The sequence below is a fragment of the Cibotium barometz genome, chromosome 19 (genome assembly GCF_041138505.1).
Source record: "Cibotium barometz isolate CiBa-2024 chromosome 19, ASM4113850v1, whole genome shotgun sequence".
Classification (NCBI taxonomy): domain Eukaryota; kingdom Viridiplantae; phylum Streptophyta; class Polypodiopsida; order Cyatheales; family Cibotiaceae; genus Cibotium; species Cibotium barometz.
The window spans coordinates 47938379-48010467 of NC_141064.1; the positions used below are offsets into that span (position 1 = coordinate 47938379).

General features: G+C 39.9%; 1 protein-coding gene across 2 annotated transcripts; it reads left to right on the top strand.

Moving 5' to 3' along the window:
* The first annotated feature begins 6532 nt into the window (after positions 1-6532).
* Positions 6533-12401, top strand: LOC147628687 (ALA-interacting subunit 3-like). 2 transcript variants are annotated; one of them, XM_086813898.1, is made up of 8 exons: positions 6534-6850; positions 9790-9848; positions 9968-10042; positions 10146-10259; positions 10407-10477; positions 11355-11682; positions 11768-12057; positions 12218-12401. In XM_086813898.1, exons 1-8 carry the CDS (start codon positions 6790-6792, stop codon positions 12270-12272), a joined length of 1053 nt encoding a protein of 350 aa, XP_086670024.1. In that variant the 5' UTR covers positions 6534-6789; the 3' UTR covers positions 12273-12401. The 2 variants fall into 2 exon arrangements, with proteins under 2 accessions (XP_086670025.1, XP_086670024.1); XM_086813899.1 differs by lacking the exon at positions 12218-12401 and having other exon boundaries at positions 6533-6850; positions 11768-12061.
* Positions 12402-72089: the final 59688 nt, after the last annotated feature.

Sequence of the window (72089 nt, forward strand, 5' to 3'; positions counted from 1 at the left end):
AATGTGCATAGGAGTCGAGGGATAGTGAACCTCATTGTTGTGATGCAAGGGTGCATAATGTTACCTGTAATACCCGTGATGTATTGATGCAAGAGACTCATAGGATTCTTGCAGAAAACGATACCTTTTCTGCACAAAAACAAGTAGCAAAAAAAACTTTGATGTATTTACCTAAATCTAGAGGTCTCACCCTGGGTGGAGACAAAAGGATATCTAACAAGAGTGCTAGAAGTGTTTGCTGTGAGATTGCTAGAAATAGGACTCTTTTGAAAGAAATAATAAGGGAAATGACAAATGGACTTTATTTCGGGATGTCATTGGCTGAAACTTTGAGACTTACGAGAAGGTATCGACGCTTCATTGCTAGAAATAAGGCTTCTTATAATGCAACTAAAAGACTAACATTTGATGGAGCTAACGAGGCCTCTTGCAACATCCAATACGAGATTGGCTATGAACATGATTTCTTTTAACAAGGGTCCTACAGTACTTGCAGCATTGAATGGAGTTAAGGAAGAAGCTAGTATATTTGATGAAAGAGTAGTAATAGATGGTAAGAGAGTACTTGTGTTAAAACCCTAAGATCTCTCTAGATAATTGTTATGCATAAACATGCATAAATCAGGCATAAACTCAACCACCCAACCACCCAAGGGATGCACACATGAATAATAATGAAATACATCATACCTCTACCTTAATGTCCCATGACATCAAGTGGTATAACTCCAATCCAATAGCATGTAGCTATAGTGTGAAATGGTAGATGAATAGATATGAACCTCTACACAAGAGACCATAGCATAAGCCTCCAAGCCTCCAAGGTCCAAGCCCCCTTGAGTGTGCCCCATGCCCCTATTATATAGGAGGGCCCTCAAGTGACTCTTGACTTTCCATTTCCCATGTGTGACCCTTGGATGCCTGACCCTAACCTTAACCCTTAAGGTTAGTCCTAACCCATGGTCCACTAGAGCTTGTTCCCATGCTCCCATGCTCACAAGCCTAATGTGGGTTAGCCTCCTAGTATATGCACACATAATGTGTATATAACATAGCACACATAATGTACATATAACATACTTCCCCTCTCTCAAAACATTGCACTCTTGCAATGAAAAGAAGGAGAACTGCGCTGAACAATCTCAACTGACTCCTAAGTCGAATTCTCAATTTCCCTATCTTTCCACCTAATTTTAACCTCAAGGATAAGTCAACTACAAAGTTTCCTTTCCCTGAATTCATGTACCATATCAGGTTCATGTGGAATATAGGATAAATCTTCGACTTCAACGAGTTCTTGAGGAGTAACTCTGTTATCCTCACCTCCCAGTTTCCCTTTCAATCTATTGATATGAAAGACTGGATGAACTCTAACAATTGGAGGTAGTTTAAGTTCTTACGCAATCGTGCCAATCCGATGCATAACTCGAAATGGACCACAATATCTAGGAGATAAATTCGAGCATTTTCCCATTGACAAAGTCTGAAAATCTTTAGGAACATTAAAATAAACCAATGCTCCTGGTTCAAAAGACCCTGTGGTGGATGATCAGAGCAATTCACATTCAAAGTAACTTTTTCGTTATAAACCTTTTGGAATAAAGTAAGAAAGCATGGCATTATAACAGCAGAAACCAAGGATTCATCGGTGCCCCAACATACCCACATTTGCATATGGAATAATCGACGTCTTGAGTTACCCATATCAACATAGAGAATCATCAAAGCTCTTTGGTAAGGTGATTGGATATGTGAGTGTCATTGAGTTCCAAAAAAGAGGATTGCCTCATTCGCACACGTTATTGATCTTGGATAGTGCCCATAAACCTAAGACTGTCCAAGACTATGACAGATTAGTATGTGCCGAATTGCCTGACAAGCAAATGTTTCCTACTCTGCATGATGTCATGTTGCATTGCAATATCTATGGGCTCTGTGGGCCATTCAATCCAAGTGCAATTTGTATGGATAAAGGGAAATGCACAAGGAATTATCCACGAGCTTTTGCACAAGAGACTACTGTGGATGAGAGTGGTTACCCCATGTATATGCATCGAAACAATGGAAGAACTGTGGCATTGAAAAAGTGTAATGTTGATAATAGATGGGTTGTGCCATATAACCCTTATCTTTCAATCACATATAATGCTCATGTAAATGTGGAAATATGCTCAACAATAGCAACAATTAAATATCTTTACAAGTACATATACAAGGGGCATGACAGAGCAACAATAAGATTTAGCATTGTACAAGGTGGGGATGTTAATGCTGCTTGCGTAGTCGATGAGATTCATAGGTATTTGGATGCACGTTACGTCTCTGCATCAGAGACTCTTTGAGTATAATTTACACAATGAGAAGCCTGATGTGCAACGAATGCAGGTACACTTAGATGGGGGTCATAATGTTATCTTTAGAGATGATGATAATATTGCAGATGTTTTTCAGAGGGAAAATGTAGGCAAGACTACTATGACTGAATGGTTTACATGTAATAATCAACATCTTAAAGCAAACAATACATTGTATAGTGATTTCCCTCAACAATGGGTTTGGAACTCCAAGTTGAAGAAATGGACCAAAAGAAAGATTGGAAACACTATAGGGTGCATGTACTTTGTAGCTTCTTTGGCAGGTGAGGCATACTATGTTCGCCTACTTCTTACAATATGTAAAGGATCTAAGTCATTTGAAGATTTGCGTTCGCTCAATGGTCACATCTATCCTTCTTTCAAGGCAGCTTGCATTGCCAGAGGGATACTGGAAGATGATTCTGAATGGGTTGCATGTATGGAGGAAGCATCATCCATGCAAAATGCCTTGCAGTTGAGATGTCTTTTTTGGTACTATATTGCTATTTTGTGAGCCTTCTTGTCCAGGAATATTGTGGGAGAGATTTCGAGAAGAAATGATAGAAGATTTTCTATACCAGTTATCGAGAAGCAGGGGTCAGTTCACTGGTATTGAACAATTAGCTGAAACTCATGCACTACTGCATTTAGAATAAATTCTTCGTGCTCAGAGACGGACATTGGTGGCAGATTTTGAAGGAATGCCTGCACTAAACAGAACTGATTGGGAAGTCTTGGGTGAAAATAGATTGCTTTTGGAAGAGAGATCTATTGATACTATCGAACAATCTAACCTGTCAAGTGCTATGGAGTCAACATTAACAGATAGCCAGCGTGTTGCTTTCGATGCTGTAATGCATGCAATTGCGACAGATGCAGGTGACATTTTTTTCCTAGATGGTCCGAGGGGATTGGGCAAGACCTATTTGTATAATTGCTTGCTTGCGCGAGTACGTGGACAAGGGCATGTTGCTTTGGCCACTGCATCACTATCAACAATTAATAGAGAAGCCGGGGCCATACCTGAATCCCTAAGAATGATATGTAATTGAAAAACAAAATATGTATATACCTTATAGAAATTTATCGTTTATCGTTGCCTTTGCTTGTTAACAAGAGCTTTAGAACTTGACATATGAGAATAGAGTCTTCTAATACCTTCTCTTATGATTGAAATCATCCAATCATCCCCAATCTTTATCTCCTCTTACTTGTACTGTGACTCTTCTCTCTAAGGTCTATGGTAAAATAGCCTTCTCTCTTACACGACTACGGCATACTATTCTTTCTCTGAGATAAAAGCTATGGAGTTTTGGTTTTTTTCTTTGAAGAAAGACCATAGCAATCTAAGCTTCTTTTCTAAGATATTAGATAAGAATGAAGGGATATATACTTCATCAGGTATTGCTTCTCTACTCTTGGCGAATGGACGTACTGCACATTCTAGATTCAAGATGCCTCTGGAGCTAAACAATTCTTCAACTTGCAAAATCCCTGTACATGGACAACTTGCAGAGGTTTTGAGAGTTTGTAAGCTCATTATTTGGGATGAGGCTCCAATGATTCATCGTTATGCTTTTGAAGCATTGGATAGGAGCTTACAAGATGTATTATTCTCAGATAAGCCATTTGGTGGAAAGGTTGTATTAATGGGAGGAGATTTTAGACAAATCTTGCTTGTTATTATGAAGGGAAAACGTGAGGATATTGTTAATGCAGCATTGTGTCGTTCCTTTCTATGGAACTCGATCAAAGTTCTAAAGTTAACTGGAAATATACGTATTCAATCAAGCAATACTAATGGATGCAATGAGTTTAAACAGTGGGTCATGATGAGTATTGGGAATGGAGTGGATTGTAGCGATGATAATACGATGGTGACACTACCAAGTAATATGGTCTTGCAAAGATCGACTCTTAAAGACTTGGTACATTGGGTATACTCTGAACTGGCTATCACTACGACATATGCTTCATACTTTAGTGAGCGTGCTATTCTTACTCCGATAAACAGTCAAGTGGATATTGTGAATAAGACAGCTTTGGATGCAATGCCTAGTGAGTCTAAGCAATATTTCAGTGCAGATTCAATTCTTGAAAATGATGAAAATTCATTCTTATAGTCCGCAGATTTTTTGAATGCAATCGACCTTTGGGGCGGATATCCACCTCACTCCTTGGTTTTAAAGTTAGAAGCTCCTGTTATTTTGCTTCGTAACTTGGATTCAAGACGTGGACTCTGTAATGGTACACGCATGATATGTAAGGCCTTTCACTCTAAAGTCTTGGAGACTGAAATCATCATCACTGGTACTAAAGTTGGTGAAAGAGTATTTCTTCCACGGATTACCTTTATATGCACCGACACCCAACTACCATTCACCATGAGGCGGAGACAGTTTCCTGTGTGCGGCTGGCATTTGGCATGCCAATAAACAAATCACAAGGCCAAACCCTAAATGTCTTGGGGTTGTATTTGGTGACTCTAGTGTTTACTCATGGGCAATTGTATGTCGCGTTGTCACGAGCACGGTCTCCTCATGCTGTGAAGGTGTTACTTGAGGATAACACTAATGTGGAGTCTTCAGATCTTCAAAGTTATACACCTACAACAAACAATATTGTTTATAAGGAGATCTTGATGACTTCAGAGTGACAAGTCAGGTTTCTTATTTAAGTTATGCAATTTGATTAATTTTGTTGTGATTTCTTTTTTTATACATATTTGTCCATGGTAAAAGTACTTATTTTTGTTGTTTATGTTTTGACAGACATGTCTAAGATTACGTTCACATTGAACATGCCTTTGTCGAGGATAGTAGGTGAGATATTCTCTATATTTGCATAACTTTTCTTGATTACAAAGTATGGAACATGACATTCTATACTGATGTCTATCTGTACAAAGCCACCGCTATGGTCAGCTCCTATTACTGCGGGTCATGTAGCAGGGATTATGATTGATGCTTATAGGGATGGGTAAGTATAAGTGTAATTGTTAGGCATTGTATAAATATTTTTTGAACTTATATATAAATAATTGTCTAACCTATTTGTTTTGCTTTGATTTTACGATATTGCATGACATTGATACGTTTATGGTAAGAGTTGTCGACGAAGGCATCGAAATGTACGGGATCGGTGTTCCTGAGTGGGGTGTCTATTTGTTTTGGAGAGAGATGGACAGATGCTTTGCATCATTTGAGGAGTATTGACCATTGATATTCGTTATGGGTTTTATACTAGAGCTCCTCATGTACCATCCACTCGATGTTCTATTGTACGAGGTAATTTTGATTATGTTTTTCTATTATAATATTTTTTTAAGATTTTATTTATTGATGTGTCGTTATGTACAGATCCTTTTGAGATTTGATTTATCGTTGTGTCGTTTGTGTAGGTCCTTTGCATTCATCGATAGTAGAGCATGTGCGGGATGGATCACCGCTTTACAATAGAGAGCGTATTATGAGAGCAGACAAATGAATGATCCTTCTCATAAGAGAAGAATTCAATTTGTTGATTCTGACATTATTGACTGAGAATACGTATTTTGTGGTGCATTTTGAGAATATGTAATATTGGTCCTTTTTGCATATTCGTATGCTACATTACTATGATATTCGTATGCTACATTACTATGATATTTTTGTGGTGCATTTTGAGAATATGTAATATTGGTCCTTTTTTGCATATTCGTATGCTACATTACTATGATATTTTTGTTTTCGCTATAAATCTATGAGACATGGATGTTATTTTGAGATATGTATATATGAAGTCACTTGAAATAATGTATTGTGTTTACTTAAAACATGACCTAAATCTTGGAGAAACCGAGCCTATTTTTTTTGGAACTCTACCTGCCGTAGCAATGCACGGGTCCAATACTAGTGTATTTTTACCGACGAGAATTAAGAAAAATTGGATGAGATTTTAAGTAACCCTTATTTTGAGAAAAGGTTTTTTATATATTTTAGTTATAAAACAAGCATATAGTAAAAAAAAGCGAATATATTTAACTTATTTGGATTGGTTGAAAAATATGGTTTTTTCGAGCATTGGATGGAATCATAGAAGCTTCGGGTTGCGGTCAAAGTCAAACAAGGTTGCGGTGAAAGTCAAACAAAAGGCAGCCGCCTAAATTTCAAAGCGCGTTATAGGAGCCATACCTTAATCATCATCTGAGCGTTGGTCCCTTGATCATTATCTGAGCACCCCGCCCTCCCTCTCTCTCTCTCGAGTCTCCCTCTCCCTCTCTCTCTCTGCGTCTGCGTCTGTGTGTCTCTCTTCCTCTGTTTGTGTGTGTCTCTCTCTCTCTCGCTTGGATTTCTCTCGGGCTTCGCGGAAGCCGTCATCAAGTTTGCCTTCGTTTGGAAACGACGCTCAGCCTGATCCAAAGCTGAGTCCCACATCTCCTCCTCCTCCTCCTGTGATGAGTTCCAATGGGGGCCAGACGGCAGGAACAGCAAAGAAGAACTCCAAGCGGCCAAAAGGTTAGAGTTCCGTCTCCCAATTTACATTTCTTGTATAAAATGAAGGGGAATAATTTCCAGCAGATACAAATCAATACTTAATGCAAGAAAATTTTCATCACCTGTGCGTGTTGGCTGCTAGAGCCCCTAGCTTCCTGGAGTGCACAGGTTGGGTTTAGAAAAAGTCTTAGTTTGGGTTCTCCCTCTCATACTATTCCTAGTTCTTCGTGACAACTTGTAGAGTTGCTTTAGTGCCTCAACGCAAATATGGAGGCCATGTCTAATCGTTTCCAGTGGCTAGAGATGGCTGGTTTTCTAGATTTGGCATCTACCGAGGCTCGAGCTTCTTAGCAAGGCCAAGAGGATTCCGAGGACGAAGTGGCAAAACTCTCGGGAAGAGGGTTTGTCACTCCTTTGGATGCAGTATGGATGTGTCGGACAAGCTTTCACTCCCGGTTAGATAGTTGTCATTGTGAGCTCAACAGGAGAGATGTCGTTCGCGTTGCCGATGGTCCCCTTCTTAGAGTCCTTCATCGGATTCTCTAGACAATTCTCACAGCCTTCATTGGCTTGACGTCACGGAACTACCAGTTTGCAGAGTTCTTCCTCCATGCCTCATGAGGAATAAATTTAGTTATTGAAGCTTCTAAAGCCTTCCAAGTTTAATGGAAAGATGGACGAAGAAGTCATCACCAACTAGACCTGCGAGATGGTTGCCACATTGGCAGCAGTAGGTGTCTCAATGGTTTTTTAGTTCTAGTTGGTGCTTACAATGTTGATAAGTGTCACTCTCTTGTGGTGGGAAGACCACCTCTGTTACTTGTTGGGATGATTGCCGCATTGTTCCTGTGGACTACTCTAGTGAGCTCAAGTGGTAGTGGGAGCACTTTTCATAGAAATAGGGTGAATTGATAACGGATTATCTAGCTCGGTTTGGAAGCTTTTGCCCTTGCCCCAACGGACCGTCCGATGGTCAGAGCAGGTTTAGTCATCCATGGATGGTTTGAAATGGTCCTTACACGAAGATGTGCGAGTGTCACGTCCGCCCTGCACTGGGGTACATAGTGACACACTGGCATAATCATTAGTGCAACATTTGTACATAAGTAATACCTTTTTCTAGGAATATTTGTCGTACGGTGTGACCCCATTGTGAGCCCTTATTACTTAATCCAGGGACAGTCATGCAGGTTAGTCTCCTAGTCATAGAGGTCAGTCCTCTTAACCCACTTGGAGAATTCATCAGATTAGTGCATGTAGCAGTCAGCCTTAGCCTAGGTCTTGCATTAGAAGCATGTAATAGCATATAGGTCAGGATACCATGCCCACGGGTAGCCCATGGCTGGTGTTCTAGTCGACAAGCCAGGTTAAGGGCTGTTTACAGCCCTGAACTCTTCTCGAGGCAGCCGACGCCATGAGGGAGTCCTATGACTCATGTCGGCCAGCATTAGAGTCTAGGCAGCAGGTTGGGTAGTAGAGCAGTCAGCCAGCAGCAGAATTGGGCAGCAAGACTATGCACAACATTAAATGCTGGTTGCACAGCATTTAATGCTATTTTTTGGGGGCATTTTTGTGTCCACATGAACTGGCTGACCAGCAGCCTAGCATCATATATAAGCAATCACATATATTCAACATAAATCATTCAGAAAACAGCAAAGTCTCAAGTCAATAAAATCAGCAGCTAGTTTTCATCCTCTCAAGGCTAATATTGAAGCTCCTCTTCCATTCCCAACCAGCATATGTGCAGCCCTACAGCTATCTGGACTTGCATAAGTGGCCCCGAAGGTAGTGCTTGGATTGGTGGATACTCAGCCTACGTATGGTGTTCCTCATCCTTGCGTTGGGCAGTCATATCACTTGTTTACAAGCATTGTACAACAGTTCTCCAAAGAATTAATAAGATCAAAGTACATACATAAAGAGAAAGTACTCTCCTACAATAACATACAATGGTCGGTCCATAGTGTGAACCCAACTATATGAGTTGACGCTATAACTAGGCTATAACTCTAGTACTCCAAAGTGGCTGTCACACAGTTTGTCATCCACTGGCGACATATTAACCATAATCTTACCAACCATGCCAGTGGCAGAAATGCGGAAGCTATCACCTAGGCGGGTCATTAATGTCTGTTGTTGTAGCACTAGTTGAGCTCAACTCCACACTGCACTCCAAGTAAGCTCCTAAACCTGTGGAGCTTCTCTGTGCCTAATGCCTTCATGAAGATGTCAGCTATCTGATCCTTTGTGCTAACATATATCATATCTATTTAGAATCTTCTTCCTCACAAAGTGATAATGCACCTCAATGTGCTTTGTTCTAGCATGGAGTGGTGTGTAAGGTGGTCTTCCCACCACAAGAGAGCGGCACCCGTCAAAGCCGTACACACCAAATGGAGCTAAAAATATCTAAACCACCTGTGCTGCCAACACGACAGCCATCTCGCAGGTCCAGTTGGTTATGACTTCTCCGTCCATCTTCCTGTTGAACTTGGGAGGCTTTAGAAGTTTCATTAGTTGAGCTCGTTGCTCACGAGGCATGGAGGAAGAACTCGGCAAATTGGTAGTCCCTCGACATCGAGCCGATGAAGGCAAGCGGGAACTGCTCGGAGAATCTGATGGAGAGGGACTCCGCGAAGGGGACAATCGCCCGATACGAACGGCATCTCTCTTGTCGACTATGCGTAGGTATAGAATGATGACTGCCGGATTGGGCCAGTGTATCCTTGTTTGACATAGGATATTTGGGTAACATTGAGCTCATTGTATGTCTTTTTGAGGAATCACATTCCGCTGATCTCTCTTCTTTCTCTACCCTCAACGAGCACATAGGCCCAAGAGCCTTTTATATATGTATACATGTATCTATCGATTTATGCATGGATGTGTTATGAAGACTAGCTATTTGAGAAAGAACATTTCTTTGTTCAAGTGTAACTTTTGCTTGTATGGTGCAGAGTCACCCTTTTTACAGCAGGACTTACCTGCTTGGAAGCCCTTGTTAACACCAGGATGGGTGAGCTAATACTTAATTGTCTTTATCATGATTGTTTAAACAATGACGCCCCCCTCTGGGCAGTGTCGTGTGATAGCCACTGGGACAAGGGCCCATATTCTTACTACATCAATGTGCAGGTTATCACCATCTTCATGCTAGTTGGAGTGATATTTATCCCCATTGGGGTGGTCTCATTGCTGGCATCGAACAGTGTATGTTTGTTTCCCTCTACTTCACCTTTTCAATTAACAGAATTACGGTACAACAAAAATTGTGAAGAAGTATTCTTATAAAGATTGAATGATGCGTGTGCAGGTTGTTGAGATTGTATATCGATACGATGCCTTGTGCGTCCCCGGAAACGTCACAGACAAAGTGAGCTTTATCCAGAGTATCGAAACGAACAAGACGTGCACCAAACAAATAACTGTATGTTCCAAACTCCTTACGAGAGACATCAGATGCACAGATTTGATTGAAAAAAATTATGGATATTTTTCGGCATACTTGCTGTACATTTGGTTCTCAGTGGTCCTCAAGTAATGGCTAAAAATGGGTCTTTTCTCCATCTTGTAGGTTCCAAAGCAGATGAAGCAACCAATATACGTGTACTATGAGCTAGATAATTATTATCAAAATCATAGAAGGTAATATGAGATTTCGACCCCATGTATGTAATGGCTGGTCATGGGTATCAATATTGTCTTTTTGTGCATTCATGAAGTAGCCTAGTAAGCCGATGTGTGAGCCCTAGCCACTAGTCGGTTGGCCAGGAAAAAAGCTTTAGTCGAGCCCTTATTGTTGATATACCAAATGCAAGGTTACTTGTACTTCAATTTTTCAGAGAAGCCAGACAAACAGTGGAAGTGAGCAAGCTCACTCATCTTTCCACCAAGGGCTATGGCAATGACCAGTGCTTCCACCAAGAGGACCATATTTGCAGTGTTGACTTCATGGTGAGGTCGGTTGATCATACCACCAACTTTCACAGTGGCATGGTTATCCAAAGCCCACCTGTAAGACTACTAGTGCAGTGCACGTGTGAACAGATAGATTAGACTTCAACACACAAGCATCCACAAGCAACACCTGTGTAGGAGTGCGGGCTGTTAGGCCTTACTCATGGGTGGAAAGAGATCTTCTTCTCTCGCTGACAGGGAGAATGGGCGTACATTAGAAGCAGTGCTAAAACCCTTCAACCCACACGTTGGCTAAGCTCCTACGAGGTGGAGCTCTGGTACTGGCTGTAAGCTCTTGTCTGTACTAAGCTGATCCCTTCACGTGGAGTACCTCAAACTTGGGTGGATCTGTGCTCATGGGTTGCTCCTCCAACATGCCTAGGGATCTTTTGTTTTTTTCTTTGTAGATGTAGCTTTTGCTCCCTTTGCTGCGCCCCACTCTCTGACGACAAATAGACAGGGAAAGGCAAATATCATGCCCCTTGCTTCCGCTAGTAGCCGCATGTATGCTAAAGCAGCCAGCCCAATGAGTATCTTACATCAGGTCACGGGAATGCTTTTGCAGGTATGTAAAGAGTAGGAGCGACACTCAGCTATTGAAGGGTGAGAGCAAGGCCACGGACACTGCAAACTGCAAGCCCGAGCAAAACCTGCAAAATAACAGCAGCCTGCCCATAACTCCATGCGGTTTGATAGCATGGAGCTTGTTCAATGATACATACAGTTTTACCACTAATGGTTCCGCTAATATATCTGTCAACAAGACAGGAATCTCGTGGAAAAGTGATCGTGAGCACAAATTTGGTGCAACTGTGTACCCGGTCAATTTCCCCAATAATGCTAATGGAAGTGGGGTTCTGATTGGAGGTGGAAAGCTAGATCCACATAAACCTGTAAGTGCTTTAAATTCTAGGTTATGTTCTGAGAAGTAGTTAAAATCTAGTGTCAAATTAAGGTTCTATGGATGTTTGTATACAGCTTAGTGAAGATGAGGACCTTATAGTGTGGATGAGGACGGCGGCATTACCAAACTTCCGGAAGCTCTACGGCAGGATTGAGCAAGACTTGGAAACAAACACGACCATAACAGTCGAGATCAATAATGTGTACAATACTTACAGCTTTGGTGGGAAGAAAAAGCTGGTTCTTTCTACCACCAGTTGGCTGGGTGGCAAGAACGACTTTCTGGGCTTAGCTTACATCACAGTGGGATCCGCTTGCATCTTCTTGGCTCTCTTGTTTTTGGCAGCTCATCTAAAGCATCCAAGGTAATTAATCTCTCTCTCTCTCTCTCTCTCTCTCTCTCCACACACGCACACACACACACACACGTGTGTGTGTGTATGCATTACTGAAAAGCAAGACAGCATGGCTTTTGAAATTTGGTCTGTTATGTCATTGACTTCAGGTTTTCTTTTGCATGAACAGGCCTCTTGGTGACACACAATACTTATCTTGGAATATAAGAGAATCAAAAATGTGAGGCATTAGCCTGGTTAAAAGCATCCCATTTTGTAGCATCTTATGTGCACTTGGTACTTATATAGAAAGTGGAGGCACAAATCTTGTTGCCAAAATTTTAGCAATTACAGAATCTTGCTGTGCATTAGAACTTGTAGCAGCTGCTTCTTTCAAGATGCTAAAAGTGGCAAGGATAGCACATAATCAATTGATTGAATATTGCAAGACTTCAGCTAACCGATATAGACACACCAATAATACAAAAGAAATTAAGATGAAGACAAAGCTCAATAGTTGTCTGTCCCTCTCACCTTTTTTTTGCCTAGGAACTTGCAACCACATTTGTTGAGCGATCCACCCTTAACTAACCCCCTTGCAGAGCCCCAAACTACCCAAATTCCATCAAACAACAATCCTCACATATGTCTTCTATGACCTTAGTTTTAAGGATGTTTATTATTCTGCGATTCACACTCGAGGACAAGAGATAATAAATACCTAATGTGATCGTTTCATCGAGCTGCTCAAAATTGGTCTCCTAAGTCAAAAGTTAGTTGTTAAAAAAAAAAAGCAAACGGTGTGATAAAGAGTAAAAATTAAAACATGTTTATGAATCCACACCCAAACAAAATTAAAACATGTTTATGAATCCACATAATATTCAGGCTAAGTGCCCACTAATTAATAAATATGCTAAGGTTCAAACTGAACCTTAGCATGGCTGGCTCAGCACCTACGCCTAACAGTCGGGCTCAGCACCTCCACCCGGCTTGGCACCTTCGCCCAACAGTCGGGCTCAACACCTTCGCTCAGCACCTCCGCCCAGCACCTCCGCTCAGGAGTCGCGCCAAAGAGAGAAGCTGCGCGAGAACTGACGAAAAAGAGAAGAGAGACTCGATTGAACAGAGAAGAGAAGAACCATCCCCATGCGGCATCTCCACGTTTTTTTTAAAATCCTTTCCCCTAAGGTCATCCCACCAAGGTCCCATCAATTTCCTATTTTCTAACTAATTAATTAATGTAAAAGAGAATTTTGGTCCCATATTAGTAAGGAGGATCAAAACTTAAAATTTACGAGGAGGAGGTGAGGGCCATTGCAAAAAACTAAGAAAATCAACATCCAAAAGGTATATTGTGGGCTCATTGAGCGAAAGTAAAAAATTGATTGCAAATCCATGGCAAAAGCTTTGACATCAATGTTGTAGGCTTTGTTAGAGTGCGCTTGATTAAGCTTTGTTCTTCCAGTTCTAGTTGGTGTTGGTGTGGCACACATGGGTGGTGTGGAATCATGGTGATTCTCTTGGGGACGTTTGGAGGTGTTGGGTCCTCTTTGATGAAAACAAGGTCGAGTAAGGCGCCCTTGCACACGAGCATGGTATTGCCTCTTGTACTTGTATTGACAGACTCTTTCGACTCCTTTGGAGGTAGTGTTGGCATGAGAGGCGAGGCGATAGCTACTCCTTGCTAAGATTTGGGGGTGGTGTTGGAGGCACGACTTTAGGTCTCCACTCCGTATTTGGTTTAGCCCTTGATGGTGTGGTTATAGAGGCTTATAGTAACATGTTTCTTTGACTTTGAAATCCAAATATAGGGGTCCCCTTTGTAGAAGCCTTGCACTTATGGTAGCTTTTTTGAGATCCAATAAAATGGGCAGCACGAACTAGGATTCGGAATCATTGTGTAACTCTCTTTAGATTAGAAGCTCGAGGTGTAGATTGCAAGTTTTTTAGGATCTGAACGGAAGAGCGATCATCATAGAAGCCTTGAGATTTTAACATCTTAATAGGGATCCAGTGGGGCTCGAGCTGTGCTTTACTTGAGGCTCAGGTTATGGGAGAAGTCGTTTTTGCTTGAGGCTTTTGCTTAGCACATTTTTGCTCAAGGCTAGGCTTTTGGCTAAATGGTGGTTGTCTAGGCTTCGTTTGGGCATTGTATGTTCCTTGGATTTTGGCTAAATAGTGGTTGCCTAGACTTCGTCTAGGCATCATACATTCCTTGGCTAGCTAGGGTACTCTTGGGTACCCACTCCTTCTTGGTAACATCCCTAATGGGTTGTGGAGAATGACATTTGGGAGTGATCTTCATCTTCATCAGCAAGGTTTCGAATCTCCATAATGGTTTAAGGGGTGGTGGTGGTGGTTGACGACGCAACGAGGCGAGAGGAGTGTTAGGGGTCACCTGAGGTGATGGTATGCACAAGTGGAGATGAGACTTGGGATGTTGAAGGGTTTGGGGTGTTCTCTTCCACCACTACCAGGGGTATAGTAACCAGTGTATGGAAAACCTTGAGTGTTGCAGTTGTTCTTTGCTAAAATGAATCCGTCCCCCTCTGTGAGACCCCTGCCCTCTCCACGCGGCCTTCTCCGGGGCGCTGGCAGTGGAAGTAGTAGCCTCTTACGTGGGGCAAGATTCCCACTCGAGGCCTTGCCCACGGATGTCCGGACAAGAGACTAATCCAGCGGTTCCTCCGAAATCGAGACCGAAAAAACTTCCCTCGCTCTGAAAGCACGCACGATTCCTCCAGGAAAATTTTCTAACAAAAATCTGAACTAACGGGTCAAGGCCTTAACTATCCTTTCTATTCTGACCGAACGCGTAGGTCACGTGGCCAGATCAAGGAAGGGACTTGCACTTGGTTCATAGAAATCATCGCGTTTTTTCCTTTTTTTTCCCCCCGAGAAAAGATCCTTTCATTAGTTATATAAAAACGCCCGTAGGGCTACAAAAGATCTCTCCTGCTCATAAGAGAAGCAGAGCAGTGAATACAGCAAGGCAGCCCGGGAGACTCTCCCTAGGTGCTGCAAAATACAAGCATCAGTACAAGGACTGAGGGGCTAAATCATACAATAGGGGGGAAAAAGCCAAACAGGTGGCCTGTAATGCCAACGGGGGGATCCCGTGTGTAGGGTATAGAAGGGGCCGCTGCGCCAGGTGGTGTGAAAGGCCTGACGCCGCAAGATCGCCTTATCCGAGTCACCCCGGATGCGGTCATACTGTCCTCTCGCAGGATGTGGATCGACTCCTGCCAAATCCCCCGTACAGTCTCTGCTGGGGGCTCCAGTCTCCCCTCAAAGGCCGTGAAACACCGAGCCCTCCAGGTGAACCAGATGGTGAGGCTGCTGAGGAGCTCCCATCGTAAATCCCTCTCCTGTGTCCAGCTGGCGGACGAGAAATCCGGTGCCGGAACCAGGCGAGGCTGGCCCCTAATGAATCTGATGGCCTGACTGTCCTGCTCCATCTCATAGCCCATAGCAGGCCCTGACGAAGTCGACCATGCAGCGGCGCCCCACGTAAACATACCCTCTGGAGAGAGGGGGGCCAGAATACGTAGCATCCGCAGCCAAATCTGCTGCGCCTGAGGGCAATCCCAAAGGCAATGTCTCTGTGTCTCCATAGGGTGGCCGCATCGGACGCAGGCCGTCGGAAGACCGCTGTAAACAAGCCAGGTGCCAACTGCTGAGCCCCTGTGGGTGGGCGACCAGCCCACTGGAAAATCGAGATCCTGTGGGCCTGTCGACTAGCCCAGAGCCGAGCCCAAAAATCCTCCAGGAACTCCTGTGAGAGTCCCTGTAGCCGCCAATGCCCCGCTGCTGCAGCTGGAGAGACCATCCTCCTCGCCGTCAAAATATGTCGCCCCAGCCGAACTGTATACTGGAAAAAGGTGATCTCTGTGGCCTCAAGGGATGCATAAGGATCATGCCACTCGTACTCCCCAGGGTCCCACTGTAGCCGGGCTAAGGGGCGCGCTGCATATGCCCATATGCGCCAATCCGGGAGCACATCTTCAGGGTCGGGGTCAATATGCCACTTCCGAGAAGCGGCGGCCACTACCCGTATCCTCTGAAAGGTGCACTCTGCAACCAAAGGCGACTCCACCTCCACTCTCTAAAGTCTGCCCTCATCCTGAATCTCATAGTAGAGGCATCTGCCATCCTCAGCACAAGCTTTGACAGCAATCAGGATCTCCAACTGTGTAAAGGCTCCCATCCACCGTGGGGCCACTAGCTCGAAAGGCGTGAACCACTCCTCTGTGAGTGCCTCCTGAATATCATCCCTCATAATCAACCCCCCTCACTCAGCCTCTCCACTGGATCTCCTCTGGGAGACTGCAGAAGGCTTGCCAGTCTCCAAAACTACATGCTAGGCCTGCCGCTAAAGGTCCACTAGACGAGGCCGAGAACCCAGCATATAACCCTGAACCGCTGGGCTCCAGATGAGCGGCTGTCTGGCCCGCTCCTCAACACAAGAAGGAGGTCCTCGCTGAGAGAGCCCCGGTCTCAGCAGCTCCCAAGCTCTCAGGATACTCAAAGCAAATCTGTCCTCCCATCCTCTACTGAGGTCTGTCCTCCTCCTCAACACAAGAAGGAGGTCCTCGCTGAGAGAGCCCCGGTCTCAGCAGCTCCCAAGCTCTCAGGATACTCAAAGCAAATCTGTCCTCCCATCCTCTACTGAGGTCTGTCCTCCTCATCTCTATGAAGATCCAGCGAATCTCTGGTGCCCAAGTGCCCCCTGCTGGGGGAGCCCGAGCCTGCAGCCAAGCTCTTTCCAAGGCTCAGCGCCTAGAAGCAGCCCCCGAACAATAAGCTTCCCCAATAAGTCTCTACTCTAATCGACTGGATCTATAATGCCCAAGCCTCCCTGAGCCAGCGGAAGCGTAATAACTGCCCATGCAACCTTTGCCCGGGCTGGCTGACCGTCCCGCCCAGACCAAAGAAAGTTCCTGATCAGCCTCTGTACCTGGCTGATGCAAGAGCTCGAGAAGATCCAGCAAGACGTAATGTACCACATGGTCGCTAACAGCACCTGATTTGCCACCACCACCCTCCCAGTCAAGGATAGTCGGGCTGTACTCCAATACAAAAGCTTCTTCCGAATGCTCAGAAGAAGCGAGGCAATCTGCTGCTCAGGTGACAAATCTAGTCCAATCTGGCATCCCAAATACCGCACTGCTGTGCCAGGAGGAATCCATCTAAAACCGGGGTCCGGGTTCCATGCCGGAGTGGGAGCACTACTGATCCAAAAGGCCACTGTCTTGCGCCAATTGATCAATGCTCCCGAAGCTGCACTAAAAACCTGGAGCGACTGCTCTGCCCGAAGAAGATTGGCCTCTTGGCCATGCAAAAATAAGCCCGTGTCGTCTGCAAACTCAGCATCGAGCAGGTCCTCCCCCCTGGGAGCTGGAGTCCTCTCAAACCAACCTCCTCTGCCGTCAAATACATGCTCATAGCCTCCGCAAAGAAGAGAAAAAGAAAAGGGGCGAGGGGACACCCTTGACGGACTGACCTGGTCAGCTCAAAACTCGGCCCCCGACCTCCTGCAATCAACACCTGGCTACGAGCTGTGGAATACAGAGCCGCCACCCCTCTGATCCATCCTGGCTCAAAGCCCAGGTGAAGCATAGTGCCCTCTAAGAAACCCCAATCAACTCTATCGTATGCCTTCTCAAAATCGAGAAGCATCACGACCAAGTCCTCGCCAAGAAATCTAGCTCGGGCCGTCGCCTCCCAGAAAGTAAAGATGTTGTCAAGCATACTGCGCTCCTTGACGAATCCTATCTGGGTAGCATGAATCAACTCCCCCAGGATCCTCAAACTCAAGGCCTTTGCTAAGACCTTGTAGACAGTATCGAGGATCGTAATAGGCCTCCAATGCCGAATATCATCTGATACTACCTCCCCCTTGGGGATAAGAAAGATCAAGCCCTCTGAAAAGCTCTGTGGCATCACCCCAGTGTCCAAAACATACTGAAAGCCCCTGCGGAGGCCTGGCCCCAAAAGGTCCCAATAGCGCATAAAAAAAGCCGACGTCAGTCCGTCCTCCCCTGGGCAACTATGTCGCGGGCAGGACCCTCAAGGCCTCGGCAAGCTCAATCTCTGAAAGAGGTGCACCAAGAACTGTACGCATACGATCTGTGACCCTCATCTGCACATGGGCCCACACAGTCTGTCTGTAAGCATCTCGATCCTTAGTGGCTGGCTCCGCTGAAAGCAGGTCTCTATAGAATGCAATGGCAATGGCTCTGATCTCCTCGGGCTCAGTAGCTACCGATCCATCCGGTCTACCAAGCTGACGGACTCCTCCTCGAGCATGGCGGGGTCCAGTGATCTCAAAAAACTCCCCAGTCACTCTATCACCAAGCTGCGTCCACTACTGAGAGGCCTGACGACGATAGTAAAACTCATGTCTCTGCTCCTCTGCCTCTCTAACCTCCTGGCGTGCCTGGCTCAGCTGTGACGCCACCCACTCACATGCAGGCTGCTGCTCTTGAAGGCGCTGTAGCGAAGCAAGGCTGCGTCTCAGCCGATGCTCCCGCTCGCGAATCTCTCCCAGCCGTGTCAAAGCTGCAGCGTCAAAAAAGAGCTAAGCTCAATGAGTCCCTGGGCACACTGGCCTGCTGTATCCTGGTCAGAGCACTGACTATCATGCCAGATCCTCTCAATGTCCTCAGCGAGACTGGGATCTGTAAGTACCCTCTCTGGGATCCTCAACTGCAAGCTGGGCTCCCGTGTCCTCTCCTCCAATGTCAAGATAACTGGTGAATGATCTGAAAATGAAGTGCTAGCGAGAATGCCGACGGAGCCCCCTCGCTCCCCTAACCAGTCGCCCACATAAAAGCGATCAATCCATGATAGATTAGTCCCTCCCTGCCGGCGATTCGACCGAGAGAAACTAAGACTGTCCTGAGAGCGAGAGAAGGCCCCATGCTGCCATGCATCAGTGATCCTCGGTGACATGCAAAACCGGTCCCAAGCTGCAAGCTCCGTGCCGTGCACTGTAACATGACTGCCACCCTATCGGCCGGGTCCTCAAGCATGTTGAAGTCTCCCCCGACACACCAATGTGCGGCCTCTGGCAATGCATCCGTAACGTGGGTCCAGAACTCTGCTCTGGCACTAGCATGATTGGGCGCATAGACGTTGAGAACGCCCAATAGCTCATCATGCATCCTCAGAACTCTGCTCTGGCACTAGCATGATTGGGCGCATAGACGTTGAGAACGCCCAATAGCTCATCATGCATCCTCAGAATTACTGTGCTCTACCAGGCACAATGATCCCTCGATCCACAATGGCCTGCCGCCATACATCTGCACTGACCATGCATACTCCTCCCTGTCCACCCAAAGGACCAAACCCTGCAGACCAAAAGGTGTCCCACCTACCAGGCATCACCCAACCATATCTCCAGATCCTGCTCTCACCCAAGTGGTGCTCCTGCATCATCAAAATATCAATGCTGCCACCAACCATGCATCTTTGAAGCTCCTGCCTCAAGCAACCACGATAGCGTATAAAATGTGCTCCGCCAAGGCCCTGTACATTCCATGAGATGATCCTCATGGATGACCTGCTGAGGTGGATGCTGTCTCAGCCGTACGGCGGGCCTTCGCAAGCGGCTTGGAATCACGTTTTTTCCCTTAAGCGAGGCACAATCGTTTTGATTCTTTCCCATAGAACAAGAATCTTCTTGGAACTTATTCTAACTAATGTAACTTGAACGTATCTAACTGTATCGTAGGAATCCACCGATCCAGCCTAACCCCAAGCGGCCCATGGGTTAGCCAACCGCCCAACCATTGTATTGGTGGGATCCCTTTTTATAAAAATTTGGTTATGTTTTGTCCCGGGTACTAGGGAAAAGAGTTCCCAGGTCCCCTAGCCGGTACTCAAGCAAATTACAAAATAGACACACCACTTACACACCCAATATGAAATTGCCTTTTTCACAGATTCAGCTGCTGCTGTGAAAACAGAGTTGGAATGAAATTGCCTTTTTCACAGATTCAACTCTCTTTAAAACAGAGTTGGAATGAAACCATAGTATTTCCATCATAATCCTCAAAATTCTAGTCCAATGTTTTACAATCAAAATGTCATCCGGACTCTTCGTTGAAGACTAGCTAGTTAGCCAACGAGATCCAATTTCAAGTTCCAGTTCACTTAGATAATTTCCTCGACATACGCATGGGTGTCCTAGAGCAGCCCCGCGAGCCCATGCATCGCCTGGTCAGAACCCTCTAGGATCCTCCTTAGGTGTCCTAGCACTTCACTCAGGGACCGCTTCGTCGGTCCTCGCCTATCGTGTGTCAGAAGCACACCATTTTAACCATACTGAGGTTGGTGGTCAAGACCTTGGCAGGCTTTGCGCCGCAAGAGAGACATCCTTCGATGACTCCCCACCATCAGTTGATTCAAAGTAATTCTCCCTAGATTAAACCATAAGCCAAATGCTTTCTCCAGCATTCTGGCATAAGACAGACCTTTTTCAAAAACAGAGTTTTTATGCAAGTAAGAATTTCCCGTTGAGTTTGATTCCACAAGACTCTTTTTCTCAGAATCGAGACTTTCTTAATGAAAATTACAATTCTAGTATCTCGGTAACCCACCCATCAATTACAATGAATTTCTGACTTATTTCTCGATGATTCCGGGTCTAAGGAAAACTTCTGTAAATCACTGGTAATCCATTCTTCGTACTGTAGAAATGGGAATGGTCACAAAGGTTTTGCTTAATTTTTGATTCGAGAGATGGGTAAGCATCTTACTGGCCCACCATTCTCACGTGGTTGTGGTCTAACCATAAATTACTCGGATTTAATCCTAGCTTTGATTCCTAAGGATTTTTCTTCTATTTATCTGATAAATTAACTGGGATTTCCAATCGTAAGGGTAAAATCCAAAATTATGAAAATTTATTCTTTCCTAGCCACAATAGAATTATAAATAGTTCTATTCGAGAATAATGGAATTTTATAAAGATAACTCTTTTTTCCAATAATCCATTCGTGAATATGCATACATCATTTTATTGATTTATTCGCATAGAAATATCTTAAAATATTATTTTCTCCATTTTGATCCTCAACATTAATATACCATAATTTTCTACATGAAATTATGGTGAAACTTTCTCTTTTAACATCGAATTTAATTTATGCATTTTCTAGTTAAAGTACGATAAAAATTCCTCTTTTAAATAAATAAAAATACCCATTTTTTAAAATATGCCAAGAATTCCTCTTTTAATATTTAAATTATTTGTATCTAGAATATTGTGGAAATTCCTCTTTTGCATCTTTTTTTTTTGCTTAAAAAAATAAATATAACCAAAATTCCTCTTTTCTCTATTTAAACAATTATGCATAAACACTATAAAAGTATTTTCCATAAATATGACAAAAATCATTCTTTTAGTATAAAAATATCTATGCCTAGAATATGATGGGAATTCCTCTTTTCTCTATTTAAACAAATATGCATAAATACTATAAAAGTATTTTTCATAAATGTAACAAAAATCATTCTTTTAGCATAAAAATGTTTATACCTAGAATACGATGGGAATTTCTCTTTTTGTATTAACAAAATTATGCATAAAATTAAATTTATTTTTTAAAAAATTTTACCATAGTTTTGCTGCATTTTCTAAGAATTCTTAAAATTCTACTTTTCTTTTAAACTAAAATTTTATTATGCATACATAGCATAATTATAAACATAATTATATTTAAACCTTTTGATTATTCTTAAAGTATCCATTCATCATTACTATATGAAAATACTTACAAAAATATTAGCATAACTCTCTTTCAATCTTAAAATGAATTAATATGATTTTTCTTAATCATAAACAGGCTTAAAAGAACTAGTCATCATTTTAAAATCATAAAAATATTTAATCTTCTTCTCTAGATTATCAAGCCTAGAGTTTTGATTAAGATAATGATATTATCATTAAGATCCATCCTTCTAACAAGGATCTAACCATAAAGATGATTAATCTTTCAAAAGGAAAGATTTACTTTTAAAAAAAATTATAATTAAGCATAAAGATCAGCATTCAACCATTTAAACATTATGAATCATTAAAAAGCTTGATTTCAAGAAAAAACCATTGATTAAAAAGATTCCCAAGCATTAGAGGGGTTGGGAAGAAGATTATCATTGAGAAAGATAGAAAAACATCATGGATTAAGGCTTATCCTTGATTTTTGGCTTGATTCTTTCAAAAAGAAGTGAAGCCCAGAAAGCAAGCTTGGCCACCAAGATGGGGAGGGTAATCTCCATGAGAAGATGGAGATTTGTGAAGCTCCAAAGCTTCCCAAAGTAGAGGCAAAATAGAGGGATAATAGAATTACACTAAAATGAAGATAATACTGGCATGTAAATACACAAAGATAAAAATACAAAGGAATGAGGGTCTATTTATAGGTGAGGGGAGGCCACTAACCAAGTCCAACTGGGTTCTAGAGGCTTCCAGCTTCAGTTTGACCCAATTTGGACAAGATTTGGACCAGTTTAGCTCACTTTTTGATCCAGTTTGCAGGAGGAGAGATAAAAATATCTCATTTTTTTGAATTAAAAATGCAAGGTAATGATGAAAAAAAGGCGCCTCCTTCATGAGCCCTCTCCCTCCTTACTGAGGTGTCAAAAATTGATTTTTTTTACTAATAATAAATCTTAATTTTTAACTAATAAACCCAGTACTTGGTCAACTCTTCATCTTATGTGAGCATTTACTCATAATTTTTAACTAATAAACCTAGTACTTGGTCAACTCTTCATCTTATGTGAGCATTTACTCATTTTTGGGGTATTTTCTTTTATTCTTTGTATTTCTGTCATCCCAACACTTGGATTAATCCTATTGGCCCTTTAGAACCTTATTTGGACCTTAGTCAAAAAAATTTAAAAATGTGGACCCTTAGGTTGTGGTCTTTAATACACATATTCAATTAATTTCTAATGCACATTGGAAATTTATTTTTGAACTTTTGTTTTAGGGAAATTCATCTTAGATATTAGGAGAAAATTTGTATCCAAAAATATCTCAAAATTGAATTATCTCTCTCTAGGCCAAAAACAAGGGAAAACAATGTTTTCTTGCATTCTGAAATAGGGGATGATTACAGGGGACTGAGAGGAGAGCTTATACATCTTTTAGGACTAAGGAGGAGCCTTGCGCCCTCTCCCACTCTTTCATTGTACTTGTTGGGGTCATATAAAACTTGCAAGACGTGGGCTTTGGACCTTGTTGGATACGTCGGGTTCCATCATTGGCATGGTTGGAAAGCGACAACATGTGCATGTGCTTTAGTGGCGGTGGATGCTGAAAAGATTAGCGGACAACTCTTCTAGACGATGTATGATCAATTCATTGGGAGAGAGTTTGAAAGTCATTTGGAGAGAGTTCGGAAGTCACCACAATGCAAAAACTGGGATTAATGATTTCCATAAGCACTACTGCTTCATGCCATGCACCAATGAAAGAGGGGTGTGACTTGTTACCACCTTGTAAGCTATCTGGAATGCCCGTAGTGCTGAATATAACTTTCGATCCCAGTCCATTCGATTTTTATTAACAATCTTTTTCAAGATTTTTTGTAGTACTTGGTTTGTGGATTCAACCTGCCTATTTGACTGTGGGATAATAGATTGTAGACTTTTTATGGAATATTATGTGGTATTCTGTTAAACTCCAGATGACATCGTTTAAGAAGTGTCCACCTTGATCACTAACCAATTTAATTGGATAGCCAAATTTGGTTAATATCATCTCATACATGAATTTTTCTACAAAGGTAGCCTTTGGCTTTCACCGACTTTATGTAGTAATCAGTATCCACTAAAATGCATTTATTACCAATTTTTTTAGCTAGAGGTTTGAAAGGACCTACAAAATCTAACCCCCATTTTTGGAATGGTTGTAACAACAATATCGGATTATGTGTGGCATTCTATTCGTCGCTTGCAACACTTTGTTTTCCTAATTGCTAGTATAAATCAAGAAGTGTTCTCCACTCACACATCTCCACTCACACCTTAATGTGCTTATATAATTACTGTAACTTTCTCATGATCTAGAACACATCACCTTAATATATAATCAATTCCTATTTTATACAGTTGACCTGCCCACAACCATGAAAGTTCTACTTCTACGAAGTGCTAGCTTCTTTCGTAGTGACCTCTATACATTCCTTTTGAAAATGATCCATTTGTCAAGAACATCAACATTTCATCACACCATGTCAGTGGTGGAACATCAAGAATAAACAATTTTGCATCTAGAAACTAGTTCGGTATATACCATTCGATGGTTCTGGTACAAAAGTTTGCAACTGCATGTTTACATTCATGCCCATGTTGTATGGTGAAATCAAATTCTTTCTTACAATAACAACATAGCTTCCCTGACAAGTCGGGCGCACTCTCCAGATACACCAATGCTTGATGTGATCGACATGGAAAACAAAATGATTTCCCAAAAAAGTAATGCCTAAATTTATTTACTAAGTAAACCATATAAAGGGCTTCTCTTTATTGTGTGGAATAATTCTTTTTTGTAGCAGATAGCATCCGGCTTTCATATAATGAATTGGATGGAACCAGCCTCTTTGGCTTCCTGCATTAGTGCACTTCCAATTTCAACATCCGAAGGATCCACAAAAACATGGAATAGCTTTGTTCAATCTGAAGGTTGCACTATTGGTGTTGCAATAAACATTAACTTGAGATGCAAAAATGCTTGCTCACATTTATCATTCCATATGTACTGAGCATCCTTTTTTTCTAAGCGCATATAGTGGACATATGTCATGTGGAACGTTGTGTGCCACTTGATTTGCCCAAGAAACCTGCCGAGTTCTTTAATATTGCACAAAGCTTAAAGCCTCATTGTAATGATCACCAAACCCTGATTTTTCCTTACCTTTTACCATAAGAGTGGATGCATGTGGTAGTGGTATTAGGGCTATTTTGTACCAAGAGTGGATGGCATGATTGTATGTGCGAGTAGGAAGCTCACAGCACAAAGAAAGTTTTTTGCTACATGTGTACGAGCAAGAGATGTTGGTCATCATACATGCAATTAAGAAGTGTCATCTCACTACATCTATGGGAGTCATTTTAAGGTGAGAAGTGATCATAGGGTACTCAAGTTCACCAAACCCTGATTTTTCCTTACCTTTTACCATAAGAGTGGATGCATGTGGTAGTGGTATTAGGGCTATTTTGTACCAAGAGCATGGCATGATTGTATGTGCGAGTAGGAAGCTCACAGCACAAAGAAAGTTCTTTGCTACATGTGTACGAGCAGGAGATGTTGGTCATCATACATGCAATTAAGAAGTGTCATCTCACTACATCTATGGGAGTCATTTTAAGGTGAGAAGTGATCATAGGGTACTCAAGTACTTCATGTCACAACCCAATCTTTCTCCCAAGAAAAAGAGGTGGTTGGCCACACTTCAAAGTTATGACTTTGAGATATCTTACATGCCGGTAAAGACAATGTGGGCCGATGCTCTTTCACATATGTGGGCATGTATTCTCACTTCCATTTTGGAGGCCTAAAAAGATTGGATTATAGACATACAAGAGGAGTACTTGATTGATCAAGTGGCTGCCAATGTTTCAAAAATTATAGCAAGGTATATGTAATGAGTACCCTCATTATAAGGTACACAATGGGCTATTATGATATCATGGGAAGGTGTACTTGGTTCCCAATTCCTCATACAAGGTGAAAGTGTTGCAAGAGATGCACTCATCTCCACTTTTGGGGCATTTGGGTCTCTTACAAACTTATGATAAAGCGAGGCAAAGCTTATATTAGAGAGGCTTGTGGAGGGATGTGGTTGAGTATGTTTCCCAATGCCTAAATGAGAGTCTGTCTAAATGATCCAAAAGACCTATCTCATGGACCTTAGGATAAGTGGCTTTACTTGGCTAAATTTTGCTATAATAGCACCTCTCATTCGAGCATTGGTATGTCACCTTTCGAGGCCCTTTATGGATATCAAGTGCATGTGCCATCAACAGTGTTTAAAGAGGAGGTTGTCAATCCTTATGGATATCAAGTGCATGTGCCATCAACAGTGTTTAAAGAGGAGGTTGTCAATCCTTATGTAAAAGATGAGTTAGAGAGAATACAAGGCTTGAAAAGATGCAGGGAGGAAGAGAGGTTGATCTCTTGCAAGCACACACACACTCACACAAATCCTAGAAGAGAACACAAGATGAGAGGCTGAAAATTGTTGTTTTTCTTCTTCTCAACAAAAGGGTTCTATCAAAAGATAAGGGAAATACAACATAAGTACTAAAGTACCATGTACATGCGGTCCATAAGGGAAATACAACAAAAGTACTAAAGTACTATGTACATACGTTCCATAATGTGAACACGCTAAGTGAGTAAGCTAGCAAGATAAGTATGCCATAACTCAATGGTGGATTAGTAGTAGCTGGTGTAGTCTAGCTGTAGAATCACTGGCATGTCAGTATCCTACCAAACACACTAGTGATGTAAGTGGCAAAAACGGTCACCCAGGCATATCATAAGTGTCAGCTCGTGTTGAGCTTGAAATCTCAACACTCCCCCTCAAGCTCAACTCCATCTCTAGGACTCTAAACATAGTCTAGAATCTGTGAAGCTTCTCTACTCTCCCAGGGCTTTCGTGAAAATGTCAGCTACCTGCTCCTTTGTGCTAACATACATGAGATCAATGTCTCTTGCTAAGATTCTCTCTCTGATGAAGTGATAGTGGACCTCTATGTGTTTGGTCCGTGCATGAAAAATCAGGTTCCTCGCCAACAGTAGGAGAAATATGGACTCTCCATTTTGCCCCTTAAGGAGTGAATAAAAAATAATGGCCTAACCAATGAGAGAGCTGGGATTCTAGATCCATGTAACATGGATATTTTTGTCATATCTTTTCCCAAATCTCTTAGTATAATAAACAAAAAGAGAGCCCATAAATTTAAAGAATAGAGAAATGTCAAATGTCCTTGTGGTTTTCACCATCAACTATTCTTTCATGTCACATGTACAATGTGGTCAGCACATGGAAGTTTGAAAAACATATTTCATTTTTTTACATTTTTTTATGTTCAACTTTCTACTCTCCCTCCTTTTTCAATTGTCTATCTTTTCATCACCCCCCCCCCCCTTTTGACGAAATTCAATTTCGTCATATCCTCTGCATCTCTGCTTCTTTCTTCACAAAATTTTACAGGTAGCTTCCTCTCCGCCCATAGCCACCTTCTCCTAAAATTTCTCCTCATTTGGAAAAAACCTCGCTGAGTTATGTCCATTTTCTCACATGAGCTTTCTCTTCTATGCACCATAGCTCCTTTGCTGCATTTTTCTCTTTAAGTTGTACAATCTTTATTTAGTACTGTTCTAACTCAGGAGTCCAATTTTAGTGTTTTGTTGCTATGTTTTTTGTTTTTTTGCACCATAGACAACTTGTTGTTTTCTTTTATTTTTAGATAGATTCATGTACATGATATCTATCTTGGTCCCAAGCTGCATCTAGTTTTGACAAAGTCTCTGTAAGTAATGATCATTTCTATCACATTTCATTGGTTTTAGGCTCTCTTTATACTTCACTAGTTTAGGGTTTTCTTAGGTTGTTTGGTGATGCTTACTATAAGCTCTAATACATTGTTGTTGCTTATGTTCATAGAAGTGTTCTATTTGTTTAGGGTTTCATAAGAGATAAGATGTGTTTAGGGTTAGTAATGATGTTGATGGACATTTTCGATAGGAGAGATAATAAGAGTAACTGGATTTGCAAATCAATAGACCAAGTTTTTCATGTATTTAGGGTTAGCACTAATGTTCATTGTTAATGTGTTTAGGATTAGTATTAATGTTGATTGTTAATATATAGGGATTTTATTACAATAAAAGAGACAACCTACGATGAGAGGAGTGGCTCAGCTTATGCTTTATGACATATTGATGTAGGGTTTGTTTATGTTTTGTCTTGATATCTTGATTGTTGAGATATTGAGCTCATCTAGTGAGGTGGTGGACACTGATGACCCCGTCTGGGGGATAGGCCCCACACTTACAACACTGGCATGGTTGGTGAGATCATGGGTGATATGCGGCCAGTGGGATGACAGGCTGTGTGACAGCCATTCTAGAGACTGGCATAGTTATAGCGCCAGCTCATTTAGTTGGGTTCACACTATAGAGAACCCTAGTATGTATTTGGTTGAGTACCTTTTCATATTGTGTGTACTCTTATCTTTGTATATCGTGTGTTGAGTGTTGTGTGAAGAAGAAGAAGATTTTCAGCCTCTCACCTTGTGTGTTCTCTTTTAGGGTTTTGTGAGTGTGTGTGTGCTTGCAAGAGCTCAAGCTCTCTTTTCCCCTGCATCTTTTCATTGATGTTTATTTTCATAGGAGCAAGGTTGTGAGCAACAAGGTTATGTAAATCAAAGCAGTAGGTTGCTATTTATTTCTTATTGTTTTAATCTTTATTTGTTGCTTACAATCTCAACATAGATATTTATTAATCATGTAGTCTAACTTTGTTAATTTAGTGCTTTGCTTTTTATTGTGTAGATGTCTTCAAGGAGGAGGAATATCAATAATATTCACATAGCGGAGGTATTTAATAGGAGAGATGATAAAGGTAATTGGATCCCTGATCAGTACAGTAAGATAAATTTGATTTTAATGCGACCAAGTACTCGTGGGAGTTTCCAGGTCAACAAGCTCAAAGATGTAACAGACCCCAACAAACAATGGAAAGGTAGAATCATAGAGTTCAAGAGACGCACCAATGGTATGATTACAATAATAGAGGCTTTCATTCAGCACATTTATATGCACAAAGAGATTCGAGTGCATCATGACAACTTCAGTGCAAGAAATAAGCCTAACAGCGCAAGAAATAGGCCTAACAGTAAGTTTATATCTCTGTGCTTTGGGTTCTTGTGCTTTCAATCCATGGTTATTAGATAGAGTTTTAATACAAGCATGTTTGTTGCTTATAGCTTTATATCCATCTAGTCTGCATGAATGGTAGAATGTAGAGTGTTTAAGCAGAAAGCTAAATGTTTTACATGTAGAGATAGGTGCCTTGATTTATGACAAAAAGAGTGCAAGTGAATTGGCATCTCATAATGTTTACTTTTATGATTCATTGTATGTTGTGGAGAGACATAGTATGGAGTACATTCGACTACCACCGTTGTCTAGCTAGAAATGGTATAATTCTAGCTTAGACATGTCAGAAGCATGTAGGGTCAAAATAAAAACTGATGTTCTTGGTGCCATAAAACCCTCCACATGCTCTAGAGATGTGTATCTAAGTTGGTTTGTTCCATTTAGTTTGTTTGCACATTTGTTTGGATCCTGTGAAGTAGTGAAGAAAACTAAGATTACTTACCAATGCAAGTGCCCATCTGAGGATTGGATGACTCAGTTACTATGTGAGTCATGGCATCTTAAGAGAACTCACCAATGATGATATCATTGAGTGCAAAATCACTGTGTCAGATGTTACCTTTTAGTAAGATTGCACTTATGTTGATTTTTGATAGTTTTTATTCACACGTACTTCTGTTGATTGTTGTTGTTGCTTGTTTTTTATGACAAGTACTTCATTGCAGACAAAATTTGTGCATTCGCTCTTCAAGTATAGGACGTCACGACTTCTACGAGGAGAGGGGAGTGGCTGAGCTTGGACTAAGATGTGAGATGGCATGCATTCAGCACTCATTGTTGTGGTTATTCTTTGGGAGGGTCATGACCCTTTTAGCGTTAATGTAGAGAGTCATTAGCCCCTTTGTTTTTTGAGGCAGGAAATCCAACTGATGTCCAATGATCCCCCTTGTAACTTTTATTTCAAGTTGGACGGTATGACGGTTGGGAGTCGGAGTGAACATCGCAAAACATGCAAGTAGTGTGTTGCTCCACACATCCTTGAGATTGTGGAGTCAATGTAATTTTATTCTTCCAAGTGAATATAAGAAGCTGCTTCTCTAAAAGTGTTGTAAATTTAATTTTAATTCATTTTAATAAAGTGTTGTGGTTTTTCAAGTCTAATGTGTTTCAAACCCATGAATATGTAAGAAAATAATGATAAGTATAAGTAAGTACGAACGTAAATTTAAGTATAAGTATATATTTAAGTGTAAATAATAATATAAGTGACTATGCTAGAAATAGAAGTATGATTTATTATATTTTAATGAAGTGTCATTGCCTTTTAAGTCACTAGATATAAGTATTAAACTAAATATAACTTTAAGTATATATTTAAATATAAATAATAATATAAGTAACTATGTAAATAATATTATTATAATGTAACATGAAAAAGAATTATAATTTATGATTTATTATATTTTAATGAAGTGTCCTTTATTTACTAGAGTATAAACATAAGGTATTAAAATAAACATAAGTTTATAGCTATTTTGTAAGTACAATAATAAACATAAGTATAAATTTATTTAAAATATTATAAATTTGAGTGTAAGTATAAATATGAGTATAAGTTAGATCAAACTCATTTATACTATGTATTCTCTAGCTCTCCATTTGTGTGCTAGCTCTCCCCACTACCCATCATGGCCGTCTCCTCTGCTTTCACCGTGTGGATTAGCAGCACTCACTATACTCACCTGGGGACTAGATCTACCCTAGGTTTTGCAAAAGTTTAGACCTTGAGGCTGTTATTACCACCTTAGATCCAGACTCCACCTTGTTAGTTGCATTTTGCACACCAATCAACGAATTTACCTACTCTATCCCAAACTCCACCTTGAGTTGAATTCCTTTGGAGTTCCTCTTCAACATGAAGAATGGATCCAACCACAAGAAGGCGGTGTATAGAGCTCTAGCTCATGTTGGACATCTCTGCACTACCACTGTCCCAACCTCCTATGAAGAAGAGCACATCTCACTTGATCTTATTGAGCGGGATATTGCTTTTGCTATCTACATCTTGAACTCTGGTGTTCAAGAGCTTGAGGATGATGACATCCTTGTTCTCCCACTGGTGGAATACATAGACAAAGAGCCAGAGGAGACTGCTCTAGACCCTATCGTTGAGGCTGCAGAGAGCTCTTGCATGGCGCTTACATCCATCCAGCCTCATGAAACCCAAAGTCACGACTCCCCCCCACCAGCTTCATGCAGGATGTGTTGGAGCTCTTGGAGCTGAGACAGGAGGAACTCTATAGTATAGTTGTGTGAGATGCCACTGATGAGTTCGTGGACTTTGATTTCCAAGAAGGCCTACCACACAGGTTGATGAGGTAGGATGATATGATGATAGTCATGTAGATGACATCTCTGTTATCATCTCCGTCCAGAAGCAGATTGAGGATGCAGCTCCTCAATAATATGAGATTTCATATGAAGAGTTCGAGCATTTGTAGGAGGAACTTTTTGGACCTCGACCACAACATGCGACACCTGTCGTCAAGTTGGATGGTGGTAGACCCATTCCAAGAGTAGATTTGGAGGCACCCTTGCAAAAGAAGCTCGACCAAAGCAAATAAGGTAACTTCCTTTTACCAGATTCTCCCCAAATTTGATATGTGGAACCTCTATAGAACCAGGCCTTCTCACGCAAGCCTTCTTTGGTCAGAGCCCTTATAGGCCTCTGATGGGCATGGCATCATAGAGCCCTTATAGGCCTCTGATGGGCATGGCATCATATGTGTGGGGTCTACATGCCATACAGGCCCCATATATCAAATTTGGGGCCATTCTATAAAAAAAATCTTCCAAAGCAAATAAGGTAACTTCCTTTTACCAGATTCTCCCCAAATTTGATATATGGAACCTCTATAGAACCAGGCCTTCTCACGCAAGCCTTCTTTGGTCAGAGCCCTTATAGGCCTCTGATGGGCATGGCATCATATGTGTGGGGTCTACATGCCATACAGGCCCCATATATCAAATTTGGGGCCATTCTATAAAAAAAATCTTCCTCTCCCATGCATTGCATGATTGATGCTGACATTAATTTTTATTTTGGTGAGTAGGAATTTATGTATCTTGATGAATTTGCATCGAGGCAAAGTGGAAGGTTTGGGGGCCAAGGAAGGGTTCAGGACTCTGCGCTAAAGGAGTACATTGGCAAACTTGCCAATGATGTAATAGTCTTTCACACGAGTTTCTCTCCAGGGTATGCAAAGAGCTTTTTGGAGCTTAAAGCACTTACAAAGGGTGCTTCATTCAAACTTATTTTGACTAATTCAAGTTTGGAAAAAGTTGTTCTACTTCGATGCTCAAAGTTGCTTTATTTGTTCTCGAATCAAAGGTGGGGCCCCTTACATTTTGTGGTGGCCCGTGGCATTGTTGCGGGGTTACAGGATCCCACCGTCATCAGGGCAAAGCTTGAAGGGTTCAATGTTTTGATTCCAACCATCAAGGCGGATTTAGAGTTTGGAGAGCCTAGTAGTAAGAAGCCTAGGATATAGCCATGATAACGATGTAACCTTTGATGATTGTAATTTTTTATGCTATGAATGGAAATTTGGGTTGCAAAGTTTTTTTGTTTAATACGTGTCTTGTAATGTATTTTATTAGTCGAATCAAGAAAATAAATTCAAATTACACGCGTAACTTAAATGAAAATTATAGCCATTTGAAGACACAAATAAATCAACAAATTATATAAACTTAAATTAAAAGAGACTTATTTGCACCACAAGATAAGAGCAAAAACTTTGTATATTTCATTAAACTTTACATAGCTTTTGAGAGTTACATTCATGTGAGATATATACAAATATAACTAAAGATCTCGAGCCGAAGGATCTCTCCAGCGTATGCGTCACACCAACCGCATGTTCTTTTCAGTGATGGTGACTCTCTTCCCATGGACAGTTGCAAACACTATGTCACCAAAAAAAATCCATTACATATGCCTCTGAGTGGAGTGCCTCCAAGGCCTGAGCTGTCCACCATGTAGGTAGTGGGCTTGATGTTGCACGAACCCAGAACCTCATGTCATGATGGAGTTGCAGATCTTGCATGATCTCTCGCACCACAAGTTGGAAGGAAAACTTCGGCAAGAGCAGATGGACTATCTTTTGGTATTGCCTAATCTCACGAAGAGCCATAGTGCTAGGCCTCCACCTGCTGCAATGTTGTTGCACACGGTGGTTTGACAGGGGTACTCCATGTCCCCCGAAATTGGGGTTTTTGAGTGTTTTAAGAGCATCTAGATGCATCAAAACACCTAATCACATTAATTTTTTGATCAATTGGAGAAATTTGACTCTCTTTACTTAATTTTACCTTAAAGAGGAGACTAGAATTAAGAGTCTAATTAATTCCCTAAATTAGATTAATTTACACAATTGTTGATGCACAAAGATTAGCATTCCCTTGCTCTATCCAATGATGTGCTCAATTGTGTGAATTAATCAGGGATTAATGGTTAATTAGAGTCCTTGATTAGTGTAAAAGAGGAAAAGATTAATGAAAGGATTAATCTTAGGTTAATCCTTAATCATTTTTTTACATAACTCATTAAGGATAATGAGCATTCAATGAGAAGATGCTCATGAGTTGTCAATTTGTCCATTTTGGGGGTCATTTATGAAGGGTGTAAGGGGTGTCATTAAAAGGTTGCTTTTTGATTTCACTTACCTTTTTTGGGAAAATGCCCATATCTCTTTCATTTTAAATTCAAAAAATATTCCCCCCAAAAGGGAAATTCGTATTTCCTACTAGACTCCTTAAAAAAAATATTAAAAAATCAAAATTTAATTTCCATGTGAAGTTTGGTTCACGCGTGAAAACCGTTTCATGACGTGAAACACCAATTTTCATGCGGTAAAAAATAAAAAATAAAATATTTTTAAAAAAAATCAAAATTTAATTTCCACGTGAAGTCTGGTTCACGCGTGAAAACTGTTTCACGGCGTGAAACACCAGTTCACAACGCGGTAAAAATAAATATAAATAAAAATAAATCAAAATTTAATTTCCGCGTGAAGTCCGGTTCACATGTGAAAACCGTTTCACGGCGTGAAACACCAGTTCATGCGGTTTTAAAAAAAATCAAAATTTAATTTCCACGTGAAGTCCGGTTCACGCATGAAAACTGTTTCATAGTGTGAAACACCAGTTCACACGGGAAAAATAAAAAAAAATAAAAATAAAATTTAATTTAATTTCCACGTAAAGTCCCGAAGTTCACGCGTGAAAATCGTTTCATGGTATGAAACACCAATTCACGCGGTAAAAAAGAAAAATCAAAATTAAAATTTAATTTCCACGTGAAGTCCGGTTCACGCGTGAAAATCGTTTCACGGCGTGAAACACCAGTTCATGACGTGGTTTAAAAAAAATGAAATTTAATTTTTCGTGAAGTCCGGCGTGAAACACCAGTTTCACGTGGGGGGAAAAAAGACTCTGGAAAACACCCCTGTTTGGAGGCCCGTATCTCCTAAACCGTATATCCGATAAAGGCGCTCTAGGGCTCATCTCGGAAAGTTGACATTGAGCTCTTCGACTTTGGACTTGGTTGCCCGAAGTCAAAATTGACCACTTTGGTCTCCGACCAACGGCCTCAAATTAGACCCAAAAATCGAGATAAAAAACAGCCCAAAAACCACGAAAATCGCAAAAAACAGTGTGAAAACAACAACGAGCCATATTCAAGCTACTTTTTGAGGGTCTAGACAACAAAATCATGGATGAGTTAGGGAAACAAAGTTGTAGTACTCCAAAAATACTACAACTCTCTCATATAGAGTTTTTTAAAATTCCTCTCAAAAACGTGCTGCGAAATAGGGAAAAATTTCTCTGAATTTTTTTTCGTCTTGAGACAGTGATGGAAAATAGGTTTTAGGACCTTCTCTTCCATCTGGGAAGTTCCTAGCTTTTTTTGGAAAAATATCTTAGAGGTTCACGTGTAGCACCTAAGCTAATTAGGACAAACGGACACCCGTTTTATCCAACGAAGAGTATGTCAAGCCTCTTGAGACTAAACGAGCTGTGGGAAAGTATAAAAAGCAAAAAAGTAAAAAATAAAATAAAATGTAATTACTCACTTAAGGTGCATTTAGGCACTCAAACATGGCCACGATAGAGGGATTGCCAGGGATTACATAAGCACTGAACCCAATGGCTGACATCTTCAAGCCATTGAGATCTATGCCACCAATTCACCTCCCCATTCTGTTGGCCATGCGTATAACAAGCATGTCATCAGGTTTTACACCCCCTGTCACTTCGATTCAATCGGGCTTTGGTCCCTTGCCTAACGTTCCCGTAAATCCTATGAGTACCAACCCTTTCCTAGATGCCCACACCTTGGACATACTGACTAGTCTAGGAAGGGGGGTGGCCCAAGGACTCACTAAGTCTCTTCCAACAACAAGAGCACTCATATACGGCCTCAATGATTCATACAGAAATATGGCCATACAAATTTCTAAAATTATGGGCAAATATGACGGAACGACTGACCCTGTTCAATTCATTCAAATGTTTGAACAGAGATGTGAAGCCTTTGGAAATCCCAACTGCCCCACTAAGGTACATGTGTTGAACTTATGCTTAGAGGGAAAAGCTAGTCGATGGTTCATCGCCCGCATTGATGCCGCCAATCAAGACCAACTTTAAAACCTTGAAATCAGCCTTTATACATGGCTTTTCTGGACAAGGTGATTGATGGAGTGTAGTAACAGAACTCTATTCAATTGAGCGTCAACCAAATGAATCCATTAGAGATTTTATCCTTTAGATAAAATTGTTGGACTCATGTTGTGTCATGGGAAAAATTAAACGATGTTCAATTGAGGAGATGTTTCATGATGGGCTTAAAGAATAACAGCTTACACAACTTGATCATTGTATCCAATCTGGAAACATTCAATCAATGTTGTAAAGAAGCAATTCGTTTAGATGACAACATGCTAGAAGATGATCATGCTACGAGGTGTTCCTCATCTAAACCAAGTGAAGCAATGGCAACAGAAAGATTGATCTCGGAATTGATATTCCCAGAATTTTATGCAGCCTTGCTTAAAACATTACAATAGACATCTATAAGACAAGATGAAAATCTTCAAAACTAGACATCCTTAATGCCTCTAATAGTGAGGAGCAAAATGCCAACATCCCAATCCTCATTGTGCATACAAGGCACCTGTCCTTCTATACTGCATATATTGTAAAACCTTTGACTATGATACTAAAAAGTGTCCCGCTTCATCCACAATGGACTCAAAACCTCCATCTCCTATGCACCAAACAGAAACTGTCCAAAGGGTAGAAACTACTTAAGAAGTAGTTAATCGAACACTTCAATGTTTCTATCGTTGTGGGCCTCACAAGGTGGTAGATTACACAGTTTGGAATACTTCCATGCCCATAGTCACTGACACCTTGCGACCAATGTGTGAACGATGTGGCATTGATCACATGTTCCAAGATTTCCCAAGACGAGTTGCTTCAATGTAACTTGTCTCACAAAATACAACTCTTAACATCTTAAGTGTACAAAACGGGCAATTGTCCACGGTACCCTTGAATGTGCTTACACACTTACAAGTCAAGGCATGAGAAATAGTCAAAAGGAAAGCAAAAGACAATACGTCAACATGGGTAGAAGAACATGCTTTAAAATAAAACCCAAGAGAAAACAAAACCTTTTAAACCCAAGAAAAACAAAAGACAACAAATTATCGAAACCAAGGTCGAATTAAAAGACAGGGAAAAGGAGTCTATACACAGGACATAAACCCAAAAGGGGACATAAACACGAAAGAGCCAAAAGCTATACAGGATGCAGAAGATTCCACATCAAAGACCACCACACAAACCTCAACACCCATATGTACGACACAGGATACAAAAACCCAAAAGAAAATTCGATCTCGTCGCATGGGTAAACATAATGAAAAACTGACAAACCAAAGAAAGAGAATGAAACAAGTTCTAGTACATCACTAAGTGAGGATGAAACAAGTTCTTGCTCTTCACTCAATGCACCACATAGACCAAGAAAGAAACTAGAACCCACCCAAATGAGGATGAAACAAGTTCTTGCTCTTCACTCAATGCACCACATAGACCAAGAAAGAAACTAGAACCCACCCAACCACCCCAAATGGATAATAATGATCACATAACATATGCGGAACACAAAAAGCAAGCTCAGGAGAGCATACTTAGCTTGGTTGAATGTCTTACAAGGTCACCGGTTGTGATTGAGCCTCATAATGCCAAACCTAAAACAGCAACCAAGATACAAAGCATAGAGGAGTACCGCTTTCCCTTTCAAGAGGAAGACATACTCTCTACTACAGAGAAGAGTCATTTGAAACAGACTGTACGAACTATAGGCTTGAGAAAACACATGAGGAATTCGATAATTCCCTTACAAGATTAAAACAGTCTCTCAAAACCTCATTCGGAGGAATGCTTTTCTCTCATGATAAAGCCAGCATCACATCAACACTTGCACCTTTAATGGCTCAACCTGAGTTATACAAGGACATAACGAACTACATAAAACAAGAATGTCAGGATTCGCAAGTTTCCAAATAGCCCTCATAAAGAATTGTCAGAGGGCCAAGTGTGCCATTATACGCATTGGGTACTCTTGAAAAAGCTGAGACCCAAACAGAGGATGAAAGTGAATGGGAATATGAAACAAACATAGGATCTGAAGCAGTTGAAACAATAACCGAAACACCCATGGTTCCTTTGGAAGATTCTATCATGGTATGGTTGGATTTTCCTACAAGCAATGATGTTCAGTGCAAACGCGCATTGATTAACCCTCGAGCAAGTCATAACATCATGACAATAGACACTTGGGTGTCATTTTGGGACAACCTAAACTCACCCCGACAAGCAAGTCTTGCAAAAGGAACCAATGAATAAAACATTAAAGTTCCAGGTTACTTTAGATACACTACTCAAATAATCAATAGCGATATGGAATTTACATTTCATGTTACCCTAGATTCCCTTGAGTATGATGTCGTCTTTGGCGGACCTTGGATAAGTGAATCGTTGTATTCACTAGATGAATCCATACGAATAGTCACCTTGAACACTCCTGCATGCAATGTACAATTGCTATTTTATGGGAGGAAGAAACCTTGCAGGAGCTAAAACTTTCAACAATATATCTTACTGAAAAGATCCCTAGGATTTTGGTTGGATTGGAAATTGCAAATAAAATCACCACATCTTTATCCAACACAAGAACACAATCTCATGACCCTCGAGCTATGGGATTTGTTAGGTCAACCAACACTCACGGCACATCCTAAAAGGATTACCTTTACACAAGACTTGAACATGCCATGTCTGGGGTACTTTGAACATACAATGTATATTGAAACTAACCCCCTCACTGGTAAGTTTTTTGTGGTTGAGTATGCGTTGGAAGCAGATATAATCTTGGGACATAAATGGACTGTTGTTGCCCAAGCACCACTATGCTTTGCTAGCGATAGAGTCATCATGATGGTCAACGATAAAAAGTTGACAATACCATATTGCCAATAAGAGGATCCAACTTTAATGGATATCTATGATGCTGAATGCAAAAGGACACAAGCCTCTTCCACAAAAGCCCCTCTACACAATGACCTACCATCTGCACCAACGACTGACTCAGATAAAGCCTCTACTGCTGCAACCCCATCCTCATCTACAAAGTTTGATGCCAAAACCTCGCAATTAGCAACTATTCCTGAAGAAGTTCCCAAAGCCCAACCATCTAACTCTAACAGGAAACTCAAAGGAAAGGCCCCAGCTCCTATGTATCTTCATCAACAAACCTCACCAAAGGAGACAACCACATGCTCAAAGGCTTCGTCATCGATAGCCACTCCACAAGAGACTCTAACCTCATCTCATCAACAATGCCAATGAGTCTCAAACCTGTAGCCTCAGCGCCAACCCAAGTCAAGGAGGTCCCCAAACCCAAGTCAAGGAGGTCCCCAAACCTTCTACACCAACCCAAAAGAAAACTCCACCAAGATTCCCACAATCACGATATCTTATTAGTATCAAAATATGTGGGTGGAAAAGCAGCTACTTGTAGCTCAAGGCTACTATGAAGGTGCCAATCAAATTTGGGTGCCTCGAGACAGTCAAAAACTCTTCCTCAATGAAGCACTCGAAAGCCAAGGAAGAAGAAGAGTACTCCACAACAACGTCCACAAGAGCCTTCTCGTCAAAGAACTCCACCAATGCAACAAGTGTGGGTACCAAAAACATTGCTGCAACCACAAGGGTACTACCAAAGAAATACCAAAGCTTGGGTCCCCAAGCGCATCACAAAGTCCCCTAAGCTTGCACAAAGAAGAAAGCCTCAACACCAAGCACATCGGCAACCAAATTACAGTGTTCACATCAAAGATGGGTGCCTGTGCATGTACTTCAACAACAAGGATACTATATGGTAATTCCATCATATGGTTGCCAAAATCAAACAATGTGAAGAAAACCTCACCACCAACTTCAACCCCAATAACTTCACCTATAGTTCGACAAGAATGAATCCCAAGCAACAGCAAGCAAATCACTCAACCGCTCTCGTGCATTCAGCACCAACACAAGAGCTTGTCTGTTCAAGCAAACAATCAGCAGTCTTCTCTACTGCCTCGACATCATTTCAGCAAAAAATTTAAGATCAAATACAGAGACTTAAGAGCACATCAAGAAAAAAATAATAATGCTCTTATCACCCCTCTGGTAGAGTGAGAAATAAGCACACAAGAAGCTGTTGCTTGCAAGTCATGACCTAGAAGACCCAAAAAAAAACACCTCCAGGTCAAAAACTGCAAATTCACGGAATTCCATCTCACGGAATTACAATTCAAGGGGTTCCATCTCACACCTTAAGAACCTGCACTTTCACATTTAAGCCTCATCATGGATTAACCTATATCACACAATAGCCATTATATTTTTGTTAAGCTTATTGCTTACTATTCTTTTGGCTAAATTAATGTAGCAGCTGCTCCATGAGTACATATCCATACTCATGCACTAGAGAACATTTGCACCAAAGCCTCACCATCGACAATGGGGGGGCCATGGTGGGTGAAAGCCTGATCAATGGTATAACCCATCACCTGGAATTTTCCTTCAAATTACAAACCTCTCCAAACGATGCCACCATCTTCACAAATCAATGATCTTCAATCCTTAGTGAAGATATCTATATTAGCATTGCAAGTCGACGTAATTCTTTCAATACTCACCAACAAGTGGCTACTTCAATAATACAGAGCAGTTCAATAAGAGTCTATATGACTCAATTCTTGTACTTCATGAAAATCTGTTTTCTAAGAGCACTTAATTATGCATAAAAACATAAAAAGCACATGGGAAGAAGAAGACAGGATCAGGTCCTACTACTCAACATTTGACAAGAATCGTGCCACACAAAGGGACATCATCACAAGCCAATTACTTCAAATGATGAATGTCGCTTCAATGAATCAAATGAGGAACTGAGAATCACCATCTCGTTCTGATGAGTGATTAAGTCTACGTTCCTCCGGATCCTTCTCTCTTCTCTCCCATTATTAACATCTCTTAGTGTCCCCACTAAAAAAAATCACATGTAACCTTGCCGATGATTGCCAAAACAAACTGAGCAAAAAAAAAAAGAAAGAAAAAAAGGCTCACACAAATATTAAAATGCAATCATTCGTAAAAACTTCCCACCCCGTTATTAGGAATTCCCAATATATAACTAACCTCTTCATTCATTAACTGGCTTTTCTTATTTCCTCTGGAGGAACAAAGACCACTGAACGTCATTCAACATCAAGCCATCAACAAAGCTTGTTCATTCTCCCCACACAAAGGTCTTCAACGTGATCACACGGACGTGATTGTAATCAGGAAGGGAGGAATGTTAATCCAATTCTAGGATTAACAAGAGCTACTGTCCTTATCTTACATCAAGGAGTCACGATAGATACACCAAAGGGTCATACATTCAAGATATGAAGCAATAGTATCCAAAGCTACAACTTTGGATGGGCGCCCGTAATGGTGTGACGGAGTATTTATGGCGATTCCCACTTCAAGAGTGTGTGGTAGCAAGTTCAGATGAAGTCCTAAGTGATGTACTTCATGGATATATTATGAGAGTAGTCATTGTAATAGCATTAGGCCTCTTATGAGAGTAGTCATTGTAATAGCATTAGGCCTCTTATGAGAGTAGTCATTGTAATAGCACTTTAGGCCTCTTATGAGCCTAAAGTGCTCGGCTGGCCACAGTTTAAGTGTGTGTGAACACTTATGGCCATGTATATAAGTGAATTTCTCTCATAATACAACACACTCTCCCATTGTGCAATTGAGTCTTGCTCTTGCTAATCTCTCTCCCTAATGCATGCTAGTGAGTGTGTGTGAGTGAAGTGAGGTGAGAGGAGGGACGAGGACCCATAGTGCAACGCGGCGGTGTGACAACGCTCGTGCGGGAGACGCGGTGGAATTGCTTCTCAAGGAGTTGTAGAGCTTGGAGACCTCAAGGGTTACGAGCTTGGCCATTGGAAAGATCCTTACGATAGTTGCGGTTCACCAGGTAATCTCTTTTTGGATGTGTTTCAAGGAGGGTTAGGGTGAGCCATAACAAGGGTTCTTGTCTGAAGTCTCGTGTGTAGAGACCTACGCAAGCCTTCAGACAGTGGCCCTACAGGCCTCTGATGGGTTTGATATTTTATCTAGGCTATGTAAACCATATGATCTATGCATAGAACAAATTTCAACCCATTCTGATCATTACATACACAAGGCAGCATCAATTTTTTCTCGAAAAAAACAATATTATCATATAAAACAGTACTTGCACATGCACATGGGCTTGCTTGCACATGCACATTGATGCTCATGATGTAAGCCAGATGATCTATGCATAGAACAAATTTCAGCCCATTATGATCACTGCACACCATGCATCAATTTTTTCTCAAAACATTTATGAATATACACCTGAAAATATAAGAATATACACTAACCTTGAAAATGAAGAAAACTTAATATATCCAAATCAATGGGAAAATCCGATACATCACATCAAGGAGAAAACATTGAAAATAAAGAAAACTTAAAATATCCAAATCCGGTACATCACATCAAGTACAACTAGTTACGTAGAACTAAACAAAAACATGAAAACACAAAATGATACATGAGCATTTACATAGCTCTTTTAGCCATGTCATGGTTAAGGTTGAATGCATAATTATTGTTACGAATCCTATGAACAAGATAGAGATTTGAGGGCTTAAGTGTGATGCGTTGGGAATGGATGGCTCATCATGCATGAGGTCCACCAAGTAACTTTCAGCCACCTCTTGAAGAGCAAGCAATGCTTGGGTTGACCATCGCTCCACATTATTACGTGCTTGATCTCTTGAAAAGTACCTGTAGTAGTGATTTCTCCTTTGTAGATCTTGCAATATTTCTCGCACCAACCTCGAGAAAGGCGCCTTGGGTATAATCAACTCAGGACTCTTCTAATTTTACAAAGCGTAGCGGTGCCTAGTCTCCATCTTCTCTTCTTATTCATCGGTGGACGAACATTACTAGCTGGAGCAGTCGGAGCAGCTTGACCTTCATCATTGTTGATATTAGTGCGTTCACTAGATTCGGATGAATGAATCGGTGTCTTGGTAGGCATCTTGTTTGCTCTTTGCTTAGTACGCGCCATACTCACAAGCTAGAAAGGAATGGAGATAAATGGAGGAATGGAGAGAAATGAAAGAAGTGCCTTCATTTATAAATGGAACTTACTATCAGTTAATTGACACTTACTTTTAAAAAATATCAACACTTTGAAAAAGTTATCCATGACTTTATCAAACACTTATTTTGAAAAAGTTATTCATGTTGACTTTAGCAAACACCTATTTCTTTAAAACATTGGATGGCTTCAGTAGTCTCATAAACATAAAGCACCTATTTCATTAAAACATTAGATTTCTCTGATACTCTTATAAACATAAAATGTTATTTCTTAATTATAATTCTAAATCACTTCCATCACCACTTTATGTTTGATGTTTCCATTTGCTCTCTTGGGTTGTCAACCATTCTGTATGATGTTCTCTAGCCATGCTATTTTCATATATTGCTTTCCTCACTTCATATATTGCCCTACGAATAGCTTTTGTATCATTGGATTTGGACTCTAATAATTTGTCCTTATACCTTATCTCTATTCTCCTATACCACCATTGGAGTAACTGCCTCATAGGATTGGAATCATTGATTCCACCTCCATGTGTCGTTGCTTTTTGGAATCCGCATCGAGCTTGCCAATGAGATTGCTCCATGCCTTGTGTGGACCATATCGCCAAACTTCCTTGTTCAGCAAAGTATGGACCATGAGCCTCAAGTATGTGCTGCATTCAAAAACACAGGATCCACAGTTAAACTCAAAATATTACATTCACGTTTTAATTGTAAAAACAAAATGGAGACCACTCTGACCATATAGTATGTAATGCAATTTGAAGTCCATGCCTCTGTCATTGAGTTATGAAAGTTTACAACAACTGCCTCTTTAAATGCATTAGCATCATCGGAATTGAATGTCATCTTTTGTAAAAGTGGTGCCAATTTATCAAATGCAATCCACACATTTGCCTTTGCTATCCACGTCCGTCCCCCATTGCTCCAATCAGGGATAGCCATGTGTAGTTTTTTCCATGCTTCATACTTCTTCGGTTGTTTTACAAGCAACTTACCACTTCATCTTGTGGTGGAGATAAGAATTTCCTGGCCTTCGCTCCCCCAAAACATGGTTTGCATGGCAAATTTCCACTCTTTCCTAACTTTTTCTCATCTGTTTTTATTTCTACTTGGCCCTAGTGCAATCCAATATCAGATAAGACTTATTCTACCTTCTTGCATGTTGCATTAGAATCTGAAGCAGGCTACATCTTGTAGGCAAAACACACGTACTCAAACACTAACTTTTCTATTATCCTTACTATGCAATGCAAGGTGCAAAAGTGGACCCTTGTTAAGGGTATTTCTAAAATAGGATCCCACTTAGGATCTAATGGCACCAACATTCCATTCCTTTCAATATATTGGTCACGTGTTGGAGCACCACATTGCCATGTCCTTGCAATCCATTGTTTCTTCCCATCCTTACCCTTTCTTTTTGAAATATAAGCAAGGGAACTCAGCTAATGCTGAATTTGAAACACCAAACATACATTTCAATATTTTCAAATCACCATCAAGATGCCATTCTACCTCATCTTCACCAAATCCATCAACATACAAAACTTCACCATTGTTTTGCCGTCTCATATAATATCTGGTATCTCTGTTAAGTTAAAAAAATCTTAAGTACTTCATGGTCCTCCTTTGGAACCTTAAATGTTTTCATTCTCCGATTGCACACTGAAATATTTTGGCTGTTTTGAATTGATGTTGGGATCCAATGCCCTATTCATTAGTGCCAAGCTAATAGGTTCAAGCTTATGGCCCTTAATGACTTCACTCTCATCAAGCTTCAAAACAAATTGATGATTACCTCTGCACTCTTAGATAGACATGTTGTAGAACTTCATCATTGATGCTTGTAGCTTACATACATCCAATATAACGTTATTGTCTACATGCAATTTAAAGGGCACTTCCTTTGATCTAGACTTAAGCATATGTGTGAAAACGGAATCGTTCTCTAGGATATCTTGTGGAACACTTGAGAAATTCAACACATAAATTCAACCATGAAAACACATGCTTTGCAAGTTTTAACAAAATCAAATAAATTAAACAAAAGCATAGCAAACATAATACTTAGCTCTAAGACAAACATGTTGGGTGCAATCTTCCCCCCCTTGTGCGTGGCCTTCCCCACACAAGAGTATTTTTATTAGCTTTCAACCAAAAATAGGCCATAGCCCCCAAAAATATACAAAGTGTGCTTTTTGAGAGCACGACACTCTTCCATAACAAAAATAGAGTAAAATAGAGTGTCCCAAAAATTGGGGCTAGGGTAAAGCCTTTAGGCTTTAATAAATTCAACATTATAAATGTATTTTTCCCAATGTATCAAAATGGAAAAATCAACTACTAAGGTTACAAGCTACGCAAGTCCAATTAATAATTAAATTAATCCCACAAATATTAAACAGGCACAAACCATCACCAACTCATGACTACCAGGCGTAATCACCCTGCCATACAAACCTAACTGAAATAATCATAGACGGTCCCAAGCATACATCATATACCGCACGTATTAATATTTATAGTGGTGTCACCCACAATATTAACCTAGCTGGCATGACGCAAGAGTAACCCAGGCGTCCCCAAATTACTCAAGAGGGGAAAATAATATTCTTAAAGAGGACTTAAAATATATTCTCATGACATCCCTCTTGCTTGAGTTTGCAATTGCCCTCAATTAGGTTTGTTGGGTTTGAAAAGAACGAAGGATCTCAGGAGGATAAGCTCGAAAAAATTTCTCGGGCATCCATTTTGCATCTTCTTGAGGATGGTTTTTGAATGTCAAAAGATATTTGATGTATTTGTTCCCAGTTCTTGTTGTTGTCATCTCTTGATCAATAATAGCATCAGGAACTAAGACTTCTTCCTCTCCTTCAACAAGAGGTGGTTCCTCATAAATTGGGTGAGAAGGAAGTGTTCCTCGAAAGGGTTTCAAGAGATGAATATGAAAAGAGTTGTGGATATTCCAATTAGATGGCAACTCTAGTCTATAGGCCACATCGTTAATCTTTTGAATAATTTTAAATGGTCCATAGTATCTAGGTGCAAGTTTAACTGCAGGGAATTTTTTCACACTCTTCAATCGTCTCTTCTCAATTCTCAAAAGTACATAATCACCTTCTTGGAATGAGAAATATTTACGCTTCCTATTTGCTTGAAATGTATACTTCTCTTGAGCTCTTGCAATATAATCACGCACTTCAGATAAAATGTGATCAAAGTCTCGAGTATATTGGTCAGCAACTTCAATCTTATAGGAGAGTCTAGTAGCCGGAATAGGCAAAGCTCTACCATAGATAATCTCAAATGGTGCTCGACCAGTAGCAGAATGAGAAGTATTATTATAAGCAAATTGGAGTAGATGTATGTACTTATCCCATGAACTAGGTTGTTGAGAAACATAGGCTCTAAGCATATCTCAATCTCTTTTTGAAAGAAAGAACTCTTTTCAGGATTGACATACAATTCATTTTCTCTCAAAAGGTTAAACACTTGCTCCAAGTGTTGCTCATGCTCTTGACGATTCTCGCTCAAAACAAGAATATCATCAAAGAACACCACAACAAAGCTTTGAAACTTTAGGAAAATGCGACTCATCATATGATTGAATGTAGCTGGAGCATTGGTCAAACCAAATGGCATAACCAAAAACTCATAATGGCCAGTCTGGGTTCTAAATGCAGTCTTGAATATGTCTGACTCAATCATGCGTACTTGATGATAACCAGACTTTAAGTCAATCTTGCTATAGACCTTTGAACCTCTAAGCTTATCAAGTAGGTCATCTACCCTAGGGATAGGGTATCTGTTCTTGACAGTGATTTTGTTCAATGCTCGATAGTCAACACACATTCGAAAAGTTCCATTCTTCTTCTTAACAAGAAGGACTGGAGCTCCAAAGGGTGAACTACTAGGTCTAATAAGGCCTCTTTCTAACAAATCCTCGATTTGTTTTTGGATTTCTTTTTGCTCTAAATTGTTGACTCTATAAGGAGCTTTACAAGGTGGAGAGTTGCCTGGCAATAAGTCAATACTATGGTCTTCAGGCCTAGACTTAGGTAATCCTGGAGGTAAATCTTCCATAAAACAATCCCTGAATTTGGAGATATAAGGATCAAGTTTTGGACTTTTGGATGTGTTAAACTCAACGCTAAGCCGGTCAACCCAAACCATATAAGTCTTCTCCCTTTTCCTGAGAGCTCGCTTGGAGGAAAATATTTTCATTGTCCTTCCTTACACAAATGCTATGTGTATCATAGTCTATAATAGGGTTGTACATATGTCTCCAAGGCATACCCAATATTACATCTACGCCTTGTAAAGGTGCAACTAAGAAATCCCTTTTTTTTGTTAAGGAATTGATGGTTAAAGTTAAACCTTTCACCTCTTGCATGCAATTATACTTGGTTCCAGTAAATGCAGCTTTAACTCTATAATGTGTAGGTGAAGGTTGAATATTTAAAGCTCTCAAATGACTTGGCCTCTCTAAGAAAACCAGTTTTGCGTTCGGAATTTGTTGCCAAAGATATAGCTATAGAAAGTGAATGAGGTCTAAACATATTCACATCGGCCCTAATTGTAGACTTAAGACCCGAAATGAATTTCCTCTTTTGGTCCTTCTCATTGACTTTCTCCACAACCTATACATGTAGTAATGTATTCCAAAACTTCTCCACGTACTGAGTCATGCTTTCTTTTTCAAGTTGATGCAATGTATCCCATTGATGCCTAACTTTAGATTTAAATTGTGAAGGTAAGAAATGCTTTTTCACTAGCCTTTGAAACCTTTTCCATGAATCCAGTTTGTCACGTCCTTGCTTGATGACGCTCCACCATAAAGCTGCGCTATCCACCATGTGATTAGCCGCACATTTGATCTTGTCCTTCTCAAAAAATTTCTCCCCCGAAAAGTAGTCATCCAATTGACTAAGCCATGCCAAAAGGACTCGAGCATCTTTCTTGCCATCATAATTCTGAAATGAAAAAGCTTTACGACTGATTTTAGAATCTTTTCGTGAATTTTGTGCTTGAAGTGTAGTATTGATAGCTCTTTAGATGATGTCGTCTTCATCATCATAAGATGGCAAAGAGTCACGCTTACGCCTTCGACTCATGAACTGTCGCTCCAATTCAATTCGCATCTCTCTCTCTTCTACAATTTGTTGTTGTAGAGATTGGAGTTTCTCTTGAATTGGTAAAATAGGAAAATTTGCCATAGTGCTCATGCAAACAATGTAAATAAGTAAAATTGATATTATTTGATATATGTAAATAAAGCAAATGATTGTACTTATCTCAATTCTCCCGCAATTCGATTTGTGTTGAAATTGAATAAATACTTTGGTTCAATGGTTGGGTCGAATTCCCTTCGTTTCGCACAAGTCCCGAGCTATTCCGAGTGATTTAGGAGACTTGGGCTAGTCAAAATGCTGAAGAAATAATTTTTTGCACCTTGAACACTGCTCAAACAATTTTGAATACTTGGCCAAACCTCTGTATTAATTTTTGAGAATTTTTAGAATTTTTAGAAATTATTTTGGAATTTTCTAGCATTTATTTGGCCTTTTTAAGCCTCTTTGAGCCCTGAAAAATCAATTTTCTGCACCCAAAAATCTGAAAATTACAATTCTTTGGAATTTCCCTTGAAATAGTAAAATAGGTAGTGTGAAAGCTCCAAAAGTTGATGTGCCATGCATTGGGCTTGGGAAAAGTAGAATTGGGTTAAGTTGAGGATTTGGCTTAATTGAGATTAAGTAAACTTAATTGATTTTTTTTGTAGTCTTCTTCTCATGTTTTTTCGCCCGTGAGGCTGCAAATCAGCGCCTCTAATTTGCTTGATTTTATTTATTTTTTCATGGCTAAAGCTCACACAGCATGCAGTCCGTCCATTATAGGTTGCTTCTACCTTGAACCTTTACAAAAACTGAGCAAATCACATGAGGTTTTTGGCTATGGGGAATCCATCTATACGGTTGGATTTGAAATTCATGAAGCTTTGAGCAAAATCACTTTTTGATGAAGAAGAATGGTTTTGGGAAGAGGTAAGTGGGGTTTGAGAAGTAGAGCTAGTTTGAGAATTTGAATTTTTGGTTAAAGACCACAAACCCTTCTTTTGCCCACCGGTTAAAAGCCTGCAACTTTCTTGAGAGTTGTGTTGATGAAGACCTTTCCCACCTTTCCACAAATCTCCTAGCCCAAGCTCTGATACCACTGAAAACGGAATCGTTCTCTAGGATAGCTTGTGGAACACTTGAGAAATTCAACACATAAATTCAACCATGAAAACACATGCTTTGCAGGTTTCAACAAAATCAAATAAATTGAACAAAAGCATAGCAAACATAATACTTAGCTCCAAGACAAACATGCTGGGTGCAATCTTCCCCCCCCTTGTGCGTGGCCTTCCCCACACAAGAGTATTTTTATTAGCTTTCAACCAAAAATAGGCCATAGCCCCCAAAAATATACAAAGTGTGCTTTTTGAGAGCACGACACTCTTCCACAACAAAAATAGAGTGTCCCAAAAATTGGGGCTAGGATAAAGCCTTTAGGCTTTAATAAATTCAACATTATAAATGTATTTTTCCCAATGTATCAAAATGGAAAAATCAACTACTAAGGTTACAAGCTACGCTTGTAAAAATAAATATGATGCGCATAAGAAACATTCTCCTCGACATTATTCATCAATCCTCGTAATCTTCATCACCTGAAAATATAAGTCCAATTAATAATTAAATTAATCCCACAAATATTAAACAGGCACAAACCATCACCAACTCATGACTACCAGGCATAAGCACCCCAGGAATCACCTTGCCATACAAACCTAACTGAAATAATCATAGACGGCCCCAAGCATACGTCATATACCGCACGTATTAATATTTATAGTGGTGTCACCCATGATATTAACCTAGCTGGCATGACGCAAGAGTAACCTAGGCGTCCCCAAATTACTCAAGAGGAGAAAATAATATTCTTAAAGAGGACTTAAAATATATTCTCATGACAATGTGTCTGCTCCATTTTCGTGCCTGCTTCTTCACATGAAATAGTTTAGGCATGGACACCACCCATTTGTTTGTTAAGAACAACCTTAAACCCTACATTCAATTGCTTATAAATCAGAGCATAGGATTCGGAGCTAATTTCGACCTTGTCACAATTCCTTGAGCATCTGTAGATGTGAAGGTATTATTGCTTACTTCCATCAAGCATACTCTTGCATCCAATGGTTTTGAATTTGGGGTTGTCCAATGCAGACTTCACCATACCTTTTCTTAGGACCTTTGCAATTGCATCATCAACCTATTCACTTGGGTTGGAAAACATATTCTTCATGTTTGCACATTGTGCATAGACCCACATATTATATTGCCCACTCCCTTTGGTCAACTGATGAAGTGGTTTGAGGAATCTCACACACTCACATGCTTCTTTGGTTTTCATTGAGGGTCCAATAACAACAGTCTTTGCAAGCATTGTTGTCATCTTTTTGTTCTCTTTCTCCAAACCCTGCATTTTGCAATGCAGTTCTTCATTGTCTACCTCGACAACATGCACTGCATTTTCCATAACATGCATCACATCTTGCAGACTCTGATTCTCTCGCTCCTTTTCACCTAGTGATTTTGTAAGCTCTTTGATCCTCGCATCCATGCCCATCATGGTGCGCTGAACAAATGTGTAAAGACTATGAGCTTGCATTGCTAGTGTATCCCAATAACCCTACATTACTAGTGCATTGCTAGCCTCCTAGTGTATCCCAATAACCCTGCATTACCTTCACACACATACTTAATGAAAGATGTAAGCCCACTAAATTGTGGAGGAATTTGGGTAATTGGATCGGGTGGATAAATACACCCCTCAACCTAAAGATCAGCATGTTTTTTCCTTGCATTTCTCTAGCTCTCGCTTCTTTTCACTTGTTATCGTCTCTTGTATAGTGGTGCATACTTGGGTCCCAATTGGAAGTGAATGTCTCTCTTCCTATTCTGGGCTACATCCTAAAATTAGCATTTGGACAAAACATAGTTATTAACCAAAAATTAGCTTTGGACGAAACACAGTTGTTAACAAAAAAATAGCTTTTATACTTTTGTACAACTCAAAAATTTAACAAATAACACAACTCAAAAATAACATTATTGAACACAACGTTAAACCGGATATAGCTTCAATATAACCTAGAACTAAATCATAAATTTTAATCAAAATAACATACTTGTTTCAACCAAATAACATAGAAATAAGATCATGAAACTCAACTATCGACTTCAATTTCACACATGACTAAATGACATTTAGAATAATAAGATGGTCAGAATAGGAAAGCAAACACCATTAAACATAACTATTAACCCCAAATTATCTTTTATACATTTGTATAACTCAAAAAATTAACAAATAACACAACTTAAATGAGAAATAGCACACTCAAAAAATCACTAAAAAATCAGTAATGAACAATCCAAATAATAGAGAAATAACATCATTAAACTTGACTGTTATCTTCAATTTCACATATGACTAAATCACATTCAGAACAATAAGATGGTCAAAATAGAAAAGAAAACATAATAACTCAGACAAAATTAAACCATAACAAAACAACATAACAGATAACAAGATGGACATACCTCCATTGCTCTCTTGTTCTTTGATTCTTTTATAGAGATTAATGAACATAAAGATGATTCAAGGGGAAGATGAATATGTGGTTCCAACTAAATAGCACCAAATAATCAACATACCCTTCAATTTCGTTGTTGTTATAGAAGAGAAGAAACCCCACAATTGAGATCTAAAGTCATTAATGTGGTTTAGGAGGAAAAGAAAGCTTTTGAGTGTAGCTACTAAAGAAAATAAACACAGATTTGAATTTTCTCTATACAAAGGAGAGAAAGTGAAAAACCTAAAGTGATATCTCATCAAAGCATACTAAGATCACCCTACACTGAAAACCCTATTCTAAAAATCTAGCGAATTCTCTAAATGAAGAAAAAATTCATAAACCCCTGTATAAATGACAAAACTTAACAGCCACACTCTTAGAGCATAGAGGTAGGCGTGGGCAAAAAGTAATTTGAAAATGTGATGTCTACATCAAGTTATTTTGTTTTTTAACTTCTCCTATTTTGGAAAACGTAAATGCAATCCATTTAAAGGATTTAGAAGTTGAAAATTCATGTGGGTATTTAAGAGTATCACATCTTAGATGCTTCACACTTTTGCACTTCATGACTGCCCACTATCAGATGTTTTGTTCCTCTTGTGGTGGTTCATAGATCTTAAAAGGACCCATACCTCTCAATTTCAACATCCTTTTGTTTTTCTTGAGGCTATAAAGTAGTTTACTTTCTAATTTCAACCTCTTGTTTTCTCCTTTCTTCAACCTCATGAATAGCTCAAAGTCGTTTTGTAGGATAGTGGCCCAGAGTACTTTTTAAGTTTACTACCATTGAGGAATAATTCCATCTGGACTCCATTAAGGGTCTCTAGGCATGCTGTCCCTCTTGTGGTGGTTCATAGATCCTAAAAGGACCCATACCTATGAATTTCAACTTTCTTTTATTTTTCTTGAGGTTATAAAGTAGGATTAGGTCCCCTTCCTTGAAACTCTTAGTTTTGATATTAACATTCAACCACCTTTTTCTCTACATACATGTCCACCACCACTGAGTGTAGTCTCAATTTATCCAGTTCCTTGAACTCTATGAGTCATTCAAACAACTTGTTGTGCCCATCTGCTTCATTTTCTTTGTTACCCTCAAAGTTGGGATCATGAATTCTATAGGGAGTCTAGCATCAAGTCCAAAGATTAGATAACATATTCCATTACATCACCGAAGAGTGTCGGCCCCACCATAGTCGTGCATATAGGACTTTCCTTGCTATGATTTCTCCTGTGAACTACCCTCCAACTATTGAGAGCGTCGAAATGAGCTGATTGGTGGGATCTAAAGAACTGGCTAGAAGACACAGGCCGACAGCAAAAGGTCGGCACACAGACAGTAGCGCACACACCCACCCATTGTAGTCATATGTACTTTATTGTAACAGTATGAAAGATCCTTGCCCCCTCCACACAACGAATTCAGGGGTGCTAGCAGTGGAAGTAGCACTTCTTGCACGGGCCAGGATCCTTCACTCGTCGGGGCCTCGCCCACGGATATTTGGTCAAGAGACTAATCCCTTGGTTCTTCAAAAATCGAACCTGGAAAAACTTCCCCCTACCAAAAAGCACGGGCGAGTCCACCGGGATATTTGTACTCTAACGTAGTCAGGGTCATTACTAACCAAACTGATCTGACCGCACCTGTGAGTCACTTGGTTAGATCAAGGAAGAAACTTGCACTTGGATCATAGAAACCAACACTTTTTTCCCCATCGAGAGGCACAGCCGTTGATTCTTTTTCCATAGAACAATTACTATCCGAGATTTACTTCATCTATCATACTATAACACAATTGAGTCTTATTTTACGGATCTATCAGTCCAGCCTATAGTCCCATGGGTTAGCCAACCATCTACATGCGAGACGTCCTCCGTTGACTCTCCGTCAGCTGTTGCAACTTTATCAGCTAGGTCTCCACGACCTCATTCACAAGACGGTCAAAATGCTTCCCCAGCATTTTTGATATAAAACAGTCATTTAAAAACAGGTCATAAATACAGTTCCTATAATGAACTCTCGTCTTTCACATTGGTCCACATCCGTCCACATTACTTAATCCATATCCAATTCATATGTATACCCATTCTCATCCAATCACATCATTTTTCTCATTTATTCTCATCCACTCGCATCAACCCATATTCACATCCCATCACACCTCATTCATTTCACATCTATCTCAATTTACATCACATCTCATCTCATTCATTTCACATCTCATCTCATTCATTCTTATCCCGATTCACATCACATCACATTCATTCTTATCCCGATTCACATCACATCACATCTCATTCATTCACTCACATTCGACATCACATCACATATACACATCCATTCTTTCACATACACATCTGCATCCATTCTTCCACATACACATCCGCATCCATTCTTCCACATACACATCTACATCCATTCTTCCACATACACATCCACATTCATTCTCATTACATCACATCTTATCACATCCTATTTTCATCTTATCACATCCTATCACACGCCATACACATCTTATCACATCCTATCACATACTGTCACATCCCATACACATCTTATCGCATCCTATTTTCACCTTATCTCATCCATTCACATGCTATTCCCATTTAATAGCTTTTTTGAGGTTGATCCCGATAATGGGACTTTTTCTAAATTTCTGCCAATTGCTTGGCCTAATTAAAGGTTCTTTTTCTCGACAACTATTTCCATATTCATTCTCAATTTCTCAAATGAATTATATTCAATATTCCTCTTTTGAATAAAAGGATTCATGGGATTTACAGAAATCAATTCTACCCATATTTCCACTTTTGATAAATAATCATAAATTGAATTATACGAAAAATTCCTCTTCTTCTCATTTAATTTCTTGGATCTCAAATACCATGGGAATTACTCTTTTTACATTTGATTAATTGCATTTCAATGTCATGGGTATTTCTCTTTTATCACATCAAATATTTCTCATAAACTAATTTCATCTAAAATAAAATACCCATTAATTCAATATGCTAGGAATTTCTCTTTTCCCATCTAAATGATGGAATTCCAAATGTCATAGGAATTCCTCTTTTATCATTTAAATATCTCTCATAGATAAAATAAATTTATCTAAATTTTATCTTTGAATTTAATTAAAATACTCATTAATTCTAATATGCTAAAAATTATACTTTCCTCATTTAAATATTTGAATTCCAATATGGTGGGAATTCCTCTTTCATCATTTAAACTTGTCTATACAAAAAGATAAATTTAACTCGAATCCTTCTTTAATTTTTAAATAAAATATAAATTATTTTAGCATCACAATTTTTCTCTTAGTTCATTGGAATACATGGATTTCCATTGTCATGGGGATTACTCTTTTAACATAAAAATGGATTACTAGAAATTCCTCTTTTTTATTAACTATTTATGCATAAACATAAAATTTAATTTTTCCATGATTATAATGAGAATCATTCAATTAACCTAGGATGATTAATCCTAGAATATGGTAGGAAGTCCTCTTTTCATATTATGAATGAAAATGATTTATGTGTTAATTTTTTAGAAATTTCACCATAGCTCCGCTCTGCTATTACTGATAATTCTCAATAATTTGAAAGCATAAGTTTAGTAATATCCCTATGATTAGAATAACCATTAATTGGATCAATATCCAATTATGGACTTGATTCTTAATTTTTTCATAAATTAAATAGCATAAAAGCATTAAAAAGCCACTTATTTGGCCTCTAATTTGACAAGCATAGAAATTACTTTTAGATTAGAGAATTGCTTCATGAGAAGCTTCATTTGAATATAGAATAAGTCATAGGAATGACCATTCTTTGGGGGGGAGAGAGACATGCTTTAAAAAATATTTAATTTAAGCATAAATATCCTACCCCACTTAAAAACATGAGATGTCCTCATCTCGTAGTGGAGTATGATCTCTTTCATCTTCTTCTTCTTCTTCAATCACTTCCAGCATTATTGCCTTAGAAGTGGACGGCTGATTTGGGAACATCTCTCTTTGACTTCCCCTATTCTGAGGTGGAGGTCTTGCATTACTTTGGATTAAAACTGCGGGTTGGTTCATACAAGGTAAGCACTGGGATTTACCCCATTTTCTTTAGTCTATGGCTTAGAAGCAATAGTTCCAATGGAGTATGTGGTTCCAAGCCTCAAAATAGCCCTGATTGAAAGACTCAACCCCGAGGAATCAGTCAACCACAGTGGGATGCATCACCTCATGGAAATGGAGGAAAGTAGGCTACATAGTGCATGGGTGGCAAACATCACCCAGAAAAGAAGAAAGAAGTGGGTGGACAGAAATAGCAAGCACAAGATATTTCAAGAGGATGACAAGGTGCTGATGTTCAACTCAAAGCTCGGACAACACCCGGGTAAAGCTCAAAATATGATGGATGGGTCCATACCAAATAGTTGATAAATTAAGCTTAGGCACATTTAGTCTGAAAACACTAAGTGGGAAAATCCTACCCAAGCTTGTCAACAACGGATTCGGATTGTGACTCTATAAAGAAAGAGTGGACGAAGGGTAACAACCAACTTGTCAGGTGACCAGAGGGCAGACACAAAAACCCAGTGCACAATGATGACGATCCCCATCTATACAGTGCAACACATGTGCACAACACTCCAATGGGCGCAATGGGCGACATCAAATGGAAAGCAAATGCATGATGAAAAGCAAAGGTGTGGGAACCTAGAGCAAAGAATAGTAAATATGGCACACAAGTGGGAATGATGACATTCTTGGGCAGCTACCATGATTTTGGGGAAATCATCATGGTGGGTAGTTGCAAACACCTTGAAAACATAGCCCCAATCAAGGAACCCTACCACAACCAACCTCCCCCACCCTTGCTCTCCTTGAATCATTTGCAACTCACTCTCTTGCTCTTCCCCACTAATTTGCCTTCTCAAGCCCCCTCACTTCTATCAACCATCTATCTCTCTTCTTGCCAAAATCAACAAGCAACCAGAACTTGCCATGGCTAGCAACAGCAAGTCAGTGGAGTTTGATTCTTCAGCACCATCCTAAACCTTGTATTTTAGGAAGAATGGCTATAGAAGGTTGGATTGTTTGGGTTTGTAGAGCAAAGAACTGGACAGGCCTACAAGAAAACTTAAAAGCCAAAGTGCATCTAGCAGAGTTATCAAAGAACAACACAGTCAAGATGGAAGGATGAAAGGCGGTGCTGGTCACACCAAAAAACATCGCCAAGGCATTAAATCTTCTTATAGAAGGCATCACTAAACGCCGACTCCTATGATGTGGATATTGAGAAAAAGCTATCAAATGTTGGTAAGGAATACTCTGTTGCCACATGTTGTGATCCAGACAGGCAAAGACAATTCAGATTTTACCTAGATATGATCTGTTTACTTGCCAAAAACACCAACATCAACAGAACCAACTACAGACTATTGGTAAAACACCAGTAGAGCAGAACATGGCCAGAAGGTGAACTGGGCTGCGGTACATGCAGTAACAAGCTCAAAAGCTGAGGCTATGTGGAGGTCACACAAAGATGGAAGGATATTTGAAAGTGTAAGATTCCTCCCCAGCCCCTCAAGATGTCCAGTATCTTCCCTTGTAAATCAATTCCCTCTTCAGAATAATAAAAGATCTTGTTTCTACCTATTTTGGCTTAGAGAGTCTAGAGAGAGGTTATTAAGATTTTAGACATTTTTGGATGGAAAAATATCTCTTCTTATTAAAATAAATTCCCCCGAAGTTCAAAAAGATTTTCAGAAGGTGCCATAGAAATAAATTATAGTCTGTTCAAAAGGCCTTATCCTAAGGGTCCATATTTTTTAAAAATTTTAAATTAAGGTTTTGAGGGGCAAATCAGATTCATCCAAATGTATGGAGGAGATAAATTGAAGAAATAAAGAAAATCCCCCCAAAAATGAGTAAATACTCACATAAGATGAAGAGTGGACTAAGGACCAAAGAAAATACTAAAAAAATAAATTTTTGACACCTCAAAGTGGGGATTTCCCCTCATGAAGGAGGCACCTATTTCACATGTGTGGTGGAGTTTTAAATTCTCAAATATTGAGATATTTCATCTCTCCTCTCTCTTAATTCAAGTCTAGTTCCAAAAAGTAAGCTAAACTGACCCAAAAATGGTCAAAAATTGACCAAACTGATCTGGAAAATTCTAGAATTAGTTTGCTTGGTTAGAAGCTCACTTTTTCCTATAAATAGAAGCCTCCCCCTTTGTAGAAGCTTAATAGTATTTTATGCACTGTTACTCTACTCCACCCCAGAGCCAAAAACAATGAATTTATTGATAATTCATTAGTTTTTTACCTTTCCCTCTTCAAAAGAATTGGTGGCCACTCTTGTTGCAAACAAGAGTAGATCCCTCAAACCATCAAGCCAAAGGAAAGCTCACAGAAATTCAAGTAAGCTAGAAATCCTACTTTTTCTTTATTCCTTGGTTTTGTAATTTTTGTTTTCTTTAAAATGAAAAAATGATGTTATGCCTTGTTGGAAAGGCTTTCCCCCTCTCTTCATTCTTAAATTCAACCTTTCTTTATCCTAGATAAGTAATCAAATTGTTAGAATTAAACTTTTCATATTGTTTCTCTTTTAAAAGTGGAATTTGATTAGTTTAGAATGCTTTAAACCATTTGGAATAATTTTTAAGTAACTTGAGGATAGAAAAATTTGAAAAATGGTCATCCATACAAAGGAGGTTATGGCAAAATTTTGTGAAATAAGTTTTATCTTTTATTATTCAAAAAGAGTAATCCCCACTATTTGTGTATTCTAAAAGTGTTATTTTCATTCTAGGCATAGAAAATTGCATAGTAGAAATATTTTTATTATAAAAGTGTTATTTCCATGAAAATTTAAATTCTATGCATAGAAAGATGCATATTGGTTATTTTTTTATGATAAAAGAGTGATTTCCATTAAAATTTAAATTCTACACATAGAAAGATGCATATTGGTTATTTTTTATTATAAAAGAGTGATTTTCATTAGATTGAAATTCTATACATAGAAAGATGCATATTGGTTATTTTTTTATTCTATAAAAGAGTGATTTTCATTAGATTTAAATTCTATGCATAGAAAGATTCATATTGGTTATTTTTTAATTATAAAAGAGTGATTTTCATTAGATTTAAATTCTATGCATAGAAAGATGCATATTGGTTATTTTTTTTATTTATAAAAGAGTGATTTTCATTAGATTTAAATTCTATGCATATAAAGATGCATATTGGAAATAATTTTTTTTATTATAAAAGTGTTACTTTCTTCAATATTGATTTTTATGCATAAAATGATGCATAAAAGAATTTTTTATTATAAAAGTGTTACTTTCACCAATATTGATTTTTATGCATAAAATGATGCATAAAAGAATTTTTTTATTATAAAAGTGGTACTTTCACCAATATTGATTTTTATGCATAAAATGATGCATAAAAGAATTTTTTTTATTATAAAAGTGTTACTTTCATCAAAATTGATTTTTTTACATAAATAGATGCATAAAAGGATTTTCTTTTATATAAAAGTGTTATTTCCATAGAAGTTGGATTTTATGCATAAATAGATGCATACAGAAATTTTATATCAAAATAAGAGTTCTCTTTAATCCTATGTTTAAATCCCATGAATATTGGTAAATGAATAAGTAAATACTGTGTGAGAGAAAATTCTACCGTTTCATATTCTCTAGGATGGTAATGAGAAAACTCAGAAAAACTATCGAAGTCAAAATTTTAGATAAATGATTAATTTATTCCTCATAGGAATTCATGATGATTAGTTTTAAATTCAGTTAAGAAAAATACTCAATGATTGAAATTCAGTAAAGTAGTAATTAAAATATTACCCTTCGAGAAAGTTAGTTCAAGGAGAATCTTTCCAGACTCAAACCCTAAACCAGACTATGACCAAGACTTAATCTCCTTCGTCAGTTTCAAGAAAAGACGATGTGACCAGCTCAAGAAAATTTCACTCAAATCACCTACCGAATATTAAATCAAGTTAAGACCCTTGATTCTGATCTGAGGATCAAGGTTACAGAATTCAGAAAATTCTGTTGGAATTTTAGACCTGCGATCTAGAAGTATTGGGATACGGATTTAAGATATACCCATTGTATTCAAAAGAAAATCAAAACTGAAAACTTGCATAGAAACTCTGTTTTCTTAAAGGACTGTCTTACGTCAGAAATGCTGGAGGGAGCATTTGGTATATGTGCTTTTCTAAGGGAAGTTCGGTTGCAACAGCTTACAGCGGGGAGTGTTCAAAGGATGGCTCACGCGGCAAAAACCTACCCAGGTCTTGACCAGCCTTTGTATAGTGAAAATGGTGTGCTTCCGGTATACGATGGGCGACAGTCGACGAAGCGGTCCTTGAGTGAAGTGCCAGGACACCTAAGAAGGATCGTGGAGCGTTCTGACCAGGCGATGCATGGGCTCGCAGTGCTTAGGACACCCATGCGTATGTCATGAAAGATATATATGTATGATGACAAGAAAATTATTGTAATCTAGAACTCGTTGCTGACCTACTGGTCTCAACGAAGAGTCCAGAGTGATACTGTTTTGTGAGAAACAAGGATAGAATGGAAATTTTGAGTTATGACATATACAACCATTGTTTGTCAATGGATGTTTTAAAAGTTAAAGTTTAAAGAGGAGTGTGTGTGTATCTATATTCTAAAGCAAAAGTTAAGAAAGGCATTCAATTATGGGTGGGTGAGTACTTGTCTGGTTCTACTAATTCCAGTGGTTGGGTGGGGGCTAACCCATGGGTTGGATGTAGGCCTGGAATCAGTAGAGTTTTAATAATAAAATTGATTAATAGGAATACGCTTAGAACTCGAGTAGTTAAATAAAAGCCTGAAGACTTCTCTAATGAATAAATCAACGGCTATGCCTGATTCAATTAGGAAAAAAGCGTTGATTCCTTCAAGTTAAGTCTGTAATAGTTTCCCTTCTATCTGATTTAATCAGATAATAGAAGCGTTGATTCCTTCAAGTTAAGTCTCTAATAGTTTCCCTTCTATCTGTTTAATCAGATGAAGGTTAGTTCAGTATCTTGACCTCGTTAGAAAAATTTGTTAAGAAAATAAAAATGGTGGAATCGTCCCCGTTTTCCGGGCATGGAAAATTTTCCCGGTTTTGGTCTTCGGAATGACCACCAGCTTAGTCTCGTGCCCGGACATTCGAGGGTGAGGCCCCGAGTGGGAAACCCTGCCCCGCGCATGAGGGAGCTGCTTTCACTGCTGCCAGCTATACTGGGAATCCGGTATGCAGGGGGCAGTGGGATCCCACAGTTGGTATCAGAGCGCTATTGTAAATTTACGTAACAGCAACAGAAATTGCTTAAAATTTTAAAGTAAATCCAAGAAAGAATGTTTTCACTTGTTAATATTATGTTGAATGGACTTCAAAATTTGAAAACTCATAAATTGAATTGGAATTTTATAGATAGATACCCCGAATCTATCTGGCATTCCTAAACTCTCCCAGAGTCAGGATATGATAGCCTTTGCATTCAAGCACCTCATCAACTCTGCTGCGACCCGAGTAAGTAGAGTGAGACTCGCACGTCATTTTGAGAGTCTTTACTTTCCTAATCCTATTGAGCGACGTCAGTATATGTGGTTCTTTTTTAGAGGACAATGTATTAATGTCAGTACCAGTTAGCGTCAGAGGCTCATGCAAAATATTTCTGTAACCATGATTCTGAGATAAGGCTAGGGCTTGTGTTCAGCATGTTCAACTCTTTGATCATTCACCCAGTAACTTCAGAATTTCATGCCGAGTTTTTAGACTTCTTAGCCGCTTTATCCCTAGAAGTAGAATTACAGCACCTCTTTCTGTAATGAATCGTGTGTACCATGGTATGTCTCCTTTGCAGTTTCGCTTCTTTATGCATACGCGATTGAGGCAGTGATTTTGGGAGCCGTGATGCTCTATGTATATATCGAAAACTTTTGATAATAAATGATGTTTTGCAAAAAAATTCTAAATTGTTTTCATGATTGTGAATATGGTTAATAAAATTATCAGAGTAAATCTTGTTTCATGAAGTATGATGAAATAATTATCTATTTAAAGAATAAATCACAAAAATTAAATAATCATAAATCTGTTGTCAAAGTTAAGTTGACGAAAATCTCGTTTTGTCATAATCATGAGGCGCGCGGCCCGTGCAAGGCAACCAGATCCTCTAACCGATGATGAAGAGTTAGATCCGGATGTTCGAAAAGCCCTGCACAGATCCCAACCTGGTCCCTTTAAGAGTGAAGGGGAGCAGTTAGGTGAAGTAGTGGAGAAGTGGATTGAGGCTATGGAAGAATAATTTGATGTAACTGGCTATAATGAGAGAAGCAAGAAGGCTCTCACCAGGTTAAAGATTGTGGAAACGGCTAGGGTTGCTTGGAGAAATCACTGCGAGACTAACCGTCTCGACCGGAATACCCAGACCTAGACCGATCTTAAAGCTTACCTCAGAAAGAGGTTTTGTCCTCTAGGCTTCCTTGAAACTAAAATGAATGAGTTCTTGGAACTAAAGCAGGATAGCCGGACAATTGAAGAGTACTATCAAGCTTTTTCCCTTCTCCTCAAATATTCCCCGCAATTGGATAAAGAGCAGCTGATGGCCAGATTCATTCGAGGAATGAACGAGCCATTGGACACCTTAGTGAAGAATGCCAAGCCTGTCTCAATGGCCGAAGTTGTAAGAATGGCAAAGGACTTTGCCAAAGCCTTTGTTGTTAAGGTCCCGCCAAAGCCTGCACCCTCTAACTTTAAAAGATTCCAAACCCCGGGAAGTACTTCAAACTTTCCTCCCCCAAAGACATAGCAAGGCCCAAATTAGAATCAAGATATTGGGAGATTCAGAAGTGAAGGAAGACCCTTCCCACAGAACACTTTCTCAGGAGCCCCACCTCTTTCAAGGATTCAGAGGGATGAGCTCAAAAGTGAGAACCGGTGTTTTGGATGTCAGGGTTTTGGTCACTAGCTAAAAGACTGCCCGACTCCTGCCATGTCAAGGGGACAAGGAAGTCAAGGATCGAGAGTGCAGAGACCAGCCCCTTCCTATCAGTCTTCCCATCTCGTCAAAATCAGGGCAATCCCAAGAGAACTCCAGCTCAGCCATTCGCCTATGTCCAGAGTAGCCTCAAAACTCCTTCCCAGAACTGGGGCAACCAAAGAGAAAGAGTTCCGCCTCAGACTACAGCAAGCCAGAGCAGTCACAATATAGCAGAAGTAGTGGAAGAGGAAAGAGGATAGATTTATGCAGCAATTGAAAACCAAGGGCCAAATCGCCAATTCTCCATCATCCATACTCCAGCTGAGTATTAGGGTAAGCCTTTCAAGCTTTTGATTGATTTAGGCAGTACTCGGTCTTTCATTTTCCCAGGAGGATGCTTGCGTAAGCTAGTCTTAGAACAGAAATCAGGGAAACCTATGCAAGTTGAATTGGCCCAGTGGGAAGATTCTTTTCACTCACCTTGAGACAGATCGTATTTAGTTCAATCTAGATGGGAATTTAACTGACTGTCAGTTCTCAGAGTTATGCCTTTGGGAGTTTTCGACGGGATCCTTGGAATGGATTGGCTCCACAAAAATCAAGCTGATATTCACTATCATAATGGAACCATTTCCTTCCGTGACCTTCACGGAAATAAAGTTCAAGGAACCGAAATTTCAAGATCCCCAAGTCTGCAGTTAGTAAAGGCTTATAAGTTACTAAAAGGACTTAGAAAGAAGCAGCTCATTTATGTTGTCAAAATGAATCTAGTAGACACAAAGTTAAAAGCTAAAGAACCTGAATGGTTAAGTGATTATGATGATTTATTCCCAGCAAAATTAACAGAGATGTCTCCAATTCGGGAAGTAGATCATGTGATAGAATTGACCCCCGGAGCTCAGTCACCACCAGTAGCCTTGCGCACGTACAAAATGCCAGTTCCTGAAGCCATCAAACTCAAGGAACAACTTAGACAGCTGTTAGAACAAGGGTTTGTAAGACCCGGTGTTTCACCTTGGGGTGCGCCAGTTCTCTTTTAGAAAAAGAAAGATGGAACGTTAAGACTCTGTGTGGACTACAGAGGTCTCAATCAGCCAGTTAAGAATAAGTATCCTATCCCCAGAATTGATGAGCTTCTGGACAGGCTAAGTGGAGCCCATATCTTCACAAAGATAGATCTCAAATCAAGGTATTATCAGATCAGGATTAATGAGCAAGATATCCCGAAGATAGCCATCAATACTCGGTATGGGCATTATGAATTCATTGTCATGCCGTTTGGATTGACAAATGCCCAAGCTACATTCAATCGCCTAATGCATGACATTCTCAGAGAATACTTGGATGATTTTGTTCTTGTTTTCTTTGATGATATTCTGATTTACTCAAAGAATGCAGCTGACCATGAAGCTCATGTCAGAAAAGTTCTTGAGATTCTAAGGAAGCACCAACTCTTTGCAAAAAAGATCAAATTCACTTTCTCTACCAACCATGTTGAATACTTGGGCTTTCTTGTATCCAAAGATGGAATTTCTCCAGATTCTGCACTCCAGATTCTGCAAAAGTCCAAGCAATCATAGATTGGCCTAAACCAAAGACAGTGAAAGAAGTCAGAGGATTCTTGGGATTGATTGGTTGGTATAGAATTTTTATACCAAAGTATGCTCTCATAGCTTCCCCCCTGACTAATCTTCTCAAGAAGAATATCTCGTTTCAATGGTTTGCCAAGTGCTAGAGTGCTTTTGATAAGCTGAAGACTGCCTTGGTAACCAATCCCATTCTAAAGTTGCCATATTTCTCTACCCTTTAAGGTAGTAAAACTGATGCCAGTGGTTTTGCCCTGGGAGGTGCACTCATGCAGGAAGGTTATGCAGTGGCCTATGAATCCCGAAAACTCAGAACGCATGAGAGAAATTATGCCGTCCACGACCTGGAACTACTTCAGTAGTATATGCCATGAAGTTGTGGAGACATTACCTACTGGGTCAAAGATTCACTTTGATGATAGATCATCAGAGTTTAAAGTGGATCTTCACTCAGAAGGATCTCAACATGCACCAAAGAAGGTGGATGCAGACCCTACAGGAATTTAAAGTTTAAAGTGGATCTTCACTTTGATGATAGATCATCAGAGTTTAAAGTGGATCTTCACTCAGAAGGATCTCAACATGCGCCAAAGAAGGTGGATGCAGACCCTGTAGGAATTTGATTTTGAAATCAAGTACTACCCAGGCAAAGAAAATGTGGTAGCAGATGCCCTCAGTAGAAAAGCCTCCTTGCTTGCAATTACTGTAGTGTCAAAGAAGCAAGAGAGAAGATCATGCAGGATAGATTCTTTGGCCCTATTGCTACCCTACTTATGCAGGAAAGCAAAACTCCACAGGAGTTGAACCGAGTTCAAGGGTACAGCCTGGATGATGGAATTATGTATTATAATCGTAGGCTATGCATTCCCAATGATGAGGGAACTAAGGGTCGAATTCTAAATGAAGCCCATGACAGCCTTATTGCAGGACATCCAGGTTTCATCAAAACCTATATGTCTGTGAAGAAAAGCTTCTTTGGCCTGGTCTAAAAAAGGATGTGCTTAATCATGTACGTCAATGTCTGACCTGTCAGAAAGTCAAGGCCGAGAGAGTAAAAATACCTGGGAAGTTACATTCATTAGACATCCCCCAGATGAAGTGGGAATGTATCAGTATGGATTTTATTACTGGATTACCTTCAGTGCAATCAGGTTACAACTCCATTAGGAAGTGAATGGGGTCTTCTTGGGCCCTTTAATTTGCCCAAGCCTAATCAAGGTGATTAAGGAATAGCCAAATGGGGGGTTGCCATGTGGACTGAAATGTTGGGTTTTTAAGAGAGGTGTAAGAGTGGTCAAAGGGTGCACTTTTTTCCCAAAAAGAGGGGGGGGCAATTTTACAATTTTCGGACCTCCATAACTTCTACATACAAGCTCCGATTTGAGCGGAGATTATAGATCCGTGATCTACGCATCAAGAGCTTTCCATAGATATGTTACATGATATGGTTTTATCCGCTAGATTTTAAATTCCATTTTCTCCCCAAAATTCAAATTCGAATAAAGTAGCCGTTTTGAATTCCATTTTCTCCCCAAAATTCAAATTCGAATAAAGTAGCCGTTTTGAAGCTTCTAATTAGAAAATGTTTCTTCTTAAGAGAAAAGGTTTGACTCCCTTAAACTGCCAAATAAAAGGGCCCAAGAAGCCTTCCATTGAGGTCCTAATGCATCTTCGTGGTAGTTGTGATAGACTAACCAAAGTTGCCCATCTGATTCCAGTAAAAGAAACCTACACTGCAATGGATGTGGCCAGAGTGTTCCTCAAGGAAATCTTCAGATTGCATGGCCTACCCAGAAGAATAGTAAGTGGTCGAGACCCCAAATTCACGTCAAGATTTTGGACTACATTTTTCGAAGCATTAGGAACTTTCTTGGATCTCAGCACAGCTTACCACCCCGAGACCGACGGTCAAACTGAAAGGGTGGACCAAGTAATCAAAGATATACTTCGGTCATGCTGTGGCAAGGAACCCAAGAAGTGGCTAAGCTATTTGCACCTAGTCGAGTTCGCCTACAATGTCTCTTATCACCGAAGTATTGGGATGAGCCCTTTCAAAGCTCCAAGATTGCTTAACTCCATTAACTTGGTCCGACCCATTAATTAGGGTCAAGATGTCCAGACAAATGCTTGATGACATGGAGCAGCAGATGCAGTCAACTTGCCTATCTTCATACTTGGAACTCCGACACACGGGTCCCATGCTCCAGATTTAATATAAGCGAGCTTTAAGCCCCCTCTCTCGCCCACAAGCCGTTTCTTGAAGACAGCATGTGGGGGGATGCCCTTAGGATCAGAGCAAGACACCAGTCATGTTCTCTCCAGACTGTAAGGCCTTGGGAGAGCTGGGGTTATCACTAGACGAGTTTGTGTCAGTGTCATGTGACTTGTCTTTGCCCTTCTTTGAAGACTTGCCCTTGTCCCTGGCTTTGCCTTTGTCCTTGGACTGACAATCCTTTGACAGGTGGCCTTTCTTCCCACACTTGTAACACCGACTCCGAACTTTCTTCTGCACCGTTCGAGAGCTCCTGATCAGGTCCAATAGACTATGAAACTTTCAATTTCCCCTGTGAAACTAGGATGGATTCCTCTTCCAAGAGGAGAGTACACAGATCATCAAACTCAAGGGAATGTGTTGTGATCTAAACTCGCAAAGCTCGGGAAACCATGTCATAATCTGCAAGAAGCCTAATGAGGAGGAGAGCAACTAACTGAGAAGAGGTCAGGGCAGTACCCATTGCCACTAATTGGTCATGAATTACCTTAACCTTCATCACAAATGACTACATGAAAGTCCCTGCTATTGAAAACTCCAGGGAAAAGAGCTGACCCAATAGGTTGACAGACTGCGTTGTAGAGTCCCGTGCATATAGATCTGTCAGCTTTCTCCAAAGAGAGGCAGCATAATCCAATGTTTACACGGCGGGGGAGACCTCTGGTGAGATGGCTCGTACAAGTGCAGAGTGAGCTTTTGAGTCTTGATTCTCCCAAGCTGAAAGTTCTGCGAGAAAGACATCCTCCTGGTCCTCTCTTGAATCCACTTCCTAGAGTTGGTAGGGCGTTCGGGCTTTCGTTCGTGGCCCTGAACAATCTGCCAGAGTCCCTTGTGTGTGAACCAGACCTTCATCTGTAGCTTCCAGTGATCATAGTTTGAACCACTGTGCTTGTCCTCCTTGTTCATGTAGGGGGGACCCATGTCTACCTCAAAGAAGCTATGTCTCAAACAACCTCTGTAGCTAAGCAATCCACATGCTCTCTCAAGCATCTTTCCACAGGATCCAACTAGGGACTAATAGTCCCCTCTGAAGATGCAAGCTAGACAGTAGCAAAAGAAACCCAAAAAACACACCACCGGGAACCTCTGACCGAAAGAGGGAGGGGATCTTAGAGGGAGACGAGCTGATGTGCCACTTGTCTGATGCACTTACTGAATCTGCAGCTAGAACTCCTCCACTTGCCTTTGTAGAAGAAAACGCAGCCTGGGGGCTGGCCGACAACAGTTGCAGAGCTTGTAGAGCAAAAAACGCAGCTAAGAAAGAAGAAACGCAGCCACTGTTTGAAGGATCTACAGCCTGGAGAATCTAGGGAAGCAAAAAACGGAGAGAAGAAACTTGTGCAGCAGCCAGAGCCTAAGCGTATGATACCATGAAAGAATGTGCACAAGCGGAAGTAAATAAACATGAGAGAGAGAAAGATTGCAAGCATGAACTAGAGCTTTATTAGCTTGAGGTTACAAAGTACAAGAGCCAGCAAATAGAGCAATGAATGATGATAGAATGAATAAAAGAGAGCAACTCTTATATACTTGTGCATAAAGCAGTCGGCTGTAGAAAATAAGTCGACAGGACTCCACGACAGCATAAGAAGAGATGCAATATTTTAACAAGAGTGTTATTACTATGGAGAACTAGGGCACATAGCAAAGGACTACTATAAAAAGTAGAATGATAATAAAAGTGAAAATTCACAGTAAGGAAACTATGCATCATCAAGTAAACAGGGTGATGAAGATGACATAGGCAAGGCGCAGCCATCTGTATCCTAACGTAGCAGTTTTGTCCTTTCAGCCTATAGGTGCCTGCATCATGCTCAATTCCACAATAGGAGATGTGTCAAGGTCTGGAGATGTTTGGTATGTGGATTTTGGCACCTCTAATCACATGACCAGTCATGGTGAGTGCTTTAAAGACATGTAAAGAATGGAAAAACTAGGGTATGTAAAAACAAGTGATGATATTGTGCATCCCATTATTATGCATGTTAGTAAAGTGTCATTATCTATGCTAGATGGAAAAGTGAAGTACTTGGAAGATGTACTTCATGTTCAAAATATCACAAAGAACCTGGTTTCTATTGAAAAGATGGTTGAACAAGGTGTGCAAGTGTTAAAACCCCATAGACCTCTCTAGCTAATCACTATGCATAAACACACATAATCCAGGCATATACTCATCCACCCGACCACCCCCGAGCCCAAGGGTGCACACATCAAAGTAATGAAGAACCACATACCTAACCTTGGTGTCCCATACCACTAAGAGGTATGCCTTCAATCTAGTAGCACATAGCTCTAGTATGAAATGGCAAGAGAGTAGATACTATGCTCTACACAAGAGAACATCCCTTGAGAGTGCCCCATGTTCCTATTATACAGGAGAGATCTCAAGTGACTCTTGTGACCCTTGGTTGCCTGACCCTAATCCTAACCCAAGGTTAGGTCTAACCCTTGTCCCACTAGAGCATGTTCCCATGCTCCCATGCTCATATGCCTAGGGTGGGTTAGCCTCCTAGTATATGCACATAATATAAGGTGCACATAACATACTTCCCCTCTCTCAAAACATTGTACTCTTGCAATGAAAAGAAGGAAACTTGCGCTGAATGTTCTCAACTCACTTCCAAGTTAAATCCTCGATTTTCCTATCTTTCCACATAATTTTAATCTCAATGAGATTAAGCGATTAGGAAGTTTCCTTTCCCTGAATTCAAGTACCTTTTCAAGTTCATGTGGAACATAGGATAAATCCTTGCCTCAACAAGTTCGTGAGAGGAGTAACTGTGTTATTCTCACCTCCTAGCTTCTCTTTCAGTCTGCTGACATGAAAGACTGGATGAACTCTGACATGTGGAGCTAGTTTTAGCTCATATGCAACCATGCCAATTCGACGTATAACTCGGAATGGACCACAATATCTAGGAGATAATTTTGAGCACTTTCCTGTTGATAAAGTCTGAGAATATTTAGAAACTTTCAAATAAACTAATGGTCTTAGCTCAAAAGACCGAGGTAAACGTCCCCTATCAGCATAAAACCGTGCTCTATCCTGAGCACTCCTGATAGAATCTTGAGCTTGAGTCAACATTTCGTGCATATCACGCGGCAAGAAATCCCTCGATGCATCAAGCTCAATGTCCTTAAGAGACCGACATCAATAGGTGCCATGGGTTGATACCCGTACATAAGCATGAACGGACTATAACTAGTAGTCGTATGCTTAGAATTGTTATAGGCAAACTCCATCATTAGAAGATACTTTTCCCAACTCGATGGTCTTCCAGAGATATATACATGAAGCATATCATCTAAAATTTTATTCACATGCTCTGTTTGCCCACCATCAGACTAGTGCAGGTGATCAAAGGAACTCAAAGTAGTTTCCAATTTCTTAAAAACTTCCTGCCAAAAATGAGCCGTGAACTTAGAGTCCCGATCACTCACAATATCAGAAGTAGACCATATAGTCTAAACAACCGCTCAACAAATTGGTAAGCCAATTCTAACACTTTGACTATTGTCTTTGTGGTTAAAAACCTAGCCATCTTTGTCAATCTATTCTCATGACTACCCAAATGGCATCGTGACCCCTGCTGGTACGTGGAAGTCCTGTAATGAAATCCATGGAAATACTTTTCCACTTTCGAGAGAGATAGAATATCCAAAGGATGCAAACCAGCACAATTAAGGCGTTCAGCTTTGTTTATCTGACATTGATGACATCGGATCACATAACTTTGAATAAAATCTTTCATTTTTTGCTAGAAAAATGTCCTTCTAAACCAAAGCCAAGGTTCGTTGTATGCCAGGATGTCCTGCCAATGGTGCATCATGGCACTCAAAGAGAATCTTGAGTCTAATTTCTAGCACGCAAACCTTATCATTTTAGAATAAGAGACTATTCTAAATAAAAAATTGGTTGGCTTTTCCTTGATTCATCGGGTTTTGATCTACCTCAGAGTTGGACCCTAATTCTTCCAAATTCCAATACTTTCCAAAGAAAATATATGTACTGCATTTTTCCCCGAGTTAATCGTATAAGTTAGAAGTAATTTTCATGAAGCTAACTTCATTAACTTCACCAATTCGACTCAACACATCAGTAATGTGATTCAATCTACCTTTCTTGTATTTAATCATGAAATCAAAGTCCTACATCAACTTAGTCCATCTAGTCTTTCTACCTTTCAAGTCCAGTTGATCACAAGTGTACTACAAAGATTGGTGATCCATCAAGACCATAAATTGAGACCCATAGAGATACTGTCTCCATGCCTTTAAAGCATAAATGATCGCATACAACTCACTTCTCCTGAACTAGGTACCTAGTCTGTGCATCGTTGAGTTTCTTACTCTCGAATGCCACATGCTTCCCATCCTTGTTGAACAAAGTTGCACCTACTGCAAAATCACTAGCATTAGTCTCTCAACGATGTAAGGCCTGCTAGGATCTGTCAAGGCTAACATAGGAGCATCTCGAACTTTATTTTTCAAAGTATCGAAAGTTCCTTGTAGCTTCTCATTCCACTCAATCGGAGAATTGGACTTTTTATTTTTACCCTTAAGAAGGTTGGTAAAAGGCACTGTCAACTTCGAATAATCCTTGACAGATTTTCAAAGAAACACCACGAAACCTAAGAAAGATCTTAACTGCTTGATCATACGTGGAACTGGCCATTCCAAAACCTTTTGGATTCGATCCCAATCTATACTTAAGACATCTTGAGAGATCTTATGACCCAAGTATACCTTTTTGAAGAAATCACACTTAGATAATTTACAATACAATTTCTCCTTCCTAAGCTTTCCTAGAACCTCTTTAAGATGATCCTCATGCTCAGTCAAAGTTTTACTGTATATCAAAATGTCATCTAAGAAAACCACCATGCATTTTCCTAACAAATCCTAAAATAAATCATTCATCATCTGTTTGAAAGTTGCTAGTGCATTAGTGAGACCAAAGGGTAACACTAAAAATTTGTAATGGCTGTAACGTGTCCTAAAAGCAGTTTTAGAAACATCTTCCTCTACAATATGGATCTGATGATAACCGGTTTGCAAATCAAGCTTTGTGAAATACTTATCTTGTATCAATAAGGTCATATGATCTAGGCAATGGGTATTTGTTTTTAATTGTAACCTTGTTAAGACATTTGTAATCAATACACATCCACCAGGTACCTTGATCTTTTTTCTTAACCAAGAGAATTGGTGCACCCCAAGGAGACTTACTTGGTCTAATCTGACCCATCCTCGAGTATTCAGCTAGTTTCTTGGCTACCTCATCTTCCTTAGTTTGGCTAAGCCGATAATACAGAGGAATACTAACAGGTACTGCACCTGGTATTAGCTCAATTTTATGGTCCACCTCTCATTTAGGAGGTAATCCATGAGGTAACGCATTAGGAAATACATCCTAAAATCTGCTCTTAATAGAATTTAACACTTTACTTTCCTAAACATCTAAAGAAACAGTGTTAACATCAAAATGAACACATGACGACACTAGATCCATAACCAATTGGAAAAGTTCATAGTTAAAAAGGTTTTCCATTAACTCAAGCTCATTAATGAAAGTTTCCTTGGGTACAATAACTTTTCCTTTAAGAGTAACAAGGTTTCCATTGTGACGGAAAGATATCAAATGTTTGACCCAGTCAACAAAAAAATCTTTATTTTTTCAATGAAACCAATCCATCCCTAAAATGATGTCAACTCGGGGGGTTCACCTAAAAATATGTAAGTATAGCACGTG

Coding starts and splice junctions, on each gene's coding strand:
- LOC147628687 (XM_086813898.1), top strand. CDS start 6,790: ATGAGTTCCAATGGGGGCCAGACGGCAGGAACAGCAAAGAAGAACTCC. Junction 10,043..10,145: donor CATTGCTGGCATCGAACAGT/GTATGTTTGTTT, acceptor ATGCGTGTGCAG/GTTGTTGAGATTGTATATCG. Junction 11,683..11,767: donor AGCTAGATCCACATAAACCT/GTAAGTGCTTTA, acceptor GTTTGTATACAG/CTTAGTGAAGATGAGGACCT.